This window comes from Cibotium barometz, chromosome 1 (assembly GCF_041138505.1).
Source record: "Cibotium barometz isolate CiBa-2024 chromosome 1, ASM4113850v1, whole genome shotgun sequence".
Classification (NCBI taxonomy): Eukaryota; Viridiplantae; Streptophyta; class Polypodiopsida; order Cyatheales; family Cibotiaceae; genus Cibotium; species Cibotium barometz.
Window position 1 is genome coordinate 3,396,165 of NC_141046.1, and position 72,089 is coordinate 3,468,253.

General features: G+C 40.6%; 1 protein-coding gene across 1 annotated transcript; it reads left to right on the top strand.

Moving 5' to 3' along the window:
* Positions 1-33,991: 33,991 nt before the first annotated feature.
* LOC147641523 (uncharacterized) lies at positions 33,992-36,377 on the top strand. Its single transcript, XM_086785532.1, has 2 exons — positions 33,992-34,090; positions 34,184-36,377. The coding sequence occupies exon 2, from the start codon at positions 34,257-34,259 to the stop codon at positions 35,958-35,960; it is 1,704 nt and encodes a 567-aa protein (XP_086641658.1). The 5' UTR covers positions 33,992-34,090; positions 34,184-34,256; the 3' UTR covers positions 35,961-36,377.
* Positions 36,378-72,089: the final 35,712 nt, after the last annotated feature.

The window sequence follows — 72,089 nt, forward strand, 5'->3', positions numbered from 1 at the left end:
GGATCCTTGCTTGCATGGAAAAGTTCTTAGCAAAGATCCCACTAGTTTTAAAGAGGCCCTTCGTATTGCTTTAAAGAAGGAGGCCACTCTTCATATTGAGTCCACATTCCAATCTTCTCCGAGTGTGCCAACCCCACCACGAGTAGAGATAGCCTCAACATCTCAGGTACAAGCTCCATCCTTGGATCATAACATTGCACAACTTATGGTAGAATTTGCTGATTTGAAGTTACACTTAGTCAATGCAAGGCCACCTAGGGTTCCACGAGCTGAGGATAAACCTAGGGATAGAAGTAGTGTCACATGCTATGAATGTCAAGAAAAGGGGCACTATCGTACTGAGTGTCCAAAGTTGAGGAAAAGCGAGGATAAAAGTTTAGCACTTTTAGAGGAAACATGCTCAGAAGAAGAAGAGGAAACATTGATGCCATTAATGGCAAAAAGGGGGTCGTAAAACTAGGAGTCAAGAAGAAGAAGAAGAAGATAAATCTGAAAAAGAGGAGAAAAATAAGAAGAAGAAGAAGTCATCTAGGAGAAAAATTGGACAATCTGACTTTCCTCTTGGACAAGGATCTCTTAGTTATGACCTCTTAATAGATCTTAGGGAGAAAACAGCACAAATCACATTTGGGCAGCTTTTGGCACTCTCTCCCAAGCTCAGAAAGGAATGGGGTAAGCTGGCTAGCACAAGGGAATCTAAGAAAAAGAAGAAGAGGGATAATGGGACTCCTATGGTTCAAAAAGTGGATATTGATGTAGGAGATGATGTGCCTGTGATTGATGTCATCATTGAGGGGCAGACAATTTCTAATGCATACATTGATGGAGGTGCATCAATCAATGTCATGAGTGAAAAAACAATGAAAGATGCTGATTTAAAGTTGTCTTCTACCAACTCTCCCTATCGCATCAAACTTGCTGATAATACTAAAGTGAAAGCCTTAGGAATTGTCAGGAATTTGGGAGTCGATGTATGTGGTATTTTTGTGCCTACAACTTTTCAGGTCATTCCTACAAAGCCTGATGCTAGGGCTTACCCATTGATATTGGGTAGGCCATGGCTTCGCCAGGTGAAGGCAATTCAAAAGTGGGAGACAGGTGATCTTATTCTACAAGGTGAGAATAAGAAGGTCCACTACAACATCAAGAGTCGTCGCAAGAAAGTGGTAAGAGGTGAACCTTCAACTTCCGAAAGTTCAGAGTCAGAGCCATCCGATGAAGAAGAGACAAGTGGTAGCTCCGAGGATTCCATCTCAGAAGGAGAGGTGGAGGGAGTTGCATTTGGTCTTTCCCTGGGAAGGGATCGAGGGGATGCTGAAGACAATGGAGCCTTGGAAGGGGAAGCTTCTTCAACCATGTGCAAGAAAGGATATGTGGACCTCACTAGTCTTCACCAATAGAATGAACTTCTTCTTGATGAGTCCATAAGAGGTACTGAAAGGGAGAATTACTTAAAAATGTTGGATGGATTTCCTAACCTTTTTGCAAACAGCTACTCACAAGTACGCCAAGTTACCTTAGTAGAGCACAAGATTGATCTCAAGCCCCAAAGTAAGCCAGTGGTGTAGCGGCTAAGGCGTTTGGGAGTAGTGCAAGCAGAGGTGCTTAAGAAGGAGGTAACTAATTTGCTGGAAGCTGGATTTATTTTTCCAGTAGAGAATTCAGAGTGGATTTCCCCAATTGTAGTCACTCCCAAAAAGGGTGGAAAATGGCGTGTGTGTGTGGACTTTCGCCCTTTGAATGCATGCACAAAGAGGGATTATTATCCTCTACCCTTTCAGGATGAGATTTTGGATCAAGTTGCAGGTCATGAATTGTATTCAGTGTGTGATAGATACTCTGGATACTTTCAAATCCGGATTTGTGAAGAAGATCAAAGGAAAACCTCATTTATCACCCCTTGGGGAGTGTATGCCTATAGGGTGATGCCATTTGGCTTGACCAATGCACCAGCAACTTTTCAACGCTTCATGAGTCAGGTATTTGCACCTTACTTGGGGAAGTTTATAAGGGTCTTTCTGGATGATTTTTGCATTTATTCAAGCCGCATGGATCACTTGGAAAAGTTGAGGTTGGCCTTGCAAAGTATTGATGATGCAAAAGGGTGTCTTAATCCTGGAAAATGCCGCTTGGCACGAAGGAAGGTGGTTCTCTTGGGACATGTTATCTCACAAGAAGGCATAGAGATGGATCCTGAGAAGGTGCAGGCAATTCTGGCCCTCCCACCACCTACCAATGTAAGGGAGGTAAGGAGGATTTTGGGTAAAACAAAGTATTACCAACGCTTTGTTGACATGTTCTCTGAGAAAATGTATCCTATAAATCTGTTAACAAAGAAGAATGTTTCTTTCCAATGGGGGCCCGATCAAATTCAATCTTTTTGTTTGCTCAAGGAATGCATGAGTCAAAGTCCAATTGTTCAGCCTCCTAGGCGCGGGGAGGACTTTTATGTGAACCCAAGTGTCTCATCACATTCAGTGGGTGCTATACTCTTGCAAAAGGGAGAGCAAGGGCATATGCAACCAGTGTATTATGCAAGCCGACAACTCACTGATGTCGAGGAGAGGTATGGTGAAATGGAGAAAGGTGGTTTGTCTCTTGTTTTCGCAGTAAAGAAGTTCCGGTCATACTTGTTACCTCGCCCTTTTTTCTTCCTCACATCTCAACCTTCTTTACAATTCTTGGTCCGCAAACCTAATCCTGCAGGAGGGAAGTTTGCAAAGTGGATTTGTGAGCTTCAAGAATTCTCTTTCACTTTTATTACAGAAAACACCACTAGGGCCTCTCTTGCAGATTTGCTTACAAGGAAGGAAGAGGAAGAAGGAACAGGAGCAAAGGAAGAAGTATATGAAGATTTGAAAACGCCACCAACTGCTTTCACTCTGCATTTTGATGGAGCCTTTAGCCCTTCCAGGCAATGTGGGGCTGGGGGGATAGTTTTATTCAATCCAGAAGGAAAAGAGGTATGGGCCAAGGGTAGGGAATTTCCAAAGGCTATATCAAATAATGTGGCTGAGTACAATGCATTAATTTAGGGATTAGAAGATTGCATAAAAGATGGAATTGAAGAGGTAGAGGTTAAAGGGGATTCACAATTGGTCATCCGACAAATGAAAGGAGAGTATAAGGCAAGGAGTCCTAATCTCCAAGAATTGTATAAAAGGGCAATGGAGTTGAAAGAAGCTTTTGAGTTTTGTAAATTTGTGCATGTGAACAGGAAGGATAATCAAAAGGCTGATGAATGGGCTACTAAAACCTTGGCTTCTTTAAAAGAAGCTACTCTTGCATTAATGGATACAGGTTGGCCTAAGCTCCAAGATGTTCAACACTATTTAGATACAGGATACTTCCCTCCTGGATTGAATCCTCAACAAAAACAAAGGCTTACCAGGAAAGCTCATCCTTACACCATTCTAGGGGATGTTCTTTACAAGCAAGGTAAGGATAAGATTCTTAGGAGGGTAGTGAGCCTAGAGGAGTCTAAAAGGATTATGGAATTATGTCATGAATGTTCAGGTCACTTTGCCTCAGCCAGCACAACTCGGAGGATCCTTAACACAGGGTATTATTGGCCTCGACTCAGCAAAGATGTCCATGAGTGGTGCAGAAGCTGTGAAGTATGCCAGGCATATGGGCATAAGCAATTGGTTCCCGGACCCTTAAACCCTATCCCAGCATATGGTCCATTTGAAAGGTGGGGATTAGATTTTGTGGGCCCACTTCCTCGTTCCTCACATGGGAAGTATTACATATTGGTGGCCACAGATTATGCAACAAGGTGGGCAGAAGCAAAGGCAATGGTCAATAATAAAGCAGTGGCTGTGGCATCTTTTCTCAGGGAATACATATGTGCCCGATTTGGGTGTCCATTAGAAATCTTTACGGATGGGGGGAGGTCTTTCAGGAATGACTTGATTGAAGCTTTGGTGTAGAAATTAAAAATAAAGCATGCTATGTCAACTCCCTATTATCCCCAATGTAATGGTTTAGTAGAAAAAACTAATGGACTGCTTTGTGGATCTTTGTCTAAGCTGGTGGATACTATGAAGAGAAAGTGGGATGTGCATTTGCCAGAGGTCCTATGGGCCTATAGGACAACTCACAAACTCTCTCTTGGTTTCACACCTTTTCAGTTAGTTTATGGAATGGAGGCTATTTTGCCAATAGAATTGGAAATCACAAGCCTTCGCACATCTTTTGCACGCTTGAATAATGAAGAAGAAACACATGCCCAACGCCTAGCACAACTGGAGATCTTGGATGAGAGGCGACTTTAGGCACTTCAAAATTTGGAGGCTGCACAACAACGGCGCAAGGCAAGGCATGACACTCTCACGAAGAAGAAGAAGAAGCCAGAACTCAAGCAAGGAAGCTTAGTCATGAGGTATGATGGGGTGGTTGCAGGATCAGGGTGCCCAGTTTTGTCCACTCAGGCACCCTGTAAATAGTAAAAAAACAGGCATTTATTTACTTTTAGTGGCCAATCTCTCCTAGCTAACGAAGGAATTTCCTTTTAAGTTCTTTTGTTGGAACGTCACATGAAAACGCATAATCTAATTAAGCAATAGATAGTTAAAAGTCCTCATTTTCTTAGGTACAAGCTCAATGTATACACCATGTCCCAAATTTGGACTGGTTCCATAAAATGCTAATATCTTTCACATATAAACTCATATGAGATTTTCACTTTGCATCTTAGATCTTCACATAATATAGAGCTTAACTTGATTTTTTGAGAAAATTTTAAGCTATTTGTCTATTTTCTTTAAATATTTCAAGGTCTTTAAAGTGTTATAATGTATGCCACTTTTTGCACCCACAATAACTACCACTTAAAAATGCATAATCTTGTAGATCAAAAGAGTGATAGATAGTAGGACATTGGTAGAATGTGGTGGTTAGTCAAAATTGCAAATCCAATGGTTTGATTTTTAATGATCTCTTTTCTAAAATTCTTCCAGGCTATCAAAAGGCCTGCAAATATTAATAATCTAATTAGTAAAATTACATTTTTGATGTAAATCATCTAAAACCTATAGGGACTAGTGTACTTGTATTGGTGCATCTATGGAAAAAAAATTAGATCACTCTAAGTATGGAAAGATCATTTTTTTATTGTTTTATCATATTTTTGGTTAATTTTGATAAATTGGACTAATTTATACTAATTTAAGTTATATTGGGGTTAAATTTGAGTGTATGTGTATTTTCTATTAGTTTCTTGATCTCGTTTGAAGTACCTTTCTCCCTCAAATTTTTTGTCCAAGAATTGTCCCAGTCCAGCATAAACTGGACAAAACTGGACACCCTGATCTTGCAACAACCCGATGGCCGCGTGGAGAAACGGCTAGATAAGAAGCTTCTTCGATGATGGGAAGGCCCCTTCAGGATAAAGCAAAAGTTCAAAAATAACACCTATCTTCTAGAGGATGCAAGTGGCCAGGAGGTTCCCGGTCGTGCCAATGAGTACCGGCATAAAATATTCTACCCTCGAGCACCATGGCCAGCAGACCCCCCAGACAAGCCTGGAGGGTCTGCTGGGGGGGGAAAGATATGACGTGAAAAATTGATATCTTTCATTGTCAATTTTGTGTATATTTTGATGGTTTTTCAATGGTAATAAGGTGGAAGCTTGTCCAAGAAGATTGCGGCGCCCACAATGGAATAACGGCGTGGTGATGCGGCGGCTTGGCAGCTACCCCAATAATGGCATTCTATCTTCAAATATAATGGTTTTACTTGATTTAGGGTGCACACATTGTAAATGCCACAAGTATGCTTGATAAATACTTTGGTATGGTAGATGGGCTAGTGATGTGGAAAATAAAAGTGGGCCTTCATGCTCACATGGATTTTAATTGTATTATTAATATGGTATTCACCATAAGGCAACAAGTTGGGGAGTGTGGAAGGCATGTGGAGGAGTGTGTGTAGGTGCATAATTGGGAAAGATTCTTCTAGAATGCCTACATGGAAGAGAAGAATTCCGCCATGTGTAAGTGGGATCTCCACCTACACGCCACTTAGGCTTGGCTATTATCTCATCACACTCTCAAAGTCAAAAAGTCTTCAATTTAATAATCAATAGAAGACTTATCCTAAGAGGACAATTGATGGTGACATCTACCCTTATGTCACTGAAGGGTTGAAGATTTTTATGTCGTAATTTGTAACAATGGAAGAGAGGGTGATTCTCCACCTATAAAAGGAGCCCTCCTCTCCCTTTCAAATCAAGGAATGAGCCTCCTCAATTGAGCATTTTGTGTCATTGCCATTCTCTTATCTTCAAACCCTTATTCCAACACTCTCTTTACATGTGAATGTCTAATATAGCATTAGCTCCTCATGCTTAACCCAATTTTGGACCTCTTTGATGATTCATGATAAGTGGGATAAGGAGTTATTATCTTGGCGGGCCCGTGACTTCTCAAGGTAGCCCTTGCCTTATTGCCGCCCTTCTTTGGAGGTACCAATGGTTTTAGCGGTAATGAGCATGTGGAAAGACTTTGGGGACCATAGGTAAATCTTTACGATTGTCCGCTAAGCAATGTTAACCCTTACCCTCTAGCTTGAATCATGAAGGAGATGCAAGGCAAGAGGCTATGTGAAAATTGAGGTTTCATGCAAAGAGAGAGAAGTGCAGTTTTTGTGGTCCAATACCCAAATTTCAACCGGTAATTACTCATCACTCGGGTGTTGGTTTCTTAAATTGATCATATGGCTAGGAAGCTCTTTCTATGCTCTTTCCACTTATGTAACTAATTTCTTAATCCCTTACTTCATTGATGATTAGAATTTCTCCCAAAGTTGCTAATTTTTAGGCGAATTTTGGCAGTTTTATAGTCTTGTAGTAAAATGCTCATAACTTTTCGCTCGGTCGTCCGTTTTTGAAAGTTTTTATATGGGCGTGAAGCTCTCTTCAAGCTCTACGCAACTATCTAATCATCTCTTGCACAGCCTATATGGATTTAAAACTGCAATTCTCTGTGTGTCTCTATTTTTATAGAATTTTGGCAGTTTGATAGTCTTGTAGTAAAATGCTCATAACTTTTCGCTCGGTCGTCCGTTTTTGAAAGTTTTTATATGGGCGCGAAGCTCTCTTCAAGCTCTATGCACCTATCTAATCATCTCTTGCACAGCCTATATGGATTTAAAACTGAAATTCTCTGTGTATCTCTTTTTTTATAGAATTTTGGCAGTTTTATAGTCTTGCAGTAAAATGCTCATAACTTTTCGCTCGGTTGCCCGTTTTTGAAAGTTTTTATATAGGCGCGAAGCTCTCTTTAAGCTCTACGCATCTATATAATCCTCTCTTCCATAGCCTTTATGGATTTAAAACTGCAATTCTCTGTGTATCTCTGTTTTTATAGCTTTTTGGCCATTATTTCTTCTTAATCATGATTAATTCTCTCTAATCCCTTATCAAAAGGCAAACCCCATGTGTCTTATCCTCTTGTAAGTGATTGCCATATTCATTTTCTTTAATATGTTCCGTCCAAATCGCCCAATTCGAACGGATGAACCTTACCAATATTCCCCGTATGTTTCCGTTCACATAATCCTGAGTCGGAAGATTTTCTTCCAACAAAGAATCGCCCTTTTGTTTGGAGCTACAAGACTGGCAGAAATTCTTGCTTCTCCGGAGCCTTTCATCTTTCCTTCCATGAATTATGATCTCACCTTTGATGTGTATATCTTTATCCTAATCTAGGGAGAGAAAGGGAGGTGAGGAGGCTGTGAGGTTTCATACAAGTGTGTTTTGATTCTGAGAAGTGACCGAAGTCCAAACCCCAACTTCGTGTCACAGTAGATAGGCTAGTGATGTGGAAAATAAAAGTGGGCCTTCATGCTTACATGGATTTTAATTGTATTATTAATATGGTATTCACCATAAGGCTACAAGTTGGGGAGTGTGGAAGGCATGTGGAGGAGTGTGTGTAGGTGCATAATTGGGAAAGATTCTTCTAGAATGCCTACATGGAAGAGGAGAATTTCGCCATGTGTAAGTGGGATCTCCACCTACATGCCACTTAGACTTGGCTATTATCTCATCGACACCTTGACCATACAGAGATTCAAGGATACGATTCTTAGGTAAGACCTAGTTCTATCCCGCAGGGGGAGCGTGGTCTTCTAAAATCAAATCACCCATAGGGTAATTGCCGTTTCTCCACACGGCCATCATACCTCATGACTAAGCTTCCTTGCTTGAGTTCTGGCTTCTTCTTCTTCTTTGTGAGAGTGTCATGCCTTGCCTTGCGCCGTTGTTGTGCAGCCTCCAAATTTTGAAGTGCCTGAAGTCGCCTCTCATCCAAGATCTCCAGTTGTGCTAGGCGTTGGGCATGTGTTTCTTCTTCATTATTCAAGCGTGCAAAAGATGTGCGAAAGCTTGTGATTTCCAATTCTATTGGCAAAATAGCCTCCATTCCATAAACTAACTGAAAAGGTGTGAAACCAAGAGAGAGTTTGTGAGTTGTCCTATAGGCCCATAGGACCTCTGGCAAATGCACATCCCACTTCCTCCTCATAGTATCCACTAGCTTAGACAAAGATCCACAAAGCAGTCCATTAGTTTTTTCTACTAAACCATTACATTGGGGATAATAGGGAGTTGACATAGCATGCTTTATTTTTAATTTCTGCACCAAAGCCTCAATCAAGTCATTCCTGGACCTCCCCCCATCCGTAAGGATTTCCAATGGACACCCAAATCAGGCACATATATATTCCTTGAGAAAGGATGCCATAGCCACTGCTTTATTATTGACCATTGCCTTTGCTTCTGCCCACCTTGTTACATAATCTGTGGCCACCAATATGTAATACTTCCCATGTGAGGAACGAGGAAGTGGGCCCACAAAATCTAATCCCCACCAATATGTAATACTTCCCATGTGAGGAACGAGGAAGTGGGCCCACAAAATCTAATCCCCACCTTTCAAATGGACCATATGCTGGGATAGGGTTTAAGGGTCCGGGAACCAATTGCTTATGCCCATATGCCTGCCATACTTCACAGCTTCTGCACCACTCATAGACATCTTTGCTGAGTCGAGGCCAATAATACCCTATGTTAAGGATCCTCCCAGTTGTGCTGGCTGAGGCAAACTGACCTGAACATTCATGACATAATTCCATAATCCTTTTAGACTCCTCTAGGCTCACCACCCTCCTAAGAATCTTATCCTTACCTTGCTTGTAAAGAACATCCCCTAGAATTGTGTAAGGATGAGCTTTCCTGGTAAGCCTTTGATTCTGTTGAGGATTCAATCCAGGAGGGAAGTATCCTGTATCTAAATAGTGTTGAACATCTTGGAGCTCAGGCCAACCTGTATCCATTAATGCAAGAGTATCTACTTTGAAAGAAGCCAAGGTTTTAGTAGCCAATTCATCAGCCTTTTGATTATCCTTCCTGTTAACATGCACAAATTTACAAAACTCAAAAGCTTCTTTCAACTCCATTTCCCTTTTATACAATTCTTGGAGATTAGGACTCCTCACCTTATATTCTCCTTTCATTTCTCGGATGACCAATTGTGAATCCCCTTTAACCTCTACCTCTTCAATTTCATCTTTTATGCAATCTTCTAATCCCTAAATTAATGCATTGTACTCAGCCACATTATTTGATATAGCCTTTGGAAATTCCCTACCCTTGGCCCATACCTCTTTTCCTTCTGGATCGAATAAAACTATCCCCCCAGCCCCACATTGCCTAGAAGGGCTAAAGGCTCCATCAAAATGCATAGTGAAAGCAGTTGGTGGCGTTTCCAAATCTTCATATACTTCTTCCTTTGTTCCTGTTCCTTCTTCCTCTTCCTTCCTTGTTGTAAGCAAATCTGCAAGAGAGGCCCTAGTGGTGTTTTCTGTAATAAAAGTGAAAGAGAATTATTGAAGCTCGCAAATCCACTTTGCAAACTTCCCTCCTGCAGGATTGGGTTTGCGGACCAAGAATTGTAAAGAAGGTTGAGATGTGAGGAAGAAAAAAGGGCGAGGTAACAAGTATGACCTAAACTTCTTTACTGCAAAAACAAGAGACAAACCACCTTTCTCCATTTCACCATACCTCTCCTCGGCATCAGTGAGTTATCGGCTTGCATAATACACTGGTTGCATACGCCCTTCCTCTCCCTTTTGCAAGAGTATAGCACCCACTGAATGTGATGAGACACTTGGGTTCACATAAAAGTCCTCCCCCCACCTAGGAGGCTGCACAATTGGACTTTGACTCATGCATTCCTTGAGCAAACAAAAAGATTGAATTTGATCGGCCCCCCATTAGAAAGAAACATGTCAACAAAGCGTTGGTAATACTTTGTTTTACCCAAAATCCTCCTTACCTCCCTTACATTGGTAGGTGGTGGGAGGGCCACAATTGCCTGCACCGTCTCAGGATCCATCTCTATGCCTTCTTCTGAGATAACATGTCCCAAGAGAACCACCTTCCTTCGTGCCAAGCGGCATTTTCCAGGATTAAGACACCCTTTTGCATCATCAATACTTTGCAAGGCCAACCTCAACTTTTCCAAGTGATCCATGCGGCTTGAATAAATGCAAAAATCATCCAGAAAGACCCTTATAAACTTTCCCAAGTAAGGTGCAAATACCTGACTCATGAAGCGTTGAAAAGTTGCTCGTGCATTGGTCAAGCCAAATGGCATCACCCTATAGGCATACACTCCCCAAGGGGTGATAAATGAGGTTTTTCTTTGATCTTCTTCACAAATCCGGATTTGAAAGTATCCAGAGTATCCATCACACACTGAATACAAGTCATGACCTGCAACTTGATCCAAAATCTCATCCTGAAAGGGTAGAGGATAATAATCCCTCTTTTTGCATGCATTCAAAGGACGAAAGTCCACACACACACGCCATTTTTCACCCTTTTTGGGAGTGACTATAACTGGGGAAATCCACTCTGAATTCTCTACTGGAAAAATAAATCCAGCTTCCAACAAATTGAAAAGTTGTAGGCACAGAAATACCACATACATCCACTCCCAAATTCTTGACAATTCCTGAGGTTTTCACCCTAGTATTATCAGCAAGTTTGATGCGATAGGGAGAGTTAGTAGAAGATAACTTTAAATCAGCATCTTTCATTGTTTTTTCACTCATGACATTGATTGACGCACCTCCATCAATGTATGCATTAGAAATTGTATGCCCCTCAATGATGACATCAATCACAGGCACATCATCTCCTACATCAATATCCACCTTCTGAACCATAGGAGTCCCATTATCCCTCTTCTTCTTTTTCTTAGATTCCCTTGTGCTAGCCAGCTTACCCCATTCCTTTCTGAGCTTTGGAGAGAGTGCCAAAAGCTGCCCAAATGTGATTTGTGCTGTTTTCTCCCTAAGATCTGTTAAGAGGTCATAACTAAGAGATCCTTATCCAAGAGGAAAGTCAGATTATCCAATTTTTCTCCTAGACGACTTCTTCTTCTTCTTATTTTTCTCCTCTTCTTCAGAGTTATCTTCTTGTTCTTCTTCTTCCTGACTCCTTGTTTTACGACCCCTTTTTGCCATTAATGGCATCAATGTTTCCTCTTCTTCTTTTGAGCATGTTTCCTCTAAATGTGCTAAACTTTTATCCTCACTTTTCCTCAACTTTGGACACTCAGTGCGATAGTGCCCCTTCTCCTGACATTCATAGCATGTGACACTACTTCTATCCCTAGGTTTATCCTCAGCTCGTGGAACCCTAGGTGGCCTTGCATTGATTAAGTGTAACTTCAAATCAGCAAATTCTGCCATAAGTTGTGCAATGTTATGATCCAAGGATGGAGCTTGTACCTAAGATGTTGAGGCTATCTCTACTCGTGGTGGGGTTGGCACACTTGGAGAAGATTGGAATGTGGACTCAATATGAAGAGTGGCCTCCTTCTTCAAAGCAATACGAAGGGCCTCTTTAAAACTAGTGGGATCTTTGCTAAGAACTTTTCCATGCAAGCGGGGATCCAAAGCCCTGATAAACTTGCTCATCTTAAGGTGCTCCATTGCTAAAGAACTCTTTGAATCTTCCATAGAAGGTGAAGAAGAAGAAGCAACAACATGTAAAGCAGCTTGTTGATATTTGATGAATAAGGCTTCATACCTCACTGAAAAGGCGGAAACTGACTCTCCTTCCTTTTGGAAAATTTGATCCAATTGCAATAGTAAAGCATTTGGTAACTCCATTGTCCCAAATCTCTCCTTCATTGCTTTGGTCAACCTTTCCCAATCATTCTTGGACTCCTCTAGCAAAGCCTCATGCCCAAGTTAAGGCCACACCCTCCAAGAAATCTGGAAGTATTTCTGCCCTCTTCTTCATAGACCAACCCGTCAAGCGGCATGCTCGGTTAAACTCTCGGAGATAACTCCCCGGGTCTTCTCCTTCCGATCCACGGAACACCGGAATGTTGAACATCTTGCACCAAAAGATGAGTAGTGACAAGGGAAATTCACTTGTTTCAAAACAACTTTCCTTTAATCATGCGAGACCTTGAGGTTAAAATAGAATAATTCTAAGTAAAACCTGCCCGCCGTCTCCACCAAAAGATGTGACACGAAGTTGGGGTTTGGACTTCGGTCACTTCTCAGAATCAAAACACACTTGTATGAAACCTCACAGCCTCCTCACCTCCCTTTCTCTCCCTAGATTAGGATAAAGATATACACATCAAAGGTGAGATCATAATTCATGGAAGGAAAGATGAAAGGCTCTGGAGAAGCAAGGATTTCAGCCAGTCTTGCAACTCCAAACAAGAGGGCGATTCTTTGTTGGAAGAAAATCTTCCGAGTCAGGATTATGTGAACGGAAACATACGGAGAATATTGGTAAGGTTCATCCGTTTGAATTGGGCGATTTGGACAGAACATATTAAAGAAAATGAATATAAAAATCACTTACAAGAGGATAAGACACATGGGGGTTGCCTTTTGATAAGAGATTAGGAGAAATTAATCATGATTAAGAAGAAAGAATGGCCAAAAGTCTATAAAAATAGAGATACACAGAGAATTACAGTTTTAAATCCATAAAGTTTGTGCAAAATATGATTACATAAGTGCGTAGAGCTTGAAGAGATCTTTGCGTCCATATAAAAACTTTCAAAAACAGACAACCGAGCGAAAAGTTATGAGCATTTTACTACAAGACTATAAAACTGCCAAAATTCCTAAAAGTTAGCAACTTTGGGAGAAATTCTGATCATCAATGAAGTAAGGGATTAAGAAATTAGTTACATGAGTGGAAAGAGCATATAAAGAGCTTCCTAGCCATATGATCAATTTAAGAAACCAACACCCGAGTGATGAGTAATTACGGTTGAAAATTGGATATTGGACCACAAAAACTGCACTTCCCTCTCTTTGCATGAAACCTCAATTTTCACATAGCCTCTTGCCTTTCATCTTCTTCATGATACAAGCTAGAGGGTAAGGGTTAACATTGCTCAGCGGACAATTGTAAAGATTTACCTATGGTCCCCAAAGTCTTTCCACATGCTCATTACCGCTAAAACCATTGGTACCTCCAAAGGAGGGCGGCAATAAGGCAAGGGCTACCTTGAGAAGTCACAGGCCCACCAAGATAATAACTCCTTATCCCACTTATCATAAATCATCAAAGAGGTCCAAAATTGGGTTAAGCATGAGGAGCTAATGCTAAATGAGATATTCACATGTAAAGAGAGTGTTTGAATAAGGGTTTGAAAGATAAGAGAATGGCAATGACACAAAATGCTCAATTGAGGAGGCTCATTCCTTGATTTGAAAGGGAGAGGAGGGCTCCTTTTATAGGTGGAGAATCACCTTCTCTTCCATTGTTACAAATTACAACATAAAAATCTTCAACCCTTTAGTGACATAAGGGTAGATGTCACCATCAATTGTCCTCTTAGGCTAAGTCTTCTATTGATTATTAAATTGAAGACTTTTTGACTTTGAGAGTGTGATGAGATAATAGCCAAGTCTAAGTGGCATGTAGGTGGAGATCCCACTTACACATGGCAAAATTCTCCTCTTCCATGTAGGCATTCTAGAAGAATCTTTCCCAATTATGCACCTACACACACTCCTCCACATGCCTTCCACACTCCCCAACTTGTAGCCTTATGGTGAATACCATATTAATAATACAATTAAAATCCATGTGAGCATGAAGGCCCACTTTTATTTTCCACATCACTAGCCTATCTACCATACCAAAGTATTTATCAAGCATACTTGTGGCATTTACAATGTGTGCACCCTAAATCAAGTAAAACCATTATATTTGAAGATAGAATGCTGTTATCGGGGTAGTATTTATCAAGCATACTTGTGGCATTTACAATGTGTGCACCCTAAATCAAGTAAAACCATTATATTTGAAGATAGAATGCTGTTATCGGGGTAGCCGCCAAGCCGCCGCATCACCACGCCGTTATTCCATTGTGGGCACCGCAATCTTCTTGGACAAGCTTCCACCTTATTACCATTGAGAAACCATCAAAATATGCACAAAATTGACAATGAAAGATATCAATTTTTCACGTCACAATACTTTCTCAGAGAGAAGAGTGAAGTGTTGGAAAAGTTTATGGATTTCAAAGCTTTTGCAGAAAAGCAATATGGCTATTGGATTAAATGTTTGAGGACAGATGGAGGTGGTGAATACACCTCAAATGCTTTTGAGCATTTCTTAAGAAAGCATGGAATAAGAAGGCAATTGACTTGCAAGTATACACCTCAGCAAAATGGTGTGGCTGAGAGAAAGAATAGAGTCATATGTGAAGTGGCCAGGGCAATGCTCATTCAATGAAAAGAGCATGCCAGATTATTATTGGGTAGAAGCTTGTGCTACTGCAGTGTATATACTGAATAAAACACCTACAGCAGCCATACATGGAAGCATGCCAGAGATGCGGCTTACAGGTTATGGGCCAGACATTGGACACCTCAAAGTTTTTGGGGATGCATAGCTTATGTACATGTGCCTGATGAAAGAAGGAGAAAGTTGGATCCTAAGGCAGAAAAGTGTGTATTTGTTGGATATGCACAGGATCGAAAGGCATAAAAATGTTATAATCCACAAACTAGACAAGTGGTCATCTCACGAGATGTGGTGTTTGATGAGCTTGCTAGTTGGTACAAAGCAAAGGATGAGGGTGTCATTGAGTCACTTGAAGCTGATGTGCATGTGAACTTGCCATAAGCAAGTTCTAGTTCTACTTCTATGTTTGGGCCAGCAGAGGCTGAGAGTAGTACTGTACGTCCATGGTCAGGACGTTTGAGGCATGAGAGTGTGAGCACTGGGAGTAGTGCTGTGGATAAAGGAAAGAAGAAGGTTGAAGGCATTGGAATTACAGGTTATGAGTCATCTAGTTCAGAGAGTTTGGATGAGGATCTTGGCATACCTGTTTTACGCACACCTGGTGCTAGGCAGGATAGATATGTGCCACCACATGCTAGAGTGACAGGTGTTCAGAGTGATTCACATCATGCATTGTGGAGATCCCAAAGAGTCAGATATCCAGTTGACAGGTTGACATATCGAGATTTTGCTATGCATTATGCATATATGACATCTATGGTGAAGCATGTGGAACCTACATGCTATACAGAGGCTATTGGAAAGCATGTATGGGAAAAAGCAATGGATGTTGAGATGGACGCATTGGTTCATAATGATACATGGGATTTGGTTGCAATACCACAGGACAAAAATGTCATTGGTTGTAAATGGGTTTACAAAGTGAAATGCAAATCTGATGGTTCCATTGAGCGACATAAAGCAAGATTGGTAGCAAAGGGTTATGCACAAACCCAAGGATTGGACTATGATGAAACATTTAGTCCAATGGCAAAGATGGGAACAGTGAGAGCAGTCATTGCTATGGCTGCACAGCTACTAATGGTTGGGAAATGCATCAAATGGATGTCAAAAATGCATTTCTAAATGGTGATTTACAAGAGGAAGTGTATATGGCACAGCCAGAAGGTTATGTACACCCAAGATATCCCACTCATGTATGCAGATTGAAAAAGGCATTATATGGTTTGAAGCAAGCACCTCGTGCTTGGAGTGATAAGATGAGCAGATATCTTATCTCACTTGGATTTCAGATTTCTACAGTAGATTCTTAACTCTATGTGAAGAAGACAGATCATGGGATTGTCTTACTTGTCATCTATGTGGATGACTTGATTATCACAGGTGATCATGGTACAGATGTGATGCATGGGCAATTTGACTGAAAGACCTTGGTGAGTTGAGATACTTTCTTGGAATTAAAGTGATCAAAGACCATGCAGGTACATGGTTAGTGCAGCGCCAATATGCATTGGATATGTTGGCAAAATATGGCATGACAGGGTGTAAGCCTATGAGTACACCTTTGGAGCAAAATGTGAAGTTGCGGGCTGATTTTGGTGAGGAGTTGGAGATCCATCTATGTACAGAAAGATGGTTGGTAGTCTCATCTACATGACTATCACACACCCGGATTCGAGTTATGCTGTGGGGCTAGTAAGCTAGTTTATGCAGAGCCCCAGGAAACCTCATTTGGATGCAGTGAGACACATTATGAGATATGTAAAAACCACTGCACATTATGGTCTTCTTTATGAAAGTGGTAAAGGCTTGGATATACATGGCTACATAGATGCTGATTGGGCAGGTAGCTCATATGACAGGAGGTCTACTAGTGGTTATGCCTTTACACTTGGAAGTGCCGTGGTGAGTTGGAGTAGCAAGAAGCAACCTACAGTTGCTTTATCTAGTACAGAGGCTGAATACAGGGGTGCAGCCATTGCTACTTGTGAAGGTATATGGTTAAAAAGTCTCTTGGCAGATTTGGGTGAGCCTATTGATGGCAAAGTTGTCATTCATTGTGACAACATGAGCAGTATACAGTTGGCCAAGAATCCAGTGTTTCATGCGAGGACCAAACACATAGAGGTCCATTATCACTTTGTCAGAGAGAAGGTGCTGGATGGTACAGTTGATCTACAGTATGTGAAGACTGATGAGCAGGTGGCAGACATCTTTACAAAGCCACTTAGCAGGGAAAAGTTTGAGTACTTCCGTACTATGTTGGGAGTACATGGGATGAGCTTGAGGGGGGGAGTGTTGAGAGCCTTGATATCCCAAGCTCATCTACATCTTCATCTATGGCAGTACATCATGAGCTTGAGAGGGGCTGTTGAGATTCAAGCTCGATGTCAGTGTGAGCCAGCTATGCTATGTGCTGGCATGTTAGGTAGGAACATGTGTGAAACATAAATGACCACGTCCAGCTGGTCATAGTGTGTGGACATTAGCTAGGGTTAGATGTGTGTGGACACAACTCATAGTGTGTTGTGTGTATTATGGATTATGGCTTTATGCATTGTATGAGAAGGGAGATGGCTTCCCTCTATGGTTAGGGTTTGCAATATACATTAGGGTTTGCTCCTGTGTGTGTGTCTCCTCTCCCTCTACCTATCTTTCAACAAAGAGGGGGCAGTGAAGCAACTATATCAAATTTCTGCAAACGCAACAAACTAGCAAAGTTCAGATGACCAAAACGAGCATGCCATAGTTTTGCATCTGAAACTGCCTTTTCATCAGAAACTGCATTTGTTGAATCTTCCACACACTTGTCATAAGAATTGAGCCTATACAGTAACCCACGAAACAAGGTGCTAGATACAATAATCGTATCACCAGAAGTCAAATCATGAATAGTACATCTGTCATCCACAAATTTGACTACAAGTCCAAGTCTAGCAAGCACAGAGATAGACAATAGATTCTTCTTTATCCCTGGCATATACAAAGCATCTAAAAGTGTGAAAGCGCTGCCATTTGCAGTAGTAAGCATAATTTTACCAATGCCCTTCATTGGGTAAGAAGCATTATTGGCACATGTGACAGTATTCCCATTAGGGACAGCCTCAAGACAAGTGAACATATCACGATGCGAGGTAATGTGCTTTGTAGCACCACTGTCAAAATACCACACATCAGAGTCAACAGAAACTGCCAAACATGCATCATGTACATATGGGTCATATTGGCAATACACGCTAAACGCCCATTCTGTATCCTGCACAACATTTGCAGAATCTGCATTTGTAGAAGCATCCGTTATTGTGGCTACATTTGACTCTTTCTTATTTGCCTCTTTAGCCTTTAGCTTAGGGTAATTCTTAATGACATGATCAGTTGCCTTACAATAGTTGCACCTCATTTTTTTCTTGCCTTTATCAAGAGCCTTCTCAGACCTATTGTTGCTACCTGTGGAAGGAGAAGAAGTTGCAGACCTACTAATAGGAAAAGAAACAATGGAAGGGGCTGCCTTACCACTTCTTCTTTGCTGGGCAGCAACAAATGCTTGATCAACTGCACGCTGCCTAGCCTTGTTTTGCCTGGACTGCACTTCTTGCAAGAGCTTGTTGACTAAAGTATCATACTTGACAACATCAGGTCTGTCCTCAGTAAAACAAGTCTCCACGTGAAAGCAAAAGTCTAATATGACTCAAGTAAAGCATCAAGAACAGTCTACATAAGAGAATGATCAGGAATAATCTCACCTGTAGAAATCAACTATTCCTTGAGATCTTTAATCTCAGCAAATAAAAACATTCATGTCATCATTTTCCTACATAATCTTCGATTCTAGCTCTTTACGCAAGTAAGAGATTTTTACCTCGTTTGCGACCTGCATACAAACCAGCTAGAATATCCCAAGCTTGTTTTGCTGTTTTAGCTGAACAAATATGTGGGGTGATGTTACGTTTGATAGAAAGTGCAATCAAGGCATGAGCCTGTGCATCTTTACCATCCTAATGAGCTTGTTCAGTAGTGTGTAAAACAGCAGCAATAGTAGAGCTGCTAGAACTTGCAACATCCTCAACAGATCCTACATCCACAGAACCTGGACGTACATCCATACCTTGCATAATGTTCCACACTCCTTTTGCAACTAAAACATGATGCATCATGTATGCCCAAAGTGGGTAGTTGCCGTCTCCATCCAATTTATCATCAGCAGACAACATGCGAAATACATCATTGCTGTTATCAGCCATGGCCACTAACTGAAACTGATGCAAAAGCTACCTGTAATGAAGCAAAGACTGAACAGAAAACAACTCATGCTATGTAGCACGGTCCACAATAGAATACATATTTCTATTTTGTAGAAAACTGCACTGTCAAAATTTCTGTGCACAAAATGACAAAAACACCTGTGCAGAACTTGAAATGCAAAAACGGAGCCCGAAACGACCTCAGATGCAATTTTTGAGAACGCATAGCCCTATGGGCTTATCTATAGAGAGTAGGGACCTGCAAGCGCTTGTGAAAGCTCACCTCAATCGGAGAACGTGAGTCGGAGGGTGCTAACGGCGTAGCCCTGGGAGCCGATGATTGCTCTGATACCAATTGTTGGAATTAGGGTTGCAGGAAAGCACACAAAGCTTGGAGAATAAGAAGCAAGAATGCACACAACACACAATGTATTAGATTGTGTCAATGTACAAAAGATAAGTTAGCCCTAGAATGATGGGCGTATATACAAGCCAGGAGAAAAAACCTCCTAAAGAGGGAAAAAGTGCCCCGGCGGTCCTAAGTGTGTTCACACACATCACTGCCTATATATATGGTAACAGAAATGCGAGATGTCCTCATCTCGCAAAGTGGGGATAATCCTTCGCCAACTCTTCTTCTTTCTCCCAGATGGCGTCTTCTAGAGGGAAGAACTTCCACTTTACTAAGAATTCTCAGAGGACTCTGCTCTTGAGAATCTTCTCCCCAAAATCAAGGATTTCCTCAGGTTGGAGTACCATCTGGCCTTGAGCATCCGAGAGATCAATTGCTCATCATCATCAAGCACGTGACTCAGGCTAGGTACATATTTCTTAAGCAAGCTGACATGGAATACATCATATACCTTGAGATGGGGAGGCAGAAGAAGTTTGTAGGCTAGATCGCCCACTTTCTTAATGACAGCATACGGCCCACAGTATCTGGGAGAGAGCTTCTTGTACTTCCCTGAGGATAAGGAACTTCTTTTTGGTCGTACTCGAATGAAGACCATATCTGATTCTTCAAACTCTCTCAGATCTCTTTTTATCTACATACTGCTTTTGCCTGTCTTGGGCTGCCTTTATATCTTTACGGATTGATTGCATCTGCTGGTCCATGTCGTCAAGGATTTGTCCAGACATTTTGACTCTGATCAATGGATCAGACCAAGTCAATGGTGTAAGGCAATCTTGTCCATACAAAGCTTTGAAAGGACTCATCCCAATGCTCTGATGATGATAAGAAGCATGGTAAGTGAATTCGACCAAATGCAAATGACTTAACCACTTCTTGGGTTCCCTGTTTCAGCATAACCGAAGGATATCTTCAATTACTTGATTCACCCTTTTCGTCTGGCCACATCAGTTTCGGGGTGATAGGCTGTGCTGAGATATCCAAGAAAGTTCCTACTGCTTCAAAGAACGCAGTCCAAAATTTTGATGTGAATTTGGGATCTCGGTCACTTACTATCCTCCTGGGTAAACCATGCAATCTGAAGATCTCCTTAAGGAAAACTCTGGCAACATCCACTGCAGAGTATGTTTCTTTCACTGGAATCAGATGGGCAACTTTGGTTAGCCTGTCAACTACCACAAAAATGGAGTTGTAACCTGATTGCACTGAAGGAAAACTCTGGCAACATCCACTGCTCACTGGAATCAGATGGGCAACTTTGGTTAGCCTATCAACTACCACAAAAATGGAGTTGTAACCTGATTGCACTGAAGGTAATCCAGTGACAAAGTCCATACTGATGCATTCCCAATTCATTTATGGAATGTCTAGAGGCTGTAGTTTCCCTGGCATCTTGACTCTCTCTGCCTTGACTCTTTGTTGGCACATCAAGCATTTTCGCACATGATCAAGTACATCCTTTTTGAGTCTTGGCCAGAAGAAGCTTTTCTTCACAGATATATAGGTTTTTATAAACCCTGGATGTCCAGCTATCAGGCTATCATGGGCTTCTCTCATAATTCTTCCCTTTATTCCCACATCATTGGGGATACATAGCCGATTATTATAATACATGCATCCTTCATCCAGTTTGTATCCAAGAACTCGACTCATTTCCTAAGGAGTCTTGCTTTCCTGCATCAGAAGGGTAGCAATAGGGGCAAAGAATTTGTCCTGCATGATTTTCTCCTTTGCTTCATTGATCAATGGATTTGACACCACTGTAATTGCAAGCAAGGAGGCTTTTCTGCTGAGCGCATCTGCAACCACATTTTCTTTCCCCGACCGAAAATTTATTTCAAAATCAAATTCCTATAGGGTCTGCATCCATCTCCTTTAACGCATGTTGAGATCCCTTTGGGTGAAGATCTACTTCAGACTTTGATGATCTGGGTGAACCTTTGTCCCAAAAGATAATGTCTCCACAACTTCCGAGCATACACTACTGAGAGTAACTCCAAGTCATGGACAGCATAAATTCTCTCATGTGTTTTGAGTTTTTGGGATTCATAGGCCACTGCATGCCCATCCTGCATTAGAGCACTGTCTAAGGCAAACCCACTGAAATCAGTAACTACCTCAAAGGGTTTGGTAAAATCTGGCAATTTAAGGACACGATTGGTTACTAAGGCTGTCTTTAGCTTGTCAAAGGCACTCTGACACATTGCAATCCACTGAAAAAGTGTACTCTTCTTGAGAAGGTTAGTTAAGGGGGATGCTGTCAGAGCATACCTAGGTATAAAGATCCTATACCATCCGGTTAGCCCTAGGAATCCTCTGACTTCCTTTACTGACTTGGGTTTTGGCCATTCTATGACTGCTTGGATCTTTGCGGGGTCAGAAGAAATCCCATCCTTTGACACTATGAATCCCAAGTATTTTACCTGGTCAACAGAGAAAGAACATTTGCTTTTCTTTACAAAAAGTTGGTGTTTCCTTAGGATTTCTAGGACCTTGTGCCGCACATGATCTTCATGGTCTCTGCAGCATTCTTTGAGTATACTAAGATATCGTCAAAGAAGACAAGAACAAAATCATCCAAGTATTCTCTAAGAATATCTTGCATAAGATGATTGAATGTCGCCGGGGCATTAGTCAATCCAAACAGCATGACTGTGAACTCATAATGCCCATAGCGAGTATTGAATGCTATCTTTGGGATGTCCTGCTCCTTGATTCTGATCTGGTAGTACCCGGATTTGAGATCTTTGTGAACATTTGGGTCCCACACTTAACCAATCCAGAAGTTCATCAATCCTAGGAATAGGATACTTATTCTTAATTGTTAATTGATTTAGTCCTCTGTAGTCAATACAGAGTCTTAACGTTCTATCTTTCTTCTTTTGAAAGAGAACAGGCGCACCCCAAGGTGAGACACTGGGTCTGATGAATCCCTGCTCTAACAGTTGTCTTAACTGTTCCTTAAGTTCTATGGCTTCAGGGAGACTGGCATTTTGTATGCACGCTGGGCTACTAGCTGAACTCCGGGGGTTAATTCGATCTCATGATCTACTTCATGAGATGGAGGCATCTCAAACAGCTCTTCAAGAAACACATCTGCATACTCACTTAACCACTCTAGTTCTTTAGCCTTGCATTTTATGTCTATAGGATTCATTTTAATGACATACACAGCTTGCCTCTTTCTGAGCCCTTTTAATAATTTGGAAGCCTTGACTAATTGTAGCACTGGGGATCTGAAAATTCCAATTCCTTGAACTTTATTCTCGAGAAGGTCAAGGAAAGAGATGGTTCCTTTGTGACAATGAATGTCAGCCTGATTCTTTTGGAGCCAATCCATTCCAAGGATTCCATCATATATTCCTAGGGGTAGGACTCTGAACTGGCACTCTATTACGTTCCCATCTAGGCTAAACTGAATAAGGTCAGTCTCAAGGTGAAAAGAATCTTCCCACTAGCTAATTCCACTTGCATAGGTTTCCCTGATTTTTTATTTAGGACTAATTTACGCAGACATCCTAGGGAAATAAAAGAATGAGTACTGCCTGAATCAATCAAAAGCTTGAATTTCTTACCCTGGTACACTCTACTGGAGTCTGGAGGACTGAGAATTGACGGTTATTCCCTTGATGCTCTACTGCTGCATAGATCTGTCCTTTCTCTTCCTCTACTTCCTCAGCTATGGTGACTGCTCTAACTGCTGCAGTAGTCTGAGGTGGAACTCTCTCTTTGGTTATTCCAATTCTGGGAGGGAGTTCGGAGACTGCTTTGCATGGAGACTGCAGGCTGAGCTGGCACTCTTCTTGGGTTACCCTGAGATACTTCCAGCCCAATCAGCATCTGTGTACCCATGTACACATATCTCTATCCTAGTTTCATAAAATAGTCCACAATGCAAAGTAGACCTCACATACCTCAGTATGCGTCTCAATGCATCTAAATGTGGCTTCCGAGGAACCTGCATAAACTGACTCGCCAACCCAACAACATAGCTCAAATCTGGCCTGGTGATTGTCATGTAGATCAAGCTTCCTACTATGCACCTATACATAGTAGGATCCTCCAAAATCTCTCCTGAATCTGCACTCAACTTGCCATTCTGATCCAATGGCACTGAGATAGGCTTGCAGCCTATCATATCATACTTGGACAACATGTCCAAGCCATACTGTCTCTGCAGTAATCCAATACCATGTGATGACCTAATCAGCTCAATGCCCAAGAAATATCTGAGCTCCTCCAGATCCTTCATCTCAACCTTCTGTCTAAGGCAAGATCTTTACATCAAAGATCTCTGCATCATGGTCCCCCATAATGATCAGGTCATCTACATAGATGACAACAAGCACAACCCCTCTATCATTGTGTCTCACATATAGTGAGAAATCTGCATTGGCTACATGAAAGCCAATAGTGACAAGATATTCAGAAATCTTGTCAGACCATGCTCTTGGTTCTTGTTTTAAACCACACAAGGCTTTCTTCAACCTACAAACATGCTCGGGGTGACTCACATCCTCATAACCAGGTGGCTGCAACATATACACCTCTTCCTACAAATCCCCATGCAAGAATGCATTCTTTACATCCATGACCATTGCTTTGATGCAGCCACTGCTATCACAACTCTCACTGTTTCCATCTTGGCAACTGGGCTGAAAGTTTCCTCATAATCAATGCCATATGTGTGCGCATATCCTTTGGCTACCAATTAGCCTTGTACCTGCTTATGCTTCCATCACTATTATGTTTTACTTTGTACACCCACTTGCATCCAATGGCTTTCTTGCCTTCAGGCAATTGCACTAAATCCCAAGTCTCATTTTCATATAGTGCATCCATCTCCTCATCCATAGCTTTCTCCCAACACACATTTCCAACAGCCTCATCAATGCATGTGGGCTCTACAACCTGCACAACTTTTGCCATGTATGCATAGTGATGTGCTACATAACCATCATAGGTAAACCTCTGCACAGGTTCTTTACTCTCCCAGATCTTCGCAGCTTTGCATTCATGGCTTCTATAGCCTTCTTTACACCAAGTGTTCTCATAGTTGGTATCCCAAGATCCTCATCAAGGCTCATCTCTGAGCCACTAGACTCTCCATCAACATGAGAATGCCCTGCAAAAATGTCAGGCATACTAAGGGGCTCAACCACTTTCTCTTTGCCTTTATGTGATGTACTAATCACATTTGCAGGATTGGTATTATGATGCAGCCTGCCACTCCATGGTCTATTAAAACTGAACCACTAGATGAGGACTCTCCTAGTCCACTCAAAGACTGTGATTGCTGACTTGTATTCAGTGCAACCACATTTCCACTCACATCAGCCCCAACAGCTTCTTTTTCAGTAGCATACCAGCTGCTCATCTCATCAAAAACAACATCCATGCTTACCCTCAACTCACGTATAGCAAGGTTATAACACCTGTATCCCTTTTGCTCAAGGGGATACCCAATAAACACACATTTTTCAGCTTTTGGATCAAGCTTAGTTCTCAGCTCATCTGGGACATGCACATATGCAATGCATCCAAAGACTTTCAGATGAGACAAATCAGGTTTTCTGCCAGTAAACCTCTCCTCTAGAGTTACATCATGTATGGCTGCAGTTGGAGTCCTGTTCATGATATAAACTGCTGTAGAAATAGCCTCAGCCCAATAGCTATCCTTCTGTTAGCTCTCGCTTGCTCGCTCTCTCTATCCTTCTCTTTACTCACTCTCTCTATGATCCTCTCTCTCTCTCTCTCCCCCCCCCTTCTCTTTGCTCACTCTATCCTTCTCTCTCTTTTGTAGTTGTCTATGTCCTCTCCCTATCTCACTCTCTCTATCATTCTCTTTACTCACTCTCTCTATCCTCTCTATGTCTCTCTCTCTACCCTTCTCTTTGCTTTCTCTCTTTATCCTCCCTCTCTCTCTCTACCCTTCTCTCTCTCTCTCTCTCTCTCTCTCTCTCTCTCTCTCTCTCTCTCTCTCTCTCTCTTTGCTTGCTCTCTCTATATTTCCTTCTCATTTCTCAACACAGCATTCTTAACTCATGTTTTGCATATAGATCCCCGAGTCTACAAACTCTTCACTACCTTATTCATCCACACAATATAGAAAATGTCGATTCTTTATTGGTTTGTACAATATATTGTACAATATAGAAAATGTCGATTCTTTATTGGTTTGTACAATATATTGTACATAAACATAGTTACAATTGTGAATGATGTCTTATTGCAAAACCCCAATATGCGTTGCTCTTGCCTTATTTCTCTCTTTTTTAATATAAAAAATAAGATCATGACACAATCATAAATAATTAATAAACCCAGTCACTTGAATATTAACAAATAAATATGTTTACTGCACTCCAATGAAATCTTCATCAAGAAACCCTCCTCTACATCCTCTTCGGGATCAATACAAATAATTTTCATGTTTAATTTTTGTGCTACCATAGCACAATCTCCACATCACAGCATAAAGCTCTAATATCACTTGCCCTTGCTTTACATGATGCGTTAATAGCCTAATCCCAAAATTCATATCCACGCTGAGATCCACCTACAAAGAAAACATCTCTCTTAATTCCACCAAAAAATGTAACGCCCTTATTTTGGAGCACAAAAATGTGAACTCCATACCTCGCCATTATGTCCCATATGGGCGTCTACCCCATTGCATCATGTTGCAAGGATTAATGGTATAATCAGGTTAGAAAGATTGTGTATGGTTTTGTCCAACTATGCTCGTGAAGGTAGCAACAACGAGGGTATGTATCTGCACAAGAGTAAGATGATTTTTTGTAGCAAAAACTAATGCTTAATGGCAACCTCTATGGTGGTTAGTGTTGCTTACATCTTGTCCAAAGGCCTTTTCAATCTGCATTGTACATTACACATTCACCAAGGTGTCTAAGGAGAAGCCAAAGCGCTCGGCTTACGCTATAATGGTTTCCACTTGATACACAGTACCAAAATGACAATAATAGAGCCATTGTCGTCTAAGATGGTCTCACAAATCTGAAGCAATACAGGCTCCTCTCCATCTATGGGGCATCATAATGACATACACAAAAAATGTAAGCAAAACATACATGCAACATATACACAACACATAAGGTCTTAATAATGAATGGAAAATCATCTCATAACATAAGGTCTTATAATGAATGGAAAATTAACTCATCACTTACATGTACAGAGATTCCATGTTGGGACAATGTCATCGGGGTAGCTATAAAGAAAACCTCCTGTGGGCAACCTCACAACAATACAATCACACGTTGTGCTTGTATTGACACCTTTAACAGAAGTAAAGGTCATGTCCCCCTCTTTGACCTTCTGCAACATATCAAAAGACATGTACTAGCTCCTGTAGATACTCCTGGTTCAGAAGTGCACGGCCTATCTTCAAAGGATCCCCAATAAATGCCTTCATCTTTGTAGAATGATGTCCTACCACACCATGTTAAGTAGAGTTACACATCAATTGTTATTATAGGATATAAAAGACACACCTTTACAATCCTTTCACATATGGTTACAATTCATTGTTACACCTGTTAACGCCAAGGCTTCTATGAGACGGTAGAGGAGATAGCACTTTAATGTTCACTCGGAACGCCAAGGACTACTATCGTGGTATGATGAGACACTCCTACAAAGCGTACATTTTGTAAGTCCATGAACCACACATATACATTATATTATCATTACCAATTAGTAAAATCATACTTGGAAAATTCATTTGGATTAGGGTCAGGTCACCCAGGCTAGGTGGATTAATATGTCGCAATGGTGCATTTGGCGCTTCACCTCTTACCAAGCTTATCTGGATCCATAACTTAATGTATGTTAGTATCCAAACAATGTAAAAATAATACCAATGATCCGCAAGTAAAAGAGTGCCATGCCTGTGTTTTGCTGCATGACCCACTTCTTCAACTTTTGGGGTTGTCTCGATCTTACAAGTGCTATCATCAGAATCGCTTTCATCATATTCTGATTAAATGGATGGCTTAAGAACTAGCATAAGAACCATACAAGGGTTTGTACTCTTTATTGGGGTTGAAGTGGACACTTAAAAACTACACAAGGCTCTATACTCTTTACTTGGGATTAAAATGAATGGATTAAGTACTATACAAAGATACAAGGGATTAAAACGGATTAATTAAGAACTATACAAAGATACAAGGGATTAAAAGAGATTAATTAAGAACTATAATTGGGTATGTACTTGTTACTTTGGATTAAAATAAATAGCTTAAGAACTATACAAGGGCATGTACTCTTTACTTGAAATAAAAATGGATGGAATCATAAAAAGGAATAATCATTAAATGGGAGTTAGTTATGCAAGCATTTATTATATAATATAATTTTTAAAAAATAAATTTTAGATTTTTTATATTAATGACACTATTTATAATGATTGAAGAATGTTTTTATGTTTGTCAAAATAATCATTACTTTTTTAAAATAAATATTATTTTTTTAATTTTTTTCCTAATATGTATAGAATTAGTATTTAGATTATGAATTCATTGTCATTAGTTTGTTATGTGTCTGTGAGCTGGTTTTCTGAGAGCTTTTCTTGCCATGGAGAATACTTCTTTTCACATTTTTGTAGGAGGTTTGGAGAGTGATCCTATTTGTACATGGTCGCTTTTATATTACTAAAGAAGCTGATGATTTTGATGCAATATTATGTCCTCATTCTGGATTGAAATTTTTTGCAATCAAACCACAAGATGATGGTGTAGATCATCTTATATCTATCCAGTCAGCTAGACCCACTGAAGAGGAACCATGTTATATCTTTGATAAAGATATAGCAACAGAATACCTTGTTGTTCCAATAATAGGAGAGTCAAGCAACACTACATCAAGCACCCCAAAGGAAGTCATTATTGATCTTACAATATAAGATTCTCCCACAAGTACACCACTTCAGAAGAGTGTGGTCAAATACTTATTGTCTGAGGAATCTCATGCTGGTGTTCTTCATAGAATGTATTAGCAAGCACACATGTTGAGAAAATAGAAGAGATTCCTCAAATCTATAATGACTATGTGGATTTTAAGTTACCGAATGTACGTGATCCTTCAGCCTCTCCAATGCAAGGAATGGAGCAAGCACATGGTGGCCATTGTTGGGTGAAACTTGCAGAGCGTCACGTGAAGTTTCCTGGGAGTGAGTTCCGGTGGAGACTTATTTGAGTGCACTTATGCCTTGTGTGGAAGCAAAACTATGAACGGCACACCGAATACAACATCATGGATTAGTAAGCTTATTATCTTGGCTCAATTAGTAAACTTTGATTAATAATAGTATTTATTGGAACTTTGTAATTTTCCACATAATAGGCAAGCTCACACAGAAGCTTCCCTTGCTGGGCTTAACAACGGATGGATATGGATCACTAGCTTGTTTCTACTATAAGAACTAACCTGTATATAGAAGAATTTGTGGTGCTATGGTGTACTATTGTATGCCTGTTGACCCACATATGACGAGATTGATGATACATCAAGGGGAACATTTGCATGAAGTGAAAAGGGGCACACCAAGGCAGGCATTGAAAAAGATAAGAGAACTTGTGCAAGAGGCAGTTTCACAGGTGGCTACAAGTGGTCCAAGGAAGATGCAAATGGGTATCACCAAACAACTCATATTGGATGCAATTGTCAAGAAGCATACAAAGAATGAATCAAATATTAGCAACATGGAGCTGTCACTATTATTGGAACACATGCATCCCCTAATTCAATGTCAAAGGTAACGTTCTTTCCATATTAATTTTAATTGTTTGGTAATTCTTGTGAATGAACGTTTACATAGTTTGTTAAGTTGTCCAATTCTCTTGTAGTTTCAGGAGGATGGTACGTGCTTCTAGGATTAATGGTTCAGTGCAAGGAGCAGAGTCAAGTATCCTAGAATTGAAGAGACAATGTGCTTTTGAGTTTTTCCATGGTAGTTGTTTTACTAGGCAAGCTTTCGCGATGAGCCAAACCGGTGTTATACATTTAAAATGTCAACCACAGGGCTTACATGGGGTTTAAATCTGGTGAACCGTATGTGCCAAATAGTAGACGGGGATTTGAGGAAGGCTTGGGTTTGTTTTGATCACGTCAGGCATGTGTAAGGATGGACAACAATGGCTGCACATGTTTATCCAAGGTACAGTTTGGTCTTGAAAAGTTCTTAATAAATTTGATCTTGTTTTCAGTAGTTTTTCAACTGTCATATGATGGCATGCAACATGCAAGAGCTCATGACAATTGCAACTTGCGAAATGAAAGAGGAGGACACAGTGGCACAAGTGTTTTTCTTGGAAATGATTAACAATGTTGTGGTCCAAAAAGGCTTTTCCAAACTAGATTTTTTTGCCTTCATGGGGCTAATTACGCTAGAGCCAACTAGAGGGCAGTTAGGATAGTCTATAATGGACTAGAGAATATATTGGAAGGTCGTGAGCATTCGTGTCTTTTTCATTGAGAGCAAAGCTTGAACATCCATACATTATAATATGTAGTTAGGAATTTTCAGGAAGAGCACAAGCGACTATGTCGTCAATGGCATTATGCATTGAGTGACGAAGAGGCACTTTTAAAATATAGACACATTAGATTGTGGTGGATGAACAGTTAAAGTTGATGATGCATCCATACATTATAATATGTAGTTAGGAATTTTCAGGAAGAGCACAAGCGACTATGTCGTCAATGGCATTATGCATTGAGTGAAGAAGATGCACTTTTAAAATATAGACACATTAGATTGTGGTGGATGAACAGTTAAAGTTGATGATGCAAACTTGGATTGTTGGCTTAGTTGGTGGCATACCAGATATCCCCATTAGAGGAAACATCTTATAGGGGTAAGTATTACTTTCTCGATTTTCAAAAAGAATAGCTTGCATTTGGAATCTGAATTGTCAAGTTAATCTTTTGGTTATGGAATGTGGTTGGAGATTGCAATTAACTTCATCTCCTATTGTAGGATGTCAATGACGCTAGTGTATCACACATGCCGACCACCAATCTAGCAGAAAAATGAAACATGCAAGTTGGTTAGTAAGAGAGGGTTTCAAGGTAACGATCTCTTTATATGATGCAACTATTTCATACTTTGCTAATGCCCTCTTGCAATCCATAAAGAAGCACGTATTCATGCAAGGTAAATATCACAGAGCAGGCCCTACAATAACAAAGTTGATGGAGAAGGCCACAACATCAAAAGCTCCAAGTCCGTCAAGCACTAAACAAATCGGTGGGGAAAGTAGTGAGTGGCACACCAATGCATGTGCAACCAAACTTTTTGGTGATAACATTACCCTTAGCCGAAGCGAAAACCCATAGTTATAAATATCAAGAAAGATAACTCATCACATCGTCTAGAGTATGTCACAGAAAACCAGCCACGCGAAACAAGGTAGGAGATTAAACTTTTAATCAATATGGTTGTATGTCAATGGTTTGAATATGTTTATTCCATTCATCTGCTTTTCTAAATTAAGGGGATAGCCATGCATTTACTTTTCTAAATTTAGTGGATAGCCATGCATTTACTTTTCTAAATTTAGGGAAAAGCCATACATCTACTTTTCTAAATTTAGTGGATAGCCATGCAAAGTACCTTTTTGCTTTTAGCTTTGTGTATTTATAAATATGACCCCTGCCTCTTACTCTAATCCTCACTTCCAAATCTTATTGCCTCTCTCTCCATCTCCCTCTCATTGTATTTCTCTTCCTCACCATTGTTCTCTTCCTTACAACCCTCACCATCATCAACTAACCTTTATTGATCTAATGGCTTCTTCTAATGGCCCAAGCTCATGGCTTCTTCTAATGTTCTCTTCCTTACAACCCTCACCATCATCAACTAACCTTTATTGATCTCTAATGGCTTCTTCTAATGGCCCAAGCTACCCTAGATATAGGGTTTACAAAGATTTATGCAAGAAAACGGGCGGAGATATGACAAAACATCTCAGAATCACAACAGAGGCCTGCAATCTTTGGAGCAAGATGCTGGCGGATGAGCCAATTAATTCTGGTGATTTGTATGTGTGGAATTTGAAGATTGGAAGCGCTATCTTGGCGGAGTTATGGGTACATTGCCGAAGAGATGGAGGATCCCCTACGAGAGGAGTTAAACAATAGAGTAGCCAAAAAAAGCGCATAGATGTAGGAACTGCAAGTAGTTATGGTATGTTATCAATTGTAAACAATGTTTGATTGCAGTAGCCCTTATAAGTACGTAGTCGTCTTTAGCCCTAGAGGATGATATAATAACCTTTATGGACTAAAGTGGTCTCAACTATAGATCGCCTTGTCTTTTGTATTAATTGCCTTGTCAAATTTTTGGTTTGTTGTTGTTTTGATTAATTAAATGAAATTTTTGGTTTGTTGTCATGTTTTAAATACTAGTTTACGATAGAAGAGTTATATTTCGAAGTTGTATGTGAATGAACTTGGTTTTATTTATAATTGAAACTGGTATTTTCGATCCTAAGGATTTAATATGGTCATGTGCTTCTCTCTCTCACTCCCTCTCGCTCTCGCTCTCGCTCTCTCTCCCTCTTCCTATCAAATAATTATGCCATGACCTCAATCATAATTGAAAAATTATTGGTCTTAATAAATTTACATTCTTCAATTATCATGTATGTATAATTGTGTACATTATTCACCTTGTCAATTGTACTCGCATATGCAATGATATAAGGTCACATGCAAAGGCTTCAAATGACATACAATCACATGTAAAGGCATGCAATGACATGCAACACTATGCAAATAACATACAACACTATGAAAAGGACAAGAACTACCATGTAATGGCATGCACATGTAATAACATCCAGATGCAATGTCATGCTATGCCATGCAATGCAATGTATTGTAATGGCACATACATGCATTTACATCCAAAAGTATAATAAAGAGCAGGCAATGTCATGCAAACGCAAAGATACAAATGTAGGAAATAAACTCACATGCAATGCTACGAAAAGATACCTTTTTTACACGAGGATTCCATTGCTCTTCACTTTCTTAGGGTATTTAGTTGTGTATAAATGGTGCCCGACCAAGTTTAAAATTTGTATAATGTTTGGTTAAAAACATATGCCTATGCTATGGGCATGCAAAAAAGAACAACATACCTGTGCATAGTGGGTCATAAGATCCTTGATTAAACCTTTTTTTGGCAAGCCTAGGGGCGAGGCTTTGACAAACCATGACCCACCTTTAATTCTCCTTTAATTTTTCGATTGAGTTGAACAATCAAAGGCAATGTATATTGGCTAAGGAAACTGACATTGAGGAGTATCTCCTGCTTGCTCACCTATACTCCGGCACATGGGGCCTATTACGTGCAAGCTCTAGATGATTTAAGTTAGTATATTCCAAGCTTAAACATGACAAGGCATGCTAATTGAAACGAGTGATAGGCCTTATGATGGTCACGGTCCTTTGTGTGGCTAGAAGCTAAAAGAGGCAAGAAGTTGGTAAGGCTAGAGTGCCATGGAGGCACTAATGAAAAAGTATGAACAAGTGCTTGTAAGGGGCAAAGTACAAAAGCATGCTTTCTAGAGGTCCCAACTCTCCAAAGCAATTAGTACTTCGTCTCTTTTGGCCTCCTCTATTTTAGTATTATGATCATTTGTGTTGTGCATATTTTACTCCTAAATATGATTTATATTGTTGAAAAAAAAGCATGCTTTCTAGAGTCATGAATCACACCATCAGAGGTGTGCAACCTTTATCCAATTGAATGTATGGAAAGCATTTGTGTTGTGCATATTCTACTCCTAAATATGATTTATAATGTTTTTTGTGATCTTAAAAAATGCATGCTTTTTCTAGAGTGTGTGCAACCTTTGTCTAGTTGAATGTATGGAATGGAATTACAGACATTCCACGTCCCTTTTAGTCTCTCATTGTGTGCCCCTATTCACTTTTATTGGTAGGCGTGGGCATTAATTATTTAATGGTCCATACCCTTACGCTCACCTAAGGTTTTAGGCCAAGCGGGTGAAGGTCGGCGAAGGCAAGCAGACGAGGGCCGAATGCGGAAGAAAGGAAAGGAGGAGGTCGTAGGAGAAGGGAAAGAGACGAGAGATCGGATGTAGAAGGGAAAGAGATGAGAGATTGGATGACACAGAGATAGCGAGCCAATCAAAAAAATAAAATCGCGAGCAGAAAAAAGAAATTCTTTTCGATTACTAAATAAGAACATTAGGAAAAGAAGGTTGGTTTCTGTGGCAGTTTTTGGCGCGCATTAGTTAATTAATACAAAACTACAAAATGTTGGTGGTGCATATTTAAAAAGGAAATATCGAGTAAATAAATCATTAACTACAATTAATTATTATGGTATGGTACCGTGGCACACTCATGAAATCCCGCCACTTTTCGATTGCCATTTGCTCAGTCTCCACGCACACATGCTCACGTGAGCGCTGACATCACCCGCCGCCTCTTTCTCAATTCTATTTAATTATGTTGGACCAGCAGCCTTCTCACAGCGAACGCTCGCTCCCCTGACTCGCTCTCTCTCTCTCTCTCCCCATATAAGACAACTTCACAGCCCTCTCTCCTCGTTTGCTTCTGTGCAGCCAACACCAGGTAACCCACCTCGCCTTCTATCCTGCATTCAGCGATCTGCAGGTAACCCTTCTATCTTGCATTCAGCGTTTTTTTACCTCACTTTCCTGTCAGGTCGGATCTTTCCTGGCTGCTGTGCTCCCCACGCCCATCCGAAAGCCCCAGCGTTTTCGAAAAGCTAGAGAAGATGACTATGCGCCGGCCCAGAAGGGTCACCAAGCTCCACGGTTGCTATACAGTGCCGGAAATCTTAGCCTGGTGGGCAGAACAGAACCGGAAAGCTGAAACCGAATCTGCAGATGGCGGCGGCCTTCGCAGGGTCAAAAAAGCTCCGGCTAAGGGGTCCAAGAAAGGTTGCATGAAGGGCAAGGGCGGGCCGGAGAATGCCGCCTGCCACTTCAGAGGTGTACGGCAAAGGACCTGGGGCAAGTGGGTTTCCGAGATCAGGGAGCCCAGTAAAGGGTGCCGGCTATGGCTTGGCACCTTCTCCACTGCCCGGGAGGCCGCCATTGTCTATGACGAAGCTGCACGCATCATCTACGGCGTTGGTGCCCGCCTCAATTTCCCTGATGTCACAGACTCCAGAGTTCTTACCCTCCCCCCCGCTAGCATTAATGGAGATGATGGTGCCCAAGCCGTACATGTTTCTAGCCCTGTTTATTCTGATTTCTCTTCTTGCATAACCACTGGTAAAGATGAAGACAATGACGTCTCTGCACCAGCAGTGGCTACGCAGCCCGACTTGGAAGGGTTTCAAATGTTGCCACATGGCACGATGATGGAAGAAGATCACACACACTCTCTTGAAGAACTTTGCAGATTGCCTTCCATGGTCAACGTGAAGCTTGATGGGAGTAAACCCTCCACCAAAGCATTTCCATACAATACTGTTCAGGCAACATATATGGCACATCATCATCAGGAGGATCCTGGAGTTGATGGATTATTCTCAGATTATCATCAAGGGTCTGCTGCCATGATAAATTATCATGAAGAGGCGGCAGAGACTGCCTGTCATCAAGAGTGTACATCGAATTCAGATGTTCATGATCAAGATCTGACTGAACTGGCTACTGGAAATGATTGGCTAGGTCCCTTTAATTCTGATATGTCTGCCCTCATATCTGATATGGATGCTTCAGTGTCGCTACTGCCATATGATCAGCTTACAGAGAAATTGGCGAGCATAGGAGATTTGCAAGATTATGAATTCTTTGATCCTGACGAGGTTTTGAAGATTTTAGGTGAAAATACTTGTGATCCATCTACAAGCATTCCCTGCAGTTCTTGGGAAAATTTGTCATTATCACAACCTCGTCTTCAATCAGAGGGGGGCTTGGAGGAGTCTAATTGCGCAATGTCGCTGGCCTCTACCAGTTATTCAACCATGAGTTCTGCCCAATGTAATTTGCCGACCAGGAAGGCCCTTCAAGGTGAAGGGAGTTTTTTCTCACCTCTGTTTTCTGATGATTCCATCATGGGTGCTTCAGGGGATCTTGTTTTTCCAACAACAGATGGTCTGAGTAGTTACACCACCCAGTTCAATTCCTACTCAAATTCGCACCGCCACAGCTTGCCAGCTGTTAATCCTTTAGAGCTGCAAATCTTATCTCAGAAAATGGATGACACCAACAGCTGGAGAGCTGGTTGTCAAAGAGTGAAAAGTTTGTCAGAAAATGTAGCAGAGTCGGATTGCACATCAGTGCAAGGCATTTGCCCTGACAGAGAGGGTTTTGATCCTGCTACAGTTCAAAGCTTTCACCTCAACACAGGTACCCCGGCCTTCTCAAGAAAGCAAAGTTGGAATTCAAATAGTCATCTTTTGCACAGTGAATCCCTTCAGACAGGGAGGCTTCTCCCTCTCCCTGAGCTACTACCTGGTCTGTACTGAAGGTGTCGATGCAGTGCTAATATTGTGCATGTGTACAGCTGAATTTCATTAAAATTACAGAAGCAAGTGGATTGCCTCAGAACTGGTCACAAAGACCCCCCTCCCTGTTTGGGGTTATTTTCTTTAGGGTTAGCTTTTTGGAGTTTGGTACATGTTAGGATAAGAGCAGGTTCACTTCACAATCTTTTGGTCTTTCAACACAATTTGTTGAATGATACATTGGCAGCTCCAATTTTGCCACTGTATTTACATAGCAACTTAGTCTGGGTTTCTGAAACGGCCCTTTTGCAAAGGTACACAGGGACATATTGAAGCAGTTCAAAAATCTCATTGTTTCAGCTTTTTGTATATACTTTGGAAGAGTTCAATTTCTATTTTGGACTAAACAGTATTCAACATGTGGAAACTTGCTGCTCATATTATATGTGCTTCCCTTTTTTGAAACTTGTCTTTTGGCTGCAGTTCTCACATTATGTGTAGCTTGCCTTTGTGGACTTGTTGGTAATTGTGGATCACATTTATTATGTGAAGCTTGCATTTGTAGACTTGGCGGTGTTTCGACAAAGCTTTACCTTTTTTCTAGATTGCCTGTGTTCTAAGATGGGTGGTTTATGTTGATTAGGTAAAACATGTTTTAGAAAACATGTTTCACAAGTCCTGTCTCTCCATGCATGGGAATGAAGCTTTTAGGCCTGCACATTCTTGACCTTGACCTTTTGCCAGGAGGATCTACTTTTCCATTTGTGATAAGGATCTTGCCATTTCTTTCCATGTGGGACGTGATCTCATATATTGATATGCATAATTAGCTTAGCTGGATGGTGCATAGATAGCTTAGTTGTATAGTGCACCATCCATAATGTGGTGCTGACAAATTTAGATTTACTGATGAGTTTGATTCTAACCAACATCTGTTTTTGGCATCTATTAATTTTACTCCCAAGTCTAAAGAACTTGTCTTCTCAGGGACCTAGCTTTGAAATTGACCCAATTATCAGGAATATATAGGTGTACAAGCTTTTGACAGTTTATTATAGTAACGTTTCCATAATTGGGAGAAAGCAAGGTGTGCTTGGGGAGCTAGTATAGGGTATATATTTGAAGGGTCCTGCCTTTTGTGAGAAAAGCAGTTTGCTTTTAGTGTGTGCTTGTTTTTCTCTTCTTTTTGATGCTGCATAGTGAGGATCTTCTTATCACAAAAGAAATGTTAGCTACAACTTAAAGCTCATCAAGTTGAGTGAGAAAGTTGGATGGTAGGCTTCGGATCTAAATTGCTTTTGAATTGTTGGTGATTCTCTTTTCTTGGGTAACATGCATAGATGCCTTTCAATTACAGGTAGACATCCAAGTAGAGATAGGTCACCTTGACCTCATGGGTCAAACAACTCTAGCATAAACCTCAATCATGAGGATTTGAGTATGAGTAGCATGTGCGTGATGTGCTAATTAATACTTAATTTGCTTTGGGATTTTTGAAATGGAGGGTCTCCTATTAATTTTGGTAATTTCATTAATCATAGAACTTCTTCCTTGAAATGTGACATGAGGATCAATGGTGGAAGTTGATGTATTTCTGTTTGCATTGGGCTCTCTAACACAAGTATAAACATCGTTCATTGCAACATACATTATCATTTCCAATTATTGATCAATATCATTTTATAGGTGGTGTTTATAAGCATCTTTTTAGGCCTCATATGCTTCAATAAATTTTAGGCCTCATTTATACATTTCAACGACATAGATAATCAAAACAACCAAACATTAGTATTGTTCCCAATTTTCGAAAACAAAAAACGTGACCATGGCTTCAACATTCACATCACACAATAAACAAGAGAGCCAAAAAAACATCCTCATTCATCCACCATATCACAGCCACATAAGTGCCTTTGCACAGTGTTTGGTGGAATTTTGATCCTTTCTAGAATCTTCTATCTCCTTCGTGACCCATGAAAATACAATCGAGTTCACATCTTCCCAAACGACCTAATCTTTCCTAGTGTATTTATTCCAACAATTGACATAAACCTCGGTGTATCACTTGCATTCCATTATCGTTTTAGTAACTAGTGTCCAATACTGTATTAAAACATGCTTGCAGTTCTGAAATGACATGTTGACATCGATATTACTGTGAACTATGCCGAGCCAGATTGGGAACATTGGATCTACTATGGTGGAATAAGGACAAAAGTCTCCCCTTCCTAACATCAACGATTGGTTGAAATGCTTCCTTAGGCCTTTTGCTCTCAGTGGACCACAATATTGATCATCGAATTCTTCCATCCCATCCCATCCCTAATTAGAGGTTATCACCAAGCTTGTCCCTTGTGTTCTTGGCCAAAAATATTTTTAGGTACAATCCAACATTTTGGACATTAGGCTTCTCCAACTCTCATATGATGTTATTTTTTTTTTCAATACTCAATCACTAGTTGGACGTACAAAGTGAAGGCTGCTTCTGGTCCTGACCATATTTTGCAATACGTAATCATCCTTGACCCCCCCCTTTACTACGTGTGAGTGGTTAAACCATTTGCCTTGATTGAACGGACCTGCCCGTTAGCCTTGTCTCCCCATTGAGCATGCTTACACATTCTCCGTGAAGGGCCATTTCACCTATCATAAAATTGCAAATTATGTGATCAAATCTCCCCTCGAGACTTATAGATTTGGACTCTCCCCCTCAAGGCGTATAAATTTGGACTTAAGTGTGAATCTCCCCTAGATACCTAGAGATTTGGACACAAAATTTATCGGATATTTGAAAATATCACTCGATGCTTGTAGAGTTGGACTTGAGGACTTGAGTCCAAATATTCCATGTACGAGTCCAAATCTCTAGCCAAAGGATATATAAGTGGACTTGTGTCCAAATCCAAAAGCGCACAAATCCAAATCTCTTATCTTGTTATTGTATTAAGATTTGGACAACACAAGTCCAAATCTCAATATATAAGTGGACTTGTGTCCAAATCTAAAAGCCTATGAGATTCATGTGCTACTGCTATAAATCTGAAAACAGAGAATAAAACAACATGTAGATTGCAGATAATCAAGAACTTGAATGTGATTGAAGGTACAAGACGAGAGGCCCATTAGTGCTAGTATGCACAAATCAGGGCTGAAAAGCGAGATAAAACTGAAGAGGACTAAGGCACCTATTATATAGGTCCTTTAGAGCTGGTCGGCCAGGTCCTATAGGTTGACCAAGATAAATGGCCATAAAATTCCAAAAATTCTAAAAGGCTCCCAAAAATGGTGCAAAAATAGCATATAAAATATGCAATGCAAGGCCTTATAAATCGACCACATACAAGCATGCAGGGAGTCCATCTGGGGGATGAAAAAGATTTCCAATGCCTCCTCTTTAGCACTAGATGGGCAGACCAACACCGACATGTTGAAGTAAGACCTCCAAAGAAGCTCGAGGGAGCAATTTAGTGAAGAGATATGCAAGGTTGTCCTTGGTAGAACAATGCACCAAGCGAAGAAGACCAAGTTTGATCCAGTCTCTCAAACAAAATGATAATGCACGTTGATATGTTTGGATCGACCACGAATCACCAAGTTTTGTGCCAAAGCAATAGCACTTTTATAGGGTCGTTTATGATCTTACTAAAGATGATGATTTTGATGGAATATTATGTCCACCTCACTTTGGATTGAAAGTTTTTGTAATTAAACAACAAGATGATTGTGTAGATCATCTTATACCTATCCAGTCAGCTAGATTCATTGGAGAGGAACCATGTTATATCTTTGATAAAGATATAACAAGAGAATACCTTGTTATTCCACTAATAGGAGAGTCAAGCAACACTACAACAAGCACCCCAAAAGAAGTCATTATTGACCTTACAATAGGAGATTCTCCCACATGTACTTTGAAAGAGTGTGGTCAAATACTTATGATCTGAGGAATCTCACGTTGGTGTTTTTCAGAGATTGTTAAATTAGCAAGCACATATATTGAGAAAGTAGAAGAGATTCCTCAAATCTATAATGGTAATGCGGCTTTTGAGTTGTCGAATGTACGTGACCCTTCAGCCTCTCCAATGCAAGGAATGGAGCAAGCACATGATGGCCATTGTTGGGTGAAACCTACAGACAGTCATGTGAAGTTTCTTGGAGTTGTACATAAGAGTTCTTATGGGTGCTTATTTGAGTGCACTTATGCCTTGTGTGGAAGAGGAACCACACCAAATACAACATCATGGATTGGTAAGCTTAGTGTCTTGGCTTAATTTCTGTAAACTTTGATTTATAAGAGTATTTATTGAAACTTTGTAATTTTTCACATAATAGGCAAGCTCACACAGAAACTTCTCTCTCAGGGCTTAACAATAGATGGATATGGATAACTAGCTTGTTTCTAATGCAAGAACAAACATGTATATAGAAGAACATGTAGTGCTACAATGTACTATTGTATGCTTGTTGATATGTCGAGATTGATGATACATCAAGGGGAACATTTGTATGAGGTGCAAAGGGGCATATCAAGGCATGCATTGCGAAAGATAAGAGAACTTGTGCAAGAGGCAATTTCAGACGCTGCTACAAGTGGTCCAAGGAAGGTACAAATGGATATCACCAAACAACTCGTATTGGATGCAGTTGTTAGGTACAAATGGATATCACCAAACAACTCGTATTGGATGCAGTTGTTAGGAAGCATACAAAGAATGAATTAAATATTAGCAACATGGAGTTGTCACTATTATTGGAACACATGCATCCCCTCAATGTCAAAGGTAACGTTCTTTCCATATTAATTTTAATTATTTGGAAATTCTTGTGAATGAATGTTTACATAGTTTGTTAAGTTGTCCAATTCTCTTGTAGTTTTAGGAGGATGGTACGTGCTTCTAGGATTAATGGTTCTTCAGTGCAAGGAGCAGAGTCAAGTATCCTAGAATTGAAGAGACAATGTGCTTTTGAGTTTTTTCGTGGTAGTCATTTTCTTGGGCAAGCTTGAACCAAACTGGTGTTATGCGTTTAAAATAACAACCACCACAGGGCCTGCATTGGGTTTAGATCTGGTAAACTGTATGTGCCAAATAGTAGACGGGGATTTGAGGAAGCCTTAGGTTTGTTTTGATCACGTCAGGCATGTGCAAGGATGGACAACAATGGCTGCACATATATACGATCCAAGGTAGAGTTTAGTCTTGATCCACATATGTCGAAATTAATGATACATCAACGGGAACATTTGTATGAGGTGCAAAGGGGCACATCAAGGTAGGCATTGCGAAAGATAAGAGAACTTGTGCAAGAGGCAGTTTCAGAGGCTGCTACAAGTGGTCCAAGGAAGGTACAAATGGATATCACCAAACAACTCGTATTGGATGCAGTTGTCAAGAAGCATACGAAGAATGAATCAAATATTAGCAACATGGAGTTGTCACTATTATTGGAACACATGCATCCCCTAATGCAATGTCAAAGGTAACGTTCTTTCCATATTGATTTTAATTGTTTGGTAATTCTTGTGGATGAACGTTTACATAGTTTGTTAAGTTGTCCAATTCTCTTGTAGTTTCAGGAGGATGGCACGTGCTTCTAGGATTAATGGTTCAGTGCAAGGAGCAGAGTCAAGTATCCTAGAATTGAAGAGACAATGTGCTTTTGAGTTTTTCCATGGTAGTCGTTGTCTTGGGCAAGCTTTGGATGAGCCAAACCGGTTTTATGCATTTAAAATGTCAACCACCACAGGGCTTCCATTGGGTTTAGATCTGGTGAACCGTATATGCCAAATAGTAGAGGGGATTTGAGGAAGGCTTAGGTTTGTTTTGATCACGTCAGGCATGTGCAAGGATGGACAAGAATGGTTGCACATATATACGATCCAAGGTAGAGTTTAGTCTTGTAAAGTTCTTGAAAAAAATTGATCTTGTTTTTAGTACTTTTCCAATTGCCATATGATGGCATGTGGCCTGTAAAAGAGCTCATGTGACAATTGCAACTTGTGAAATGAAAGAGGAGGACATAGTGGCACGAGTGCTTTTCTGGGAGATGATTAATAATGTTGTGGTCCAAAAAGGCTTTTCCAATCCAAATGTTTTTTGGCTTCATGGTGGCTGATGAGGCTGGAGCAAACTGGAGGGCAGTTAGGACAGTCTATAATAATGGACCGAAAAATATATTGGAAGTTTGTGAACGTTCATGTCTTTTTCATTTGGGAACAAAGCTTGAACATCCATACAGTACAATATGTAGTTAGGAATTTTCAAAAAGAGCACAAGCGACTATGTCGTCTGTGGCATTGTGCATTGAGTGAGGAAGAGGCACTTTTAAAATACATACACATTAGATCGTGGTGGATGGTAAAGTCACTGATGTAAACTTACCAGCCATGGATTGTTGGTTTAGTTGGTGGCATACTAGATATCCCCATTGGAGGAAACATCTTGTAGGGGTAAGTATTATTTTCTTGGTTCTCGAAAAGAATAGCTTGTATTTTGAATCTAAATTGTCAACTTAACTATCTCGTTATAGAATGCGGTTAGAGCTTGCAATTAACTTAATTTCCTATTGTAGGATGTCGACGATGCTTGTGTGCCGCACATGCTAACTAGCAGAAACAAAACTTGTAAGTTGGTTAGCAGGAGAGGGTTTCAAGGGAACCATCTCTTTATATGATGTAGCTGTTTCAGACCTCGCTAATGCTCTCTTCCAATCCACAAAGAAGCATGCATTTATGCAAGGTAAATATTACGGAGCAGGCCCTACAATAACAAAGTTGATGGAGAAGGCCAAAACAACAAAAGCTCCAAGTTTATCAAGCACTAGCAGATTGGTGGGGGAAGTAATGAGTGGCACACTAATGCACGTGTAACTAATTTTTTTGTGTGATAACATTACTATTAGCCAGCGTCGAAAACCCACAATTATAAATCTAGAGAAAGATAACTCATCACATCGTCCAGAGTATGTCAGAGAAAACTAGCCATACAAGAAACAAGGTAGGAGGTTAATGGTTTTTGAAGAAGCACCTTTCTGCATAAGGTCTCCTTCTTCCTTAGTTTCTTTAATGGTTTTTGAAGAAGCACCTTTCTTCAAAGACTTAGCAACTCGACTTGGATTTCTTCGTCGAGGAGGACACCAATCATCATCTTCCTCTTGCAATTTCTTCCGCTTCTTGGCACTTGTCACTTCTTGGCTTGCTTGCCTAGAAGGTGTGCTCTTTACACGTTTTGCATGCTTTGGTTGTGGGGTTTCCTTTTATGTGTTTGTATCATAATCTAAACACATTGACATATACAAGACAGATTGCTCTCAAAAAATTCACTAAAAAAGAGCATAATTGGAAAGGTGGAGAGATAAAATAAGACTTACACAATCTCTGGCTGGCCACACAATGATGTATCCTTTGGTTTGATTTAACTTGTTGATATCACCATCTTTTAGGGGAAGAAAAGGAAGAGAAACTTCTCCCACCTCAACATCTTCTATTGACACACCAACATGACTAAGCGGCAAAGCAATTCCATGGACAATATCCACAGTGGGGTCTACATGCAAGATGGTCCCAGTAGCTACCTTGGTATCACTAAACAACAAGGATACTTGTGTCCCTCTTTGAAATTGGGGAGACGCCATGAGGGCGAACAAGTAACACGAGAAGAAGGAGAATGAACAAGAAAGAAAGAGTCCTAAAAGATAAAAGAAAGCAAAAGATAAAAATAGAGCAAAAAAGCAATAGATATAAATAGAGGGATAGATATAAATAAAGAAAAAAAGATTAAATTAAAAAAATTAGGGTTTTGAAAGAAAAGAAAGAAGAAACAAACAAAGAAGAAGAGAAGAAACAATGAAGAAAAGAGAGGAGAGGAAAAGGTATAGAGAGAGAGGAAAAAAGAGAATGAAGGAAGGGTTGGTGAGAGAGAGAGAGAGAGAGAGAGAGAGAGAGAGAGAGAGAGAGAGAGAAGGGAAGTTCCGTAAGAGAGAGAGAAAGAGGGCTATCCTTTTAGGGTATAGGGAGGGAGAGAGTCTGTGAAAGAGAGAGGACGAGATTATGTGAGAGTTTTGCTTTTAAGGAGGGGAGGGGAGGGGACTTTTTACTGTTAGGAGGGAGGGGGGGGAGGGAGAGGGCGTTTTGCTTTTAAGGAGGGGGGGGGGGACAGGGGGCTGCCGGGTTGCAGAGGGGGGGCGCATTTTGTTTAGGGGGGAGAGGGGACTCCCGCGTTGCTTTAGGGGGGGGACACATTTTGTTTATGAGAGGGGGGAGAGGCTTCAAGCAGTTAATGGAGTTGGAGCCGCATACGCCCCCCACTTAGTCACCCCCGTTGCCCTTAGTAGGCACCCCCACTAAGGGCGACAGTCGCTCTTAGTAGGGCGATGTGGGTAACTAAGGGTGATGGTCCCACCCTTAGTCCACCCCCTACTCCTAAGGGCGACCATCGCCCTTAGTGGGGGGTGGGGGTCGTCCCCCCACTAAGGGCAATCGTCGCCCTTAGTGGGGGGTGGCAACCATCGCCCTTAGTGGCCGGGGAGTGGGGGTCGCAAAACAACGAGGGGTAACCGACTCACTTAAGGGCAATGGTCACCCTTAAGTGGGGGGGGGGTCACCCTTCGTGGAGGGTGGGGGTCGCCAACTAGGGACAACCCACCCACTCAGAGTCTTTTATGCTTTTGTAATCCTTACATCAAGACTTTTTAACAAATAAAATGAAAAGAGCATGTTTTAACGAAGCAAATGTTTTTCCATAACATTTTTTGTTAATATTCTAATACTCAATTTTTGAACATGCGCATGGGCTGCTAACGAATGTTTTACCTTTTACTGAGCAAAAAAGATATAAAAATAAAAAATATATCCATACTTCTAAGTTATGGTATTTTTAAAATGCTTAATGTTTTTCATACTTACACAAACATGCTAAGCATGACATGTTTAGTTGCAATTATGCATGTTCACATGTGTGTTACATTCCTCCACAATGTGGTGATGTTGCATTGTGTTACACACTCGAGGACCTTCGAAGAATGGAGGAGTATGATAGGACCGATAAGATTCTTTGTCTCTCTATGTCGAAAATAAGTGAAGGCCTTTATAAGTTTGTATGTTGTAAGCATAAGAAAATTTGGAAGGCTACTAACTCTCCCAACCTATGTAAATTTTTTTGGCAAAACCTAAAGGAGAGACCCTTATTATGATGATGAGATGACAATGACCATGATGCTGAAAGAAGATGTTGCATTTTGAATCTTTTCAAATTCTCCCATGCATTGTTGGGCAATACAAGGATATACTCTTTATTTGAAATAAAAATGAATGGAATCATAAAAAGAGATGACAAAAAGGTTATAGCTTAAATTAGGATCACATCAGAGATATAAAGGTTATGCGATCATTATATGAGACTTAGTTATAGAATAATCATTAAATGAGAGGTAGTTATTCATGCATTTATTGTATAATATAATTATCGAAAATGAGTTTTAGATTTTGTGTATTAATGAAATTATTTATAATGATTGTTTTTTAAAAATGAGTATAATTTTGTAAAATTTTTCTAATATGTATAGAGTTCGTGTTTAGATTTTGAATTCGTTTTGTTATTAGTTTGTTGTATGTTTGTGAGCTGGTTTTTTAAGAGCCTGTGTGTTTTTTGAACTAGTTTTCTAAGAGCTTTCCTTGCCATGGAGACCACTTCTTTTCACATTTTTGTGGGAGGTTTGGAGAGTGATCCTATTGTTAGAATTATATAGGGTCGTTTATTATCTTACTAAAGATGATGATTTTGATGGAATATTATGTCCACCTCACTTTGGATTGAAAGTTTTTGTAATCCAACCACAAGATGATTGTGTAGATCATCTTATACCTATCCAGTCAGCTAGATTCATTGGAGAGGGCAAGCTGAGCCAAAGCGGTTTTATGCGTTTAAAATGTCAACCATAGGGCTTGCATTAGGTTTAGATCTGGTGAACCGTATGTGCCAAATAGTAGACGGGGATTTGAGGAAGGCTTGGGTTTGTTTTGATCACATCAGGCATGTGCAAGGATGGACAACAATGGCTGCACATATATACGATCCAAGGTAGAGTTTAGTCTTGTAAAGTTCTTAAAAAAAATTGATCTTGTTTTTAGTACTTTTCCAATTGCCATATGATGGCATGTGGCCTCTAAGAGCTCATGACTATTGCAACTTGTGAAATGAAAGAGGAGGGGGTAACCCACTCACTTAAGGGCAGTAATCGCCCTTAAGTGGGGGGGGGTCACCCTTAGTCACCCCCCCCCACTAAGGGCGACGGTCACCCTTAGTGGAGGGTGGGGGTCACCAACTAGGGAACAACCCAACCCACTTAGAGTCTTTTATGCTTTTGTAATCCTTACATCAAGATTTTTTAACTAATAAAATGAAAAGAGCATGTTTTAACAAAGCAAATGTTTTTCCATAACATTTTTTTGTTAATATCCTAATACTCAATTTTTGAACATGCGCATGGGCTGCTAACGAATGTTTTACCTTTTACTGAGCAAAAAAGATATAAAAATAAAAAATATATCCATACTTCTAAGTTATGGTATTTTTAAAATGCTTAATGTTTTTCATACTTACACAAACATGCTAAGCATGACATGTCTAGTTGCAATTATGCATGTTCACATGTGTGTTACATTCCTCCACAATGTGGTGATGTTGCATTGTGTTACACACTCGAAGAGCTTCGAAGAATGGAGGAGTATGATGGGATCGGTAAGATTATTTGTCTCTCTATGTCGAAAATAAGTGAAGGCCTTTATAAGTTTGTACGTTGTAAGCATAAGAAAATTTGGAAGGCTACTAACTCTCCCAACCTATATAATTTTTTTTTGGCAAAACCTAAAGGAGAGACCCTTATTATGATGATGATGACAATGACCATGATGCTGATTGACATGCCCAAATGTTGCAGTTTGAATCTTTTCAAATTCTCCCATCATGCATTGTTGGGCAATACAAGGATGTACTCTTTATTTGAAATAAAAATGAATGGAATCATAAAAAGAGATGACAAAAGAGTTATAGCTTAAATTAGGATCACATCAAAGATATAAAGGTTATGCAATCATTATATGAGAGTTAGTTAGCTATAGAATAATCATTAAATGAGAGGTAGTTATGCAGGCATTTATTGTATAATATAATTTTTGAAAATGAGTTTTAGATTTTGTGTATTAATGACATTATTTATAATGATCATTTTTTAAAAATAAGTATATATTTGTAAAATTTTCCTAATATGTATAGAGTTCGTGTTTAGATTTTGAATTCGTTGTTATTAGTTTGTTGTATGTTTGTGAGTTGGTTTTTTAAGAGCTTGTGTGTTTTTTGAACTGGTTTTCTGAGAGCTTTCCTTGCCATGGAGAACACTTCTTTTCACATTTTTGTGGGAGGTTTGGAGAGTGATCCTATTGTTAGAATTGTATAGGGTCGTTTATTATATTACTAAAGATGATGATTTTGATGGAATATTATGTCCGCCTCACTCTGGATTGAAAGTTTTTGTAATCAAACCACAAGATGATTGTGTAGATCATCTTATACCTATCCAGTCAGCTAGATTCATTGGAGAGGAACCATGTTATATCTTTGATAAAGATATAACAAGAGAATACCTTGTTATTCCAATAATAGGAGAGTCAACCAACACTACAACAAGCACCCCAAAAGAAGTCATTGTTGACCTTACAATAGGAGATTCTCCCACATGTACACCACTCCAGAAGAGTGTGGTCAAATACTTATTATCTGAGGAATCTAATGCTGGTGTTCTTCGTAGATTGTTATTAGCAAGCAGACATATTGAGAAAGTAGAAGAGAATCCTCAAATCTATAATGGTAATGTGGCTTTTGAGTTGCCGAATGTATGTGACCCTTCTTCAGCCTCTCCAATGCAAGGAATGGAGCAAGCACATGATGGCCATTTTTGGGTGAAACCTACAGAGAGTCATGTGAAGTTTCTTCGAGTTGTACGTAAGAGTTCTAGTGGGGGCCTATTTGAGTGCACTTATGCCTTGTGTGGTGGAAGAGGAACTATGAACGGCACACCAAATACAACATCGTGGATTGGTAAGCTTATTATCTTGGCTTAATTTTAGTAAACTTTTATTTATAAGAGTATTTATTGGAACTTTGTAATTTTTCACATAATAGGCAAGCTCACACACAGAAACTTCCCTCTGAGGGCTTAACAACAACAGATGGATATGGATCACTAGCTTGTTTCTACTACAAGAACAAACATGTATATAGAAGAATGTGTAGTGCTACAATGTACTATTGTATGCTTGTTGATCCACATATATCGAGATTAATGATACATCAAGGGGAACATTTGTATGAGGTGCAAAGGGTCACATCAAGGTAGGCATTGCGAAAGATAAGAGAACTTGTGCAAGAGGCAGTTTCAGAGGCTGCTACAAGTGGTCCAAGGAAGGTACAAATGGATATCACCAAACAACTCGTATTGGATGCAGTTGTCAAGAAGCATACGAAGAATGAATCAAATATTAGTAGCAACATGGAGTTGTCACTATTATTGGAACACATGCATCCCCTATTCAATGTCAAAGGTAACGTTCTTTCCATATTGATTTTAATTGTTTGGTAATTCTTGTGAATGAACGTTTAAATAGTTTGTTAAGTTGTCTAATTCTCTTGTAGTTTCAGGAGGATGGTACGTGCTTCTAGGATTAATGGTTCAGTGCAAGGAGCAGAGTCAAGTATCCTAGAATTGAAGAGACAATGTGCTTTTGAGTTTTTCCATGGTAGTCGTTGTCTTGGGCAAAGCTTGAGCCAAACCGGTGTTATGAGTTTAAAATGTCAACCACCACAGGGCTTGCATTGGGTTTAGATCTGGTGAACCGTATGTGCCAAATAGTAGACGGGGATTTGAGGAAAGTTTAGGTTTGTTTTGATCACGTCAGTGGCATGCGCAAAGATGGACAATAATGGCTGCACATATATACGATCCAAGGTAGAGTTTAGTCTTTGAAAAAATTTGATCTTGTTTTTAGTACTTTTCCAATTGCCATATGATGGCATGTGGCTTGTAAAAGAGCTCATGACAATTGCAACTTGTGAAATGAAAGAGGAGGACATAGTGGCATGAGTGCTTTTATGGGAGATGATTAATAATGTTGTGGTCCAAAAAGGCTTTTCCAAGCCAAATGTTTTTTGGCTTCATGGCTGATGAGATGAGGCTGAATTAAACTGGAGGGCAGTTAGGACAGTCTATAATAATGGACCAAAAAATATATTGGAAATTTGTGAACGTTCATGTCTTTTTCATTTGGGAACAAAGCTTGAACATCCATACAGTACAATATGTAGTTAGGAATTTTCAAAAAGAGCACAAGCGACTATGTCGTCTGTGGCATTGTGCATTGAGAGTGAGGAAGAGGCACTTTTAAAATACATACACATTAGATCGTGGTGGATGAATGGTAAAGTCACTGATGCAAACTTACCAGCCATGGATTGTTGGTTTAGTTGGTGGCATACTAGATATCCCCATTGGAGGAAACATCTTGTAGGGGTAAGTATTATTTTCTTGGTTCTCGAAAAGAATAGCTTGTATTTTGAATCTAAATTGTCAACTTAACATCTTGTAGGGGTAAGTATTATTTTCTTGGTTCTCGAAAAGAATAGCTTGTATTTTGAATCTAAATTGTCAACTTAACTATCTCGTTATAGAATGCGGTCAGAGCTTGCAATTAACTTAATTTCCTGTTGTAGGATGTCGACGATGCTTGTGTGTCGCACATGCCAACTAGCAGAAACGAAACATGCAAGTTGGTTAGCAGGAGAGGGATTCAAGGGAACCATCTCTTTTTAAGATATAGCTGTTTCAGACCTCGCTAATGCTATCTTGCAATCCACAAAGAAGCATGCATTTATGCAAGGTAAATATTACAGAGCAGGCCCTACAATAACAAAGTTGATGGAGAAGGCCAAAACAGCAAAAGCTCAAAGTCTGTCAAGCACTAGCAGATTGGTGGGGGAAGCAATGAGTGGCACACTAATGCACGTGTAACTAATTTTTTTGTGTGAATATTACTATTAGCCAGCATTCATCGAAAACCCACAATTATAAATCTTGAGAAAGATAACTCATCACATCGTCCAGAGTATGTCACAGAAAACTAGCCACGCAAGAAACAAGGTAGGAGGTTAATGGTTTTTGAAGAAGCAACTTTCTTCAAACAAGGTCTCCTTCTTCCTTAGTTTCTTTAATGGTTTTTGAAGAAGCACCTTTCTTCAAAGACTTAGCAACTCGACTTGGATTTCTTCGAGAGGAGGACACCAATCATCATCTTCCTCTTGTAATTTCTTCCACTTCTTGGCACTTGTCACTTCTTGGCTTGCTTGTTGCACCTGGAAGTGTGCTCTTTACATGTTTTGCATGCTTTGGTTGTGGGATTTCCTTTGATGTGTTTGTATAACAATCTAAACACATCGACATATACAAGACAGATTGCTCTCAAAAAATATACTAAAAAAGAGCATAATTGGAAAGGTGGAGAGATAAAATAAGACTTACACAATCTCTGGCTGGCCACACAATGATGTATCCTTTGGTTTGATTTAACTTGTTGATATCACCATCTTTGAGGGGAAGAAAAAGAAGAGAAACTTCTCCCACCTCAACATCTTCTATTGACACGCCAACATGACTAAGTGGCAAAGCAATTCCATGGACAATATCCATAGTGGGGTCTACATGGAAGATGGTCCCTGTAGCTACCTTGGTATCACTAAACATCAAGGATACTTGTGCCCCTCTTTGAAATTGGGGAAACGCCATGAGGACGAACAAGTAACACGAGAAGAAGGAGAATGAACAAGGAAGAAAGAGTCCTAAAAGATATAAGAAAGCAAAAGTTAAAAATAGAGAAAAAAAGCAATAGATATAAATATAGGGATAGATATAAATAAAGAAAAAAGATTAAATTAAAAAAATTAGGGTTTTGAAAGAAGAGAAAGAAGGAACAAACAAAGAAGAAGAGAAGAAACAATGAAGAAAAGAGAGGAGAGGAAAAGGTATAGAAAGAGAGGAAAAAAGAGAGTGAAGGAAGGGTTGGTGAGAGAGAGAGAGAGAGAGAGAGAAGGGAAGTTTCGTAGAGAGAGAAAAAGAGGGCTATCCTTTTAGGATATAGGGAGGGAGGGAGTCTGTGAGGACAAGATTATGTGAGAGTTTTGCTTTTAAGGAGGGGAGGGGAGGGGACTTTTTACTGTTAGGAGGGAGGGGGAGGGGGAGGGAGAGGGCATTCTGCTTTTAAGGGGAGGGGGGGGAGAGGAGGCTGCCGCGTTGCCGAATGTACGTTACCCTTGAGCCTCTCCAATGCAAGGAATGGAGAAAGCACATGATGGCCATTGTTGGGTGAAACCTACAGAGAGTCATGTGAAGTTTCTTTGAGTTGTATGTAAGAGTTCTTGTGGGTGCTTATTTGAGTGCACTTATGCCTTGTGTGGAAGAGGAACTATGAACGGCACACCAAATACAACATCATGGATTGGTAAGCTTATTATGTTGGCTTAGTTTCAGTAAACTTTGATTTATAAGAGTATTTATTGGAACTTTGTAATTTTTCACATAATAGGCAAGCTCACACAGAAACTTCCCTCTCAGGGCTTAACAATAGATGGATATGGATCACTAGTTTGTTTCTAATGCAAGAACAAACCTGTATATAGAAGAACGTGTAGTGCTACAATGTACTATTGTATGCTTGTTGATCCACATATGTTGAGATTGATGATACATCAAGGGGAACATTTGTATGAGGTGCAAAGGGGCACATCAAGCCATGCATTGCGAAAGATAAGAGAACTTGTGCAAGAGGCAGTTTCAGCTGCTACAAGTGGTCCAAGGAAGGTACAAATGGATATCACCAAACAGCTCGTATTGGATGCAGTTGTTAGGAAGCATACGAGGAATGAATCAAATATTAGCAACATGGAGTTGTCATTTATATTGGAACACATGCATTGTTGAAATATACAAGTGAATAGGGTGTGTGCGGGAACAAGGCCTTGGTTAGAGGCTGTAAAAGAGAATCTGTAAATGTGAGAGAACCTGTGAAAAGGTGAGAAGAATCTACTGGGAGAGAATAAAGGGCAGCATGAGAAGATTTAGGAAGTGTGGAGATATTCTGGGAGAGGTGGAGAGAATCGAATCAAGCAAAAGAGGTGGAGAGAATCAAGCAAAAGATGTGGAGTGAATCAAGGAGAAATCAGTGGGATTAGATGCTTGGATGTAAACTCTATAAATTGAGGCATTGGCCTAATGAGAATTTGCTGGTTTTTGATTATCCATGCCTACATTAAGCTATCAGTTAATTACTCACTAATCACATCTTAATTATCATCTAATCACTTTGTTAATGATGTTGATTCTAGCATTTGATCCACCATAGCTCATCACTAATCACGTCTTGATTATCCATGCCTACATTAAGCTATTAGTTAATTACTCACGTCTTAATTATCGTCTAATCACTTTGTTAATGATGTTGATTCTAGCATTTGATCCACCATAGCTCATCACATTGCTGTAATTTTAACATGGTATCAGAGCCTAGCCTAGAATCCATCAAGTTTATGAGCCCATTATCTAGTTAATTAGGATTAGTAGATAATTAGAAAATAATCAAATTTTTTTAGTTATTTTCAAGAAGCCCTCTATACCCCCAGCTAGTGGAGGGGCTTGATCTCTCTCCAGGAGCCAAATTAGCCCAAACCCTTCTAGCCCAACATAGCCATCTCAATGGTGCTCCAGCTCATCAAATCAGAAGCGCAAACCGCTAGCGCATCTAGGAGAAATTGCGTTTTTGATTTTTATGTTTATGCATAAATAGTTAATTAGGAAAAAGAGGAATTTCTAGTAATCCATTTTTATGTTAAAAGAGTAATCCCCACCCATGACAATGGAAATCCATGTATTCCAATGAAGTAAGAGAAAAATTGGGATGCTAAAATAATGTATATTTTATTTAAAAATTAAAGAAAGATTTTAGTTAAATTTATCTTTTTGCATGGATAAGTTTAAATGATGAAAGAGGAATTCCCACCATATTGGAATTCAAATATTTAAATGAGGAAAGTGTAATTCCTAGTGTAAAGGAATTAATGGAGATTTTTATTTAAATTTTAAGAGAAAATTTAGTTAACTTTATCTTTTTGCATAGATGAATTTAAATGATGAAAGAGGAATTCCCACCATATTGGAATTCAAATATTTAAATGAGGAAAGTGTACAGTCGAATCTGTTATAAATGGTAATTTCATATTGGGTGTGTACGTGGTATGCCTATCTTAATTTTTGCATGAATCGTCGGCTAGGAGGCCTGGGAACGCTTTTCCTCGGTACCCGGGCAAAAACACAACCAAATCTTTATAAAAGAATCCCACCAATACAGTGGTCGCGGGTGGTTGGCTAACCCATGGGCCGGATGGGGTTAGGCTGGATCGGAGGATTCCTGAGAAACAACTAGATACGAACGTTAATTAGTTTACATCCTGAGAGGACCTTTTTCTTTTATTCTTCAATTTATCTCCTCCCTACATTTGGATTAATCTTATTGGTCCATAGAAACCTTAATTCAAAATTTTCAATCTTGATCTGACTATGTGACTTCAGGTTCGATTAGATCAGTTTAACTAGTTAAGACTTTGACTCGTTAGAGTAATTCCCCTGTTAGAAGATTTTTCCCTTGGCGGAATCGCCCGTGCCTTCCAGGTGAGGGGAGTCTTCCGGGCCCGGTCTTGGTGGATGGACACCCGGGCTAGCCTCTTGTCGTCCCGAACGTCCGCGGGTGAGGCCCGAGTGTGGATCCCCGCCCCGCGTGGGAGGCCGACGCCGCTTCCACCACCGGCAAGGACCTCACAGAACTCATGAGACTAGGGACATGCAAAGGTCTTATCTTCAAAGAATGTCCCTGAACAAGTGCAAGCAACTAGACGCTCGAGAAAGAAAACCATGAAAATAGACAAAGGGGATAGTTGGGTAGTTATCAAGAGTGGTTTGGAAGATGGCACGACCACCCATGCATCAACCTCTTCGTTAGAAGAGGAACATCTACTACCTTCAGCCACCCGGGCTAGGGAACCGATTGACACTAACCAACTCCCTAAAAAGCTTTCCAACAAATACCCTAATCCCATCGAGGAAAAGGAAAGGCTCTTAATAGCCCAAGAATTGGTTAGGGACTGCTAAGCCTAGATAGAAGATGAGCCTCCAATTTCTTAGCTAGAGCCATGCCCTTCGGTCTCCAATATGCAACCTACTGAAGAGGCTTAGGTATATAATAGAGATCTCTTAGAGCAGTCACCCATTCATAGGCCAACATAAGCAGCAATACCCACTGCACAACTATCCCCCACCAAGGAAACCAGGTAGCTGAATATCTTAAAAAACTAGGGGATGACCATCTTAAAAGAATAGACACAGAGGTCCCCATCCAAATACATTATACAAATAAGAGCATGAGAACAAGCCAAGGTGACCTTCCTCAAGGAACAACCTCTGCTCCTAGAGACATTATAGGTCTCTCTCCTTTCTCTCTTCTCAGATCAAGATCCCCCATTGGCACCTTGCTTCAAGGTAGCCCAAGTCTACTATGGAAAGATATGAAAGATTGGATGGAGGGACACCTCGGGGCATAGGCATGCAAGAATCCATGGAGCTAGAGAGAAAGATGAACTCATTGAACCCCATGAGATCACTAGCACCCCCACATTTCGAGTCAATAAACTTAAACAATATTTTGAAGGTGATGAGCTCAATGCTGCATTGCCAATAACCTTTGATGGCCTCTAGGTCACTGCAATCCTAGATGGGGGGGGGGGGGGGCAAGAGTGAGCATTATTACAAAATAATGCTAGGAAAAATGGGGATCACCGTCATGGATGACACGACATTACTAGTAAAACTCATTGACGTAGCCACTGCTAGACCCATTGGTGTATCGAAGGATTTAAAAATAAGGATCCTTGGAACCATCTTCCGGCACACCTTTGTGGTGATGAACTTTGGCTGTTAGCTAGTTTCATATGACTGCATCCTTGGACGACCTTTCAGGAGGGAAACTAAAATGATCCACGACTAGGATGTTGACCATATCTACATTTCGGAGGAAAGATCAAACAGTTAAGATCAATCTACACACATGGAAGGTACACCCCATGAGTGGCCGACCCTTCGTAGTGGACTCAGTAATAACAACTGCCAGATCCACTGCAGTCCACCTCTGTGTCAAATGTGCCATAAGAAAATAGATGATAAAAAGGATAGCGAGGAATGTGCACCTCTTCCGAAGCCAGAAGACTCTGACAATTGGATGCATATCCTTGCTACCTACTTCCAAGATGCACCAAAACCAGGTTTGTGACAACTAACAGGTAGGAGATCACATCTCTCTACATGCTTAGCATTGCATACATGCCTAATGTCGCCACTCATCAACCTGAACAGGTCAATAAAGCGAAACAATCACGGGGAACACGCCCACACAGAACTCGCAAACCTTATGGATTTCGTTGGCAAGAACACTATGTTTTCCCCCATCGATTCAGACACCCACTGGCTAAAATATGCAAGGGTGGTTGAAGCACATGAACACTTCTGTAAGATTCCTCCCCAGCCTCTCATGATGTCCAATATCTTCCCCTGTAATCAAATCCCTCTTCAGAAATATAAAAGATCTTGATTCTACCTATTTTGGCTTAGAGAGAGAAAATGTTCTAGAGAGATGTTATTCAGATTTTAGATATTTTTGGATGGAAAAATATCTCTTCTTATTAAAATAAATTCTCCCGAGCTCCTCAGAATAGCCATATGTACCCAAGAAGAGAGCAACAATGGTGTTCGGTGTGCTTAGGACCACATAGCACGAGTGAATGTCCCACATTCAGAGTTAAATTCAATGGGAATTGCAATGCATGTGGTAAGTACGGCCATCAATCTAAGGATTGCCTAGTACTTAAGCGAATGTTGGCAAATCAGGCACCACTAGCCTGGTCAAACACACCTCAAGTACCTGCGCTAATGCCTGCACAACTTGTCGAGCAACCGTCACAGCACATAGTTCCAAGGAATTCGAATGTAGTCCAGTCTGTGCCATTACCACCGCCAGTGTTAGGACCACAACCTCCACATCCAAGGATTACCCCAATAAACCAGATGGGTTGTGAGTCACATAGTGCGTGTGGGGATTATGAAGAGGAGATAGACCCCACTGCTCCATATGAAATTGATACGTTTGAAATGATTCCCTAGTACTACATGGAGGATCATTTCGGGCAAGTCAAGCCTGTATATCAAGCGGCTGCTCTCGCCACAAGAGGGCAAAACCTTAATACCTTGGCGAGGAGACCACCTCTTCAATGCTACGATTGTGGTGGACCGCATCGTGTAGCGGAGTGCCCTAATAGGCTACAGAAGATCGCTACTCAGATGCAACCAAATCAAGGGAGCACATCGGGAATGCCGGTACTTACATGTAATCGTTGTGGCATAGATCATTTGATTGCTCAATGTCCACATAATCCTAATGCACCCAAGATTACGCCATTGAATTTGGTTGAGGTCACCAACCAGGCATGAGGAACCACACCCGTTGTACCCGCGAATGTAGTTACACGGTCAATGTTTCAAAATCAAAACTACATTCTTGAAGAGAGGGATACTGCATCAATCGCTTAGGCAAAGAAAAAGAAAACACGGCGGAAGAGATCGCTTAATGCCACGAGCTCCAAGCCCAGTTCAAAGACCAACATAGAGACAGGAGACGACCCCGTGTATATGAATGATCCTGAAGATGATTCTGATTCAATAGAAACCATGGGGACCAAAGCCACTACCTTAAGGGAGGAACCCACTCGTCGGGATCTCAACGAAGGAGAATCAAGCGAGTACATAAATAAGGGGAAACAGAAGGAAACTTCCTGGGCCCCACAACCAAGTCAGTTAATGCTCTCTCGACCACCCAAACTGACTGAGACTCCCCAAGACAAGCCACGTGGGCCAAAAACCCTCAAGAAAAAGATTGGAACTTACCCAAACCCAGTTGAGGAGATTGAACAAGTGCAACACTTAAGGGGTTTGGTGGAAGAAACACAAAGAGAACTGGAGCCAAACCCGAGAAAAGTCAAAATTCCAGACACAGTGTTTCCTACGCAAGTTCAGCCTCACAGGAACCATAAACCGTTAGCTATACCTAGTATCATTCGGGAGGAAAGTGAGGATAGGACATCAGGAAGTGGGCAAACACCCTTCCTGCTGGAAAGAATGTTTAGTGAGGGAATGCCTAACCCTATTGAAGAGGAAGTGATTCCATCTTCACCAGTCCCTAGTCAAGGGGCGATATCTCGAAAAGTACCATTGAATGTGTCCAAGCTAATGGATTTTATGTCCTCTGAGATAAAACCACGATCATATCCAAATTATACGGAGATCCTGAGCTATTCTTAGCTCTTCGAGCATTTCTCAATGGAGAACTAAAGGCGGGGCTACCACAATTTGCAAATATGGATAGACCCGACACGCTTCAAGATGAAGGGGGACATTGGGATCTACAACCCAACCTAGATGAAGACTCGGTCGTTGAAATACCTATGAACAAGTTGGGACAGTACTTTGAAGGTGACGAATCTAATGCCACCCTCCCCATTACTACCAAGGGATTAACTCTAAAGGGAATCCTTGATGGTGGTGCTGGAGTGAGCATTGTGACTAAAAACTGTTGGGAGTCTATGGGAAGACCTCACCTGGAAGTCACAAACATAGTGGTTAAGATGGCAAACGGAACCATAGCTAAACCTATTGGAATGTTAAGGGACCTCAAGATCAAGGTCCTGGGATACAAGGTAAAACATACCTTCATTGTAATGGATTTCTCCAAGCATCCTATGTCATATCAAATGATCTTAGGACGTCCTTTCATGAGGGAAGCACAAATGGTGCATGACTGGTCGAAAAACCATGTCTACCTACAATTCCAGGACTCTGTCATTCGAGTTGATCTTGAGAATGGTCGTGCACATCCTTTAGGAAGCAAGGTTATTATCGATAATCGATCGGATACCACTGTTCACTCCGCCCCATTAAGGTATTGCTATACATGCAAAAAAGAGACTGATGATGGGAAAGATTCTCCTTATATGGATGTCCTACCGGGTATGACTGAGTCAGATAACGTGGATTGGGTACATCTAGCGGCAACCATAGACACATGGGGGAATAGAGGCACAAGCTGGGTAACACCTGAGGGGCAAGATATGCCACTGTTAGTGCCAATGAACATGATAGGTGTTATGCACTTGAGTCCTGATGGCGAGAAAGCGGCACACTCCACTGACACTGAAAGTAGCGAAGACTCGGACCAATGTAACTCTGAGTATGAATCTCAAGAACAAACTGACCGTGAGCCTGATGGGGGGGATGAATCAAATATTCACCCAAATGTGGAAGCAATGTGCTCAAGGCCTAGGACGGTGACCTCCTGCAGTTCATCCGAAAGTGAGGGGGACACAAGTGAAGATCGATCAAGTGAGTTTGAATCTGACAAAAACAAAAATAAAAAACTTGGTAAGAAGAAAACGAGACATAAGCGCCAACGCTATCGAGCTAATGTACGAACTGCAATAAACAAAGAGAAATCCACTGCAGAATGGCTTAGTTATGTAGGAGCTATTGACGCTCATCGGGGAAGATAGCAGATAATTGGGGACAATATCTCCAAAGTGTCATGTGGTGTATTCCGCAACCTCATGACGTCGCCCAATTAGAGATCGAAGAGAAGCCAAAACTAAGTCGTACTGCAAGAAGGCAACAAAACCAAGAGTTAGCTCAGCAACAAAAGGAGGCGGAATTGAAAGAAAAAAGCCTGGCACAACAAGAACTAGTAGACTTACACCCTGCACCCGAGCATTTCAAATCATTCACCACACAGGGGAACGTAAAGTGGTCTACACAAAAGCCCAACGAACGCCTACCACAATGGGAGTAGCGGTGTCTACGATGGCCCTGCGGTAGTTAAGGAGATAGACTTAGCAGATCCGAGTGAGGAGTCTAAACCAGTTTTTATTGCTCAAGACCTCACCAAGGCGGAAGAAGATGCACTTACGAAGCTTCTTAAGGAATTCAAGGACATATTTGCCTGGACATATCATGATATGAAGGGTGTTCCACCCTCTGTGGTGCAACACACGATTCCAATGATTAGCACTGCTAAACCAGTCCGGCAACGTCCCTACCCAATGAATCCTAAGTACGCAAAGATTGTACAAGAGGAAATTGAAAAGCTTGTAAAATGTGGATTCATATACCCTATTGAGCACTCAGAATGGGTTTCTCCGATAGTCATCGTACCAAAAAAGAATGGGAAACTCAGAGTCTGCGTTGACCTCAAAAAGGTTAATGCAGCCACCCCAGAAGGGATCATTATCCCTTGCCATATTCTGAACATGTGCTTGAAAGAGTGGCAGGCAAGGAGGCATATAGCTTTTTAGATGGGTACTCGGGTTACAATCAAATCACAATTGCAGTCGAGGACCAAGCTAAAACAACATTTATCATGGAGTTTGGAGTGTTTGCCTTTCGCGTCATGGCTTTTGGCTTGACCAATGCACCTGCAACATTCCAACGATTGATAAACACGGCCTTTAAGGAATATCTAAGGGACTTCTGTGAAGCTTTTTTAGATGATCTTTGTGTTCATTCCTCTTGGGATGAGCACTTGATGTGTTTACGAAAAATATTTGAAAGGTGTAGATTATATCGCATCTCCTTGAATCCTTTCAAATGCCAATTCTGGGTTAAACACGGAGTTATCTTAGGGCATATAGTGTCCAAAAATGGGATTTTCACTGACGAGAGTAAAATCAAGGTCATTTTGGAATTACTCCCACCCACCAACTATAAGGGAGTCCAACGCTTTATGGGCCACGTTGGTTATTATCGAAGGTTTATTCTATTCTTCGCCGAGATAGCTCGACCATTGTATAAGCTTCTCTCGAGTACTCTTCCATGTGCATATTGATGCATCAAACTTTGCTATTGGGTGTGTGTTAACTCAACCTGGAGAACACAAGCTAGACTACCCCATTAGCTTTGCCAGTCGCCAGTTGAACGATGCTGAGATGAACTACACCACTACGGAGCGAGAAGGGTTGGCAATGATATATACAGTAAGGAAATTTCGTTATTACCTCCTTGCCACCAAGTTTGTTTTCTATGTGGATCATCAAGCATTGTTGTATCTGGTAAACAAACCATGCTCCACAGGAAGAATCACACGATGGCTATTGATTCTTCTTGAGTTTGATTTCACTGTTGTTGTGAGACCTGGCAAAAAACATGTTATGGCTGATCATTTGTCTCGCATACCTACGGGGGTTGATGATAACTTACCTGACACTTCCCTGTTCATGGTGGAGACAATGCCTGAATGGAGTGAGGAGATTGTTAACTTTTTGGTTAATGGCTTTCCACCCAAGGAGCTTCGTAAAGATCTAGCTCGAAAGCTAATCAAAGAATGCGAACCCTATTGCCTGATAGCCGAGACTCTTTATAAAAGAGGAAAGGATGACGTTCTTAGGCGTTGTGCCCGAGAGGATGAGTATCTATACATTTTGCAAGAGGCACATATGGGCGTAGCCGGTGGTCACTTCTCAGGAGACTTAACTGCGCGAAAGATCTTACAATCAGGGTATTGGTGGCCCACTATGTTCTAAGATGCATCACTCTTTGTGAAGGGTTGCGATGAATGCCAACGATACAAGAAACCCCAGAGGAAAGATCAGATGCCTCTACATCCAATCAAAGTAAACCAACCATTTGAAAAGTGGAGTTTAGACTTTGTAGGTCCAATTAGCCCAGCGGCCCGAAACACACAATCTCGCTATATTATTGTGGCCACTGACTATATGACCAAATGGGCTGAAGCAAAGGCGACACGTAAGGCAGATGCAAGGACAACAGCCAAGTTCTTCTTTGAAAATATAATCACACGCTTCGGTTGTCCTTTTGAACTTGTGAGCGACAATGGTACGCATTTTATAAATGAAGTGATTAAGAAGCTCACAACAAATTTCATGATATCCCATCATAAATCTACTCCTTACTATCCGCAAGCGAATGGCCAAGCCGAGAGTACAAACAAGACATTAATCTCTGTTTTGACAAAGACAGTTGAAGCTCATCGCACGGATTGGGATCTAAAGCTTACGACAGCTTTATGGGCCTATCGTACTGCGTACAAAGTGGCTATTAATTGCATACCATTCAAAATGGTATATGGCCAAGAAGCAGTCATGCCGTGGGAATTTGTCATTCCTAGTCTTCGTGTTGCTACTCAAGAGGGTTGGGATGGTAATCCCTTAGCAGAGCGTCTGTATATCCTTGAGCGGCTAAACGAAGAAAGACAATTGGCTGTGTACAATGCCCTTGTGGAGAAGGATAGAAGGAAAAAATGGTTTGATCGCCACCTAAAGGAAAAGGACATCAAGGTTGGGGATAAAGTCCTGATGTATGGAGTGCGAAACGAAAAGAAGAAGCTCAAATATGCTGGTAAGGGACCGTATAGAGTATGTGAAATTACCTCGCAAGGTACCATCAGAGTGGAGACTCTCGACGAAGTTGAAACCATTGGATTCCTTAATGGGAGTAAATTCAAAAGATACTATGACCCCCTGAGCCAAGAGGAGTTACATGCAATCCATCAAAAGAAGGCAGCTAAAGAACAAGCTGAGCTTAAAAAGATACAAGCGAGAGTCGAAGCCAAAGAACGTCAACAGCGTGCTAGGCACCAACGAGAAGCCAACTTGGGAATTACGCAAGTATTTTTCGAGGAGGCAGAGGAGGATTCACTGGAATCTGACCCACCTCTAAGATACCCAATTGAGTTACAGAGTCCTTACGGGGAGGTGCTGTATAATGCATTATTGGATACAGGAGCTCAACACAATTTGCTATCATATTGCGTGTGATGTCAACTTGGAAAACCACCTTTATCCAAGAGTGCTATCCAAGTTCAAGGTATCAACAAGAAGAAAACCCCTGTCTCAGGAATTCTGCACACTCCGGTTGCCTATGACAAGGGGACCGTAATTTAAAGCTTTTTGTTTATGCCTGCTGGTACCATGGAAGGCACTGTAAACTTAGGGCGTAAATGGATGATGGCCACCAAATGCAATATCGATTGGGCAACTAGACGAGTCACAACGCAAGAACCAACACTAGGTCTGACCGCTCAAAATCCCGCTCCTAAGCCATCAACCCTGGACAAAATGTTAGATAATGAAAAATCACAAAATCCAGTGGCAAAACCATCTTTGATTGTTTGCCACCCCTCTAACGCTTCAATGCCAAGAGTGGAAACATGCATGGTGGTCTCTAAAGCTCCGCTTACTATGCCAAAAAACACATACAAATGGGTCCCAAAAGCTTCGTTAATAGCTACTTCCCCTGCTCAATCTCGTTCAGTCACCAAGAAGCCTCGTAAAAGGAAAGCAGCTACCCACCCGAGAAAGGGCAATGTAACATCGCGATGGATCCCTAAAAAATTATTAGTAGCCCAAGGGTACTACGAGGGGAATGACCAGATTTGGGTCCCTAAACATAAGCTGAATCCCTCTACACCACCTGTAAAACCTTGCAAACCAATTGTTGCCACCCCAATGACAATTCAAGACCGTGGTAAGGGAAAGGTAACAGAGTGCTCCGCACCACTTCTTCCAGAGTTAGTTTGGATTCCCAAACGATATCGATCATTACCACCTAGCTTAGGAAGGGGGGAGCCACATGAAGCTTCTAGCTCCTCATGCCAGGCGGCACACACTCATATAGAAGTTTCTACATGCTCTACACCTACTCTTGTCAACACCCAACAAAAAACCGATGAGTCTACGTCTCCCCTTGTAATAGTATCGTCGGAAACCATTTCCTCCATTCGTCAATGGGAGCGTACACTACCATCTCTGCAATTGGATGTGGCCACAAGGGTCATAAAAAGCTATCTGCCCACATCACAACCTATGACCCGCTGGACAAATTGGTTCCAAGAGGCTGCAACATCATTGCAAATAATATGATCTACCCAAGGAAAGGGGGAGCATGTACTCACGCTCGACATTCTAATGCTTCCTCCTTAATCTTCTCCCCTGACCATGTAATTGCCAAATTCAAGGGGATGTATATATATAGCTTCATACATTAAAAAAAAAAACCAAGAAAAGAAAAACAAAAAATAGTAAAAGGAGCAAGAGCACAAAAAGAGGAGAAATATCCGAATCCAATCAAGAACTAGATTGACCTGTCATAAACCTACTGATGCTATATCTGTGTTTGCAGATATGGCAGATGCACGATCATCATACACTTCATCCACTCCCACCTTTGATGAGAGGTATCATCTGTACCTTTCTCAGATATTTCACATGTGCTATCCTGTAATTGAAACTGAATGGGATCATATAGATGTACTAGCCAGAGAGGAAAATGTTGAGGAATTAGAATGGCTAATTCGCCTATTGACCATGACTGACCCCTACTCCGTAGAGGAAATATCCCCGATAGCCCAATGCTTTCCTTTTCCACAAGATGACTATCCTCGCATGGTTACATTCTTGATGAGTTTATGTGGATGGGAAAATGAAAAGGAAATATCTGACAATGATGAATGGACGGATGAAACTCATGGCACTACTGAGGTTGACTTTATTTATTTGGATGATGCGGATAGAGGCTTAGCCTTAGGGCTAGAGCCAGGACTCTACAACATCCTCTTACCGTATCCTCAGTAATAGTGTGGTGACTGGTAGGTAGGTTAGAGTTTTCAAGTTTTTTCTAGTTTGGATTCCTTAAACGAGTCTTTAATTTTTCACACTAATGTGCCTCTCGAGGTATAGTGCTTGTTAGTTGATTGTACAGGTTGAAAAGTTTGAGGTGGGTTCGCTTTCAAGTCCTGAGATAGCCGCAACGCTCATACATAAATATCTCATAAAATTGCGGGCATTTCTCTCATAGAATCAAGGAGATCTCCAAAATACAGGTGTAATTCTTCCATACCCACTCTCTTTCGTTTTTTTTGCTCAATTAATTGCATGAACTATAATGCATGACCACATGGAAATTGTCAATGAACTACTTAGTTTTTGAAGTTGCTTGACATGCTAGTGTAAATCATTAACGAGCTTAACCTTATTGGATATATTCTTGAGAATGCATGACGTCTTTAGTTAACCTTGGAATACGATTGTCTTAGGTCTAGGGTCAAACCATCTTAATGTTTGACACCTGGCCATGTGTGTGTTGACCTCTAGGACATAGCTTTTACCCCTTTGTCGAAAGGATGCAAGACAAATTATAGTTCAGGAGCGAAGATCAAAAGAAATAGATTTTTTTTTAAAAAAAAGCCTACAATAAATGGCAATACAAGTCTATGATGTGCTTTAATGTTGGCCTATCGCCTTATTGATACTTGGTAGGCGAGGAGTATTCTACTCCAGACCGATGCCTTGGTTGGTACGGGGTAGCCTTGCCTAAGGTGAACTAATAGATTCCTGGATAATGCCTTGTGTTAAACATGGTACCAGGATCGATGTTAGTAAGAAGGTCGCCATTGTGTGTAAAAATTGTCACGTGCATTAAAAAAAAAATAAAGGCAAAAGGCTCCTGTAACTCTAATGTTTCTTGTGTCCCTAGACTCGTGGTATTAACTTGTTCTTAGAGTAGACACAGTGTGGTCATCTGTTTATTTATTAAGCTTGGTTATTTTCCTTGACTTAGGCCAGTTATAAACCTTGATTAACCTTTGACACCTTGCTCACTCTTGATTTACTTTCAATAATTATTAAACTCCTGTTAATTTGCTACACTAGCTCATTCATGTGACCCCTTAAACTAAGTTCTCATAGCAATATCCATTGTGGTCTAACATGCTTAATTTACACGCTTTATATCTTTTGAATTCCAACATACTTTCACTCTACTTCCCTGTTTTGCAGACGGTCTACCACAACAACACTATCAAGCTTACCATACCATAGCTTCCGAGGACGGAATCTACATCAGGAAGGGGGGCATGTTAACCTATGACGGACATGGAGACGTACTATGTTTTACGTCATTAATTTAAATATTCTGAGTCATGGGCCGGGCTTGTCGGCACCATATGTTAAGGATGAAAGGATTGGGTGATCGCCGATGAGAGGCGCATCTTGAATATCAGTAGGATAAGGGTTAGGATCGACCGCCCATGTATGGGCGCCCAAGTGTGAACAGCCAAGTCACCTATAAGAGCCAAATGTAACCCTAAAATCCTCATTCTCATGTGTTGTGAATACAAGAGTGCTCTTGCCTTATCTCCTTGGTTTCCTTCTCCTGCGTGAGAGAGAGAGAGAGAGAGAGAGAGTGAGAGAGCGATCGAGCACTGTGTAGTGGCACGGTGGCGAAGAGGCGGTAGAGCGGCGACGGCGGCTCCTTCTTCACTGCGACGCGGGAATCCTTCAAAGCGGCGATTGAGCGGTGAGTGACACACCCTTTGCATTCTGTTTGAGCTTCCTTCCCTGGTTGTATGCTTGCAGCCATTCGTGGCTCGCATACGGTGTCCAGCTACGACCTGTGCGGCAAAAGCGCACACTGTCAAAAATTCTAGAGTCTTGTAATAATTTAATAAGACACAAAGATCTCAGAGGTCTAGAAGACAGAGATGCCTGAGAATGTAGTTGGCTGTCAAAAATTCTAGAGTCTTGTAATAATTTAATAAGACACAAAGATTGAAAAGATGCAGGGGAGAAGAGAGCTTGAGCTCTTGCAAGCACACACACACACTCACAAAACCCTAAAAGAGAACACATAAGGTGAGGCTAAAAATCTTCTTCTTCTTCACACAACACTCAACACACCATATACAAAGATAAGAGTACGCACAATATGAAAGGTACTCAACCAAATACATACTAGGGTTCTCTATAGTGTGAACCCCAACTAAAATGAGCTGGCGCTATAACTATGCCAGTCTCTAGAATGGCTGTCACACAGCCTGTCATCCCACTAGCCGCATATCACCCATGATCTCACCAACCATGCCAGTGGTGTAAGTGTGGGGCCTATCCCCTAGTAGGCGGTTCATCAGTGTCCACCGCCTCACTAGATGAGCTCGATATCTCAAAACTCCCCCTCAAGCTGAACTCCATCTCATGTACACCAAGCGAAGCCCTGAATCTGCAAAGCTTCTCTGTACCCAATGTTTGAGAATGTAGTTGGCTGTCAAAAATTCTAGAGTCTTGTAATAATTTAATAAGACACAAAGATTGAAAAGATGCAGGGGAGAAGAGAGCTTGAGCTCTTGCAAGCACACACACACACTCACAAAACCCTAAAAGAGAACACATAAGGTGAGGCTGAAAATCTTCTTCTTCTTCACACAACACTCAACACACCATATACAAAGATAAGAGTACGCACAATATGAAAGGTACTCAACCAAATACATACTAGGGTTCTCTATAGTGTGAACCCCAACTAAAATGAGCTGGCGCTATAACTATGCCAGTCTCTAGAATGGCTGTCACACAGCCTGTCATCCCACTAGCCGCATATCACCCATGATCTCACCAACCATGCCAGTGGTGTAAGTGTGGGGCCTATCCCCTAGTAGGCGGTTCATCAGTGTCCACCGCCTCACTAGATGAGCTCGATATCTCAAAACTCCCCCTCAAGCTGAACTCCATCTCATGTACACCAAGCGAAGCCCTGAATCTGCAAAGCTTCTCTGTACCCAATGTTTGAGAATGTAGTTGGCTGTCAAAAATTCTAGAGTCTTGTAATAATTTAATAAGACACAAAGATTGAAAAGATGCAGGGGAGAAGAGAGCTTGAGCTCTTGCAAGCACACACACACACTCACAAAACCCTAAAAGAGAACACATAAGGTGAGGCTGAAAATCTTCTTCTTCTTCACACAACACTCAACACACCATATACAAAGATAAGAGTACGCACAATATGAAAGGTACTCAACCAAATACATACTAGGGTTCTCTATAGTGTGAACCCAACTAAAATGAGCTGGCGCTATAACTATGCCAGTCTCTAGAATGGCTGTCACACAGCCTGTCATCCCACTAGCCGCATATCACCCATGATCTCACCAACCATGCCAGTGGTGTAAGTGTGGGGCCTATCCCCTAGTAGGCGGTTCATCAGTGTCCACCGCCTCACTAGATGAGCTCGATATCTCAAAACTCCCCCTCAAGCTGAACTCCATCTCATGTACACCAAGCGAAGCCCTGAATCTGCAAAGCTTCTCTGTACCCAATGTTTTGGTGAAGATGTCAGCGACCTGATCCTCTGTGGTGCTGACATAAACAAGGTCAATGTCTCCTGCCAAAACTTTCTCTCTGACAAAATGATAGTGGACCTCTATATGCTTCGTGCGAGCATGAAATACTGGGTTCCTGGCCAACTGTATACTGCTAATGTTGTCACAGAAAATGACAACTTGTCTATCCACTGATAGACTATAATAAAAAAATTATCCAGTATACATCTTTCAATGTATAGAATTTAAATCTAATGAAAATCACTCTTTTATAATAAAAAAATAATCAATATGCATCTTTCTATGCATAGAATTTAAATCTAATAAAAATCACTCTTTTATAACTAAAAAAATAATCAATATGCATCTTTCTATGCATAGAATTTAATTTTAATGGAAATAACACTTTTATAATAAAAATATTTATACTATGCATTTTTCTATACCTAGAATGAAAATAACACTTTTAGAATACACAAACGATGGGGATTACTCTTTTTGAATAATAAAAGATAAAACTTATTTCACAAAATTTTGCCATAATCTCCTTTGTATGGCTGACCATTTTTTAAATTTTTCTAACCTTAAATTACATAAAAATTATCCCCAAATGGTTTAAAGCATACTAAACTAATCAAATTCCACTTTTAAAAGAGAAACAATATGAAAAGCTTAATTCCAACAATTACATTACTTATCTAGGATAAAGAAAGGCTGAATTTAAGAATGAGAGAGGGGGGAAGCCTTTCCAACAAGGCATAGCATCAATTTATCATTTTAAAGATAACAAAAATTAGAAAACCATTAAAAGAATAAAGAAAAAGTAGGATTTCTAACTTACATGAATTTTTGGGAGCTTTCCTTTGGCTTGATGGTTTGAGGGATCTACTCTTGTTTGCAACAAGAGTGGCCACCAATTCTTTAGAAGAGGGAATGGTCAAAAACTAATGAATTATTAAGAAATTCACAGTTTTTGGCTTTGGGGTGGAGTAGAGTAACATTACATAAAACACTATTAAGCTTCAACAAAGGGGAGGCTTCTATTTATAGGAAAAAGTGAGCTTCTAACCAAGCAAACTGATTCTAGAATTTTCTAGATCAGTTTGGTCAATTTTTGACCATTTTTGGGTCAGTTTAGCTTACTTTTTGGAACTAGACTTGTATTAGGAGAGAGGAGAGATGAAATATCTCAATATTTGAGAATTTAAAACTCCACCACACATGTGAAATAGGCGCCTCCTTCATGAGGGGGAATCCCCACATCTGAGGTGTCAAAATTTTATTTTTTTAGTATTTCCTTTGGTCCTTAGTCCACTCTTCATCTTATGTGAGTATTAACTCATTTTTAGGGAAATTTTCTTTATTTCTTCTATTTATCTCCTCCACACATTTAGATGAATCTGATTGGTCCCTCAAAACCTTAATTTAAAGTTTTCAAAAAATCTGGACCCTTAGGATAAGGCCTTTTGAACATATTATAATTAATTTCTAATGCACCTTCTGAAAATCTTTTTGAACTTCTATTTTGGGGAAATTTATTTTAATAAGAAGAGATATTTTTCTATCCAAAAATATCTAAAATCTGAATAACCTCTCTCTAAAATATTTTCTCTCTCTAAGCCAAAATAGGTAGAAACAAGATCTTTTATATTTCTGAAGAGGGATTTGATTACAAGGGAAGATACTGGACATCTTGAGACACTGGGAAAGAATCTTACATTCTCTCCCACTTGAAAAACGCGAGATGTCCTCATCTCGTAAACTGGGGGTAATCCCATAATAGTTCGGCTTCTTTATCCCAGGTGGCATCTTCAAAAGGATAGAACTTCCATTTGACCAATAATTCTCTCAGAATTCTATTCCTGAGAACCTTTTCTCAAACATCAAGGATTTCTTTAGGTTGGAGTTCCATCTGCCCTTGGGTTGGAGAAGTTAAGATTTCATCAAATCAAGCACATGATTCGGGCTTGGTATATACTTTTTAAGAAGGCTGACATGAAATACATTATGTACTTTGAGATGAGGAGGCAGAAGAAGCTCGTAGACTAAGTCACCTACTTTCTTTGTAATCAGATATGGTCCATAATATCTAGGAGATAACTTCTTATACTTCCCACCCAAGAGATAGAGAACTTCTTTTGGGGCAGCGTACTCGAATGAAGACCATATCTGCTTCTTTGAATTTTTTGTCTGTCCTCTTCTTATCTACATACTGCTTCTGTCTATCCTGGGCAGCTTTTATATCTTTGCGAATTGACTGCATATATTGCTCCATGTCATCAAGCATCTGTCTGGACATCTCGACCCTAATCAATGGGTCGGACCAAGTTAATGGAGTTAAGTAATCTTGTCCATACAAAGCTTTGAAAGGGCTCATCCCAATACTTTTGTGATAAGAAGCATTGTAGGCGAACTCGACTAGGTGCAGATAGCTTAGCCACTTCTTGGGTTCCTTGCCACCACAGCATAACCGAAGTATATCTTTGATTACTTGGTTCACCCTTTCAGTTTGACCAATGGTCTCGGGGTGGTAAGCTATGCTGAGATCCAAGAAAGTTCCTACTGCTTCAAAAAATGCAGTCCAGAATCTTGACGTGAATTTGGGGTCTCGATCACTTACTATTCTTCTGGGTAGGCCATGCAATCTGAAGATTTCCTTGAGGAACACTCTGGCCACATCCACTGCAGTGTAGGTTTCTTTTACTAGAATCAAATGGGCAACTTTGGTTAGTCTATCAACTACCACGAAGATGGAGTTGTAACCTGATTGCATTGAGGTAATCCAGTAATAAAATCCATACTAATACATTCCCACTTCATCTGGGGGATGTCTAATGGATGTAACTTCCCAGGCATTTTTACTCTCTCGGCCTTGACTTTCTGACAGGTCAGACATTAACGTACATGATTAAGCACATCCTTTTTTAGACCAGGCCAAAAGAAGCTTTTCTTCACAGACATGTAGGTTTTGATGAAACCTGGATGTCCTGCAATAAGGCTGTCATGGGCTTCATTCAAAATTTGACCCTTAGTTCCCTCATCATTTGGGAATGCATAGCCTGTGGTTATAACACACAATTCCATCATCCAGGCTGTACCCTTGAACTTGGTTTAACTCCTGTGGAGTTTTGCTTTCCTACATAAGTAGGGTAGCAATAGGGCCAAAAAATCTATCCTGCATGATCTTCTCACTTGCTTCAATAATCAAAGGATTTGACACTATAGTACTTGCAAGCAAGGAGGCTTTTTTGCTGAGGGCATCTGCTACCACATTTTCTTTGCTTAGGTGGTACTTGATTTCAAAATCAAATTCCTGTAGGGTCTGCATCCACCTTCTTTGGTGCATGTTGAGATCCTTCTTCTGAGTGAAGATCCACTTTAAGCTCTGATGATCTGTCATCAAAGTGAATCTTTGACCCAGTAGGTAATGTCTCCATAACTTTTCAGGGCATATACTTCTGAAAGTAGTTCCAGGTCATGGACAGCATAATTCCTCTCATGCGTTCTGAGTTTTCGGGATTCATAGACCACTGCATGACCTTCCTACATGAGTGCACCTCCCAGGGCAAAACCACTAGCATCAGTTTACTACCTCAAAGGGTAGAGAGAAATCTGGTAACTTCAAAACGGGATTGGTTACCAAGGCACTCTTTAGCTCAAAAGCACTCTGGCACCTAGCAGACCATTGAAACAGAACATTCTTCTTGAGAAGATTAGTTCACGGGGGAAGCTATGAGAGCATACTTTGGTATAAAAATTCTATACCAACCAGTCAATCCCAAGAATCCTCTGACTTCTTTCACTGTCTTTGGTTCAGACCAATCTATGAATGACTACTTGGACTTTTGCAGAATCTAGAGAAATTCCATCTTTGGATACCAGAAAGCCCAAATATTCAACATGGTCGCGGCAGAGAAAGTGCATTTACTCTTTTTTGCAAAGAGTTGGTGCTTCCTTAGAATCTCAAGAACTTTCCTGACATGAGCTTCATGGTCAGCTGCATTCTTTGAGTAAATCACAATATCATCAAAGAAAACAAGAACAAAATCATCCAAGTATTCTCTGAGAATGTCCTGCATTAAGCGATTGAATGTAGCTGGGGCATTTGTCAATCCAAACGGCATGACAGTGAATTCATAGTGCCCATACCAAGTATTGATAGCTGTCTTCGGGATATCTTGCTCATTAATCCTAATCTGATAATACCCTGATTTGAGATCTATCTTTGTGAAGATCTAGGCTCCACTTAGCCTATCCAGAAGCTCATCAATTCTCGGGATAGGATACTTATTCTTAACTGCAGCTGATTGAGACCTCTATAGTCCACACAGAGTCTTAGCGTTCCATCTTTCTTTTTTTGAAAGAGAACTGGCGTACCCTAAGGTGAAACACTGGGTCTTACAGACCCTTGTTCTAACAGCTGTTTAAGCTCTTCCTTGAGTTTGATGGCTTCAGGAACTGGCATTTTGTATGTGCACAGGGCTACTGGCTGAGCTCCGGGGGTCAATTCTATCGCATGATCTACTTCCCGGAATTGGAGGCATCTCTGTTAATTCTACTGGGAATAAATCATCATAATCACTTAACCATTCACGTTCTTTAGCTTTTAACTTTGAATCTACTGGATTCATTTTGACAACATAAATGAGCTGCTTCTTTCAAAGTCCTTTTAGTAACTTAGAAGCCTTTACTAACTGTAGACTTAGGGATCCTGAAATGAGCTGCTTCTTTCTAAGTCCTTTTAGTAACTTAGAAGCCTTTACTAACTGTAGACTTAGGGATCCTGAAATTCCGGTTCCTTG

Excerpts from the sequence above, each read along its gene's own strand:
- LOC147641523 (XM_086785532.1), top strand. The coding sequence starts at position 34,257 with ATGACTATGCGCCGGCCCAGAAGGGTCACCAAGCTCCACGGTTGCTAT.